The 60,948-nt window shown below is 40.8% G+C and overlaps 2 protein-coding genes across 5 annotated transcripts in view; one reads left to right on the forward strand and one right to left on the reverse strand.

The window, feature by feature from the left end:
- Positions 1-3,059, forward strand: part of LOC131696518 (outer mitochondrial transmembrane helix translocase-like) — an 8,731-nt gene extending 5,672 nt beyond the window's left edge. For all 4 annotated transcript variants that reach the window (XM_059013650.1, XM_034912453.2, XM_059013651.1 and 1 more), the window contains exons 7-10: positions 1-5; positions 327-377; positions 652-824; positions 1,806-3,059. The exon at positions 1-5 is cut by the window's left edge and continues 85 nt beyond it. In XM_059013650.1, coding sequence (XP_058869633.1) covers positions 1-5; positions 327-377; positions 652-824; positions 1,806-1,932 — 356 coding nt within the window. In that variant the 3' untranslated portion in view covers positions 1,933-3,059. The remainder of the gene's footprint in view (positions 6-326; positions 378-651; positions 825-1,805) is intronic.
- A 24,849-nt stretch (positions 3,060-27,908) lies between these two features.
- LOC117397947 (5-hydroxytryptamine receptor 7) lies at positions 27,909-57,325 on the reverse strand. The gene is made up of 2 exons (XM_033996923.3): positions 56,377-57,325; positions 27,909-31,916 (listed from the first exon to the last, which is right to left on the reverse strand). The coding sequence occupies exons 1-2, from the start codon at positions 56,862-56,864 to the stop codon at positions 31,178-31,180; spliced, it is 1,227 nt and encodes a 408-aa protein (XP_033852814.2). The 5' UTR covers positions 56,865-57,325; the 3' UTR covers positions 27,909-31,177.
- Positions 57,326-60,948: the final 3,623 nt, after the last annotated feature.

Raw genomic sequence — 60,948 nt, forward strand, 5'->3', positions numbered from 1 at the left:
TCCCTGTAAGTCAGAAATCCGGACGCAGACAAAATACGCAGGGAAGTCGAACAAAGTCAGAGTTATTCAGAGCTCAGAGCTGCAATACAGGTAGATGGACGTTCCCAGTAAAGAAAACAAGTGTGTCATTTAAATAGAGTCGCGAATGGGATCTCATTGATTACCTTCTCTGGGTGCATATTTATTTTGTTGAAGTAAGTAACTATAATAACATGGTAAGGTTATGCACCTGTGGACGTAGCTGCTGCTGGTTTACCACTAATCTCAGCCATGGTCGTGATCTATCGATCTGTAATGTTGTTGTTTTTGTTTTTTTTCTTCTACAGACCCAAAAACAAAGACAAGATGTTTTAAAGCTGATTCTGGCAGGTGAAAATGTGAGTATCTCATTGTGGTCTGTCGTTTCACTGCAGTGCAAACGCTGTAATCGCAGTAATTCATTCTTCCTACATCCTGTATATAAAGCCGACGAGGACCTACATCTAAAACGTTTTTTTTGGGGAGGGGGGAACGATTCAAACAAACTGGACTGTCAACAAGCTCTGTTGCTCCGAGGACTAAACTATAAAGATGTACTGAAGCACATTGCTAAAAGGGTCTTGATTGTGCAGGACGTTGCTTTAATCCCCCCCCCCCCCCTGTTTCTTGCAGCTGAGCAACGCCATTAACCTGAAGGAGATCGCTGAGAAGACAGAGGGGTACTCGGGCAGCGATCTGAAGGAGCTGTGTCGCGATGCGGCCATGTACCGCGTGCGGGACTACGTGCGCAAGCAGCAGATGAAGCAGATCACACAGCTGCTGCAGGACAGCGACGACGAGGACAGGTAACGCGCTTTATACCGCTGAGAATACACAGAGCCGCCCAGGACTTCATAGAGAAACACAAATTCTTTCTTCTTACAAATGCGTAACTGAACTGTAGTTGAGCAGTGATACGGTTGCACGGGTGTGCCCAGGTTCAACTCCAATTACATTGTAATTGAGATTAATTACGAATTGCACAATTACAGTTGTAATTGACCACAGGTCTGTGGGGCAGGCTTGCTGTTTCCTAGATCCCCATTTCATTTAATAGGACAGAATGCAATTGTGTGTTAAGTTCCTATTGTCTTAAATGCTACTGATTTTATCTGGCAGGTTATTCCATGCATTGAGAACTCTGTGTAAACTATACGATTATTAGCAGTGTGGAGTAGTGGTTAGGGCTCTGGACTCTTGACCGGAGGGTCGTGGGTTCAATCCCAGGTGGGGGACACTGCTGCTGTACCCTTGAGCAAGGTACTTTACCTAGATTGCTCCAGTAAGTATAATGTGGTATCTTGTAACAATTGTAAGTCGCCCCTGGATAAGGGCGTCTGCTAAGAAATAAATAATAATAATAATAATAATAATAATAATATTAATATTAGCAATAATCAATAATAATAATAATATTGCACTGTGATTCTTGAAATGTATTTTTGTTTACGACTGTAAGTCGCCCTGGATAAGGGGGTCTGCTAAGAAATAAATAAATAAATAATAATAATCAAAACCAGGGCTGTCCAAGTAATGGCTCTCAAGCCATTGTGTATATATATATATATATAAAAATATTGAGCTCTACTGAGTTTGAAAAGGACAATCGGTATAATAGAAGCAAGTCAGAATTGTGTTTTAAACATGGTTAATAAGCAGAACAATACTAAAGTGGATTTGTTGGAGGCTAGGGTTTCCTAGAAAGCCAGAACGGTTGGACAGCTGTGAGGCAGAGCCTCTCCGTATGGATTTGTCACGGCTGGCGTGCTTTTTGTTTTGCTTTGCAGGCCTGTGGATGAAGACAGACTGCGGCCGGTGACCCAGCTGGACCTGCTCTTCGGCTTGGAGAAGATGAAGGAATCCAAGGCAGCCGCCTCCTATCAGATGAGCCTGAGAGATGTCTCTCTGGACTAGCCCTTACCCAGCCACAGGGAAAACACCAGCGCACAAATGAGCCACTGAAACTTTTTTTTTAAATTGAATAATTTATAGCTTTTACGAAGGATACAGGAGTCCGTTATCTAGGAGATTAACTGTGGAGGGTATTAGTACTCTGGGATGACAATAAGACTCCCATTGCATAGCAGTTTGAACCATTCTTGGTTTTATTATAAGTTTAATAATGACACCCCTGAGCTTGTTACCTGTACACTGGGGCTAGTCCAGCACATGTTAAAACCTGGAACGAGTGAAACTGCTATGCAGTGGGAGTCTTAATTCCATCCCTGGTGGTAATCGGAACCGAAAAACTGTTTTGAAGATTTTTTTTTTTTTTTTTTTTTAATGTTTTGAATACATTTGTATTTGTTTGCTGTTCCAGTGAGTTACAATTACTATTGGCTCAGTATCGCGGTCATCTACTGGTTGGATAACGACCGTTCTGTTCAGAAACCTGTTCGGCGATGCAGGGATGGAAATGAGACTCCCATTGCACAGCAGTTTGACCCATTCCTGGTTTTACTATGAGTTAGACACACCCGAGCTTGTTACCTGTACACTGTGGGTAATCAAGCTCTTAGTAAAACCTGGAACGGGTAAAACTGCTATGCAACAGGAGTCGTAATTCCACCCCTGCAGTGTTTAAAGAGCAATCTGATGTGGGTCTAAAATATCATCAGTTATTTAATGTTTTGTCCTTTAGATTTGATGCAGTATTACATACACCCACTCGGGGCAGTGTGTTGCGGGGGGGCAGATTCATGGCTGCAAATGAACTTGCAGGTTAGACATGAGCTCTGTTGGGAGCCACAGGGGTGTTTTAAACTTTTAAAAAAGTCACCAGGATTGTAATGACTGAAACTGAAAAAAATACAATAAGTAATAAGAAGAATGCATTGGGTAAGATCACTGATATTTCACAACTGTTACATTTTTTTCTTGTATCGCACATTCATAGCCACTTAGTGTAGAACGTGTGTGTTTGATCAAGTGAAAAAGCCGTCCTCATGTTTTGACTGTTTATTTATTTTCCATCCTGTCCTGGTAACATACTGTTACCATAGCAATGCAATCCCTGAAAGAATAAATGTAAAGGAACCCCAGTGACTGGTGTGGTGTGATTACCTGCAAAGCAGCCGTCTGACCACAAGGTGTCACTGTAGCTCCATCTGCAGAGAATTTCTTCTCTGGAGGTGTAACACAACTCAAAACATTAGTCAAAACGCATCTCCAAATACTCCAAAACTGTACTTCCACTGTCTTTAAATGACTTATTTTATATGATATTAAATGTATAATATTACATTTCTCTGTATGAGCAAATCCTGAAGCATTATTGGAACCCCTTCTGGCTTTAACATTTGGTTAACATAAATAGTGATTTGACTATGTCTTCCATCGGTAACACAAACTGTTTTGTTTCTTTGTCTGCTCGTCCTGTTCTAACAGACCCTTCTGCTTGGGAAAAGACCTGGTTATTCATGAAGGACATCTTCAAACGCCATCTCAGAGTTCTAAGGGTTTCCTATAGAACTGCAGTTCAAGCCAGGCTGCCCAAGTTATAAGTGCTGTACAGTGCTGCAGAACAGGAGGTGTAGACACAACGGAAGAAGAAAAAGTAATCGATAAACTGATCGCTATTTTAATAATTAGCTACAACGTTGTGGCTTCCTCGTTGGTCAGATAGCATGGTAGAAGTAGCTAGGTGGACTGATGTTGAAGTTTGAAAGATTTACATATAAACGTTCTTAGAACACTGTGACATAGACAGTTCTGAGGTGGAGTTCCAATCCCAAAAGGATGCATTGTATATTTATATACATACATACATATATACATACATACATACATACACACAGTACCAGTCAAAAGTTTGAGTACACTCGCTGGAAACTAGGTTTTTTTCAAACACAAGGCATTCGGTTAACAAGTTTCAGCAGGAAATCACCCGACATGTCTTCCCAGCTCTTCTGCAGCAGTTCCCAGAGATGTAGGGCACTTGTGGGTAGCTTTGCTTTGACTCTTCTGTCCAGTTCATCCCATACAAGTTCTATGGGATTAAGGTCTGGAGACTGGGCAGGCCAGGTCATTAGATTGAGTTGTCCTTCACTTTCCTTCTTCGCCAGATAGTTCTTGCACAACTTTGAGGTGTGTTCAGGTCATTATCTTGCTGAAGAATGAAGGACTGCCCAACTAGCCGTAATCCTGATGGGATGGCATGCCTCTGAAGTATGCTATGATAGCCATGCTGGTTGAGCTTGCCATGGACTTGGTAAAGATCACCAACTCTGTCACCAGCAAAGCAACCCCAGACCACGACACTGCCTCCTCCATGCTTGACAGTGGGAACCACACATGCAGAACTTGCTCACCCGCTCTGCGTCTTAAATACTCAGCGGTTGGACCCAAATATTTCAAATTTTGACTCATCGGTCCATAAGACCAACTTCCACTCCTCAAACGTCCTGTTTCTGCGTTTTTTGGCCCAGGTAAGTCTCTTCCTCTTATTCTGCACTCTTAACAATGGTTTCTTTGCAGCAATTCTTCCAGTTAGGCCAGCTTCACGCAATCTCCTCTGAACAGTTGATGTTGAAACATCTGTACTTCTAGTAGCATTTAGCTGAGCTTGTATTTCAGGGGCAGTTAATCGCCGGTTTCGCAGACCTGTGACTCGAATGAACTTGTTCTCTGATTCTGAGGTCACCCTTGGCCTGCCTGACCTTGTTCGGTCCTCGTGAGTGCCAGGTTCTTCAAATCGTTTGATGGTCTTGGCAACAGCAGTTACAGACACTTGCAAAGTCCTTGCGATTTGTCTTAAAGATTGACCTTCATTTCTTAAAGCAATTACAGACTGTCTTTTTTCTTTGCTTAACTGAGCGTATTTTGCCATTTTCTGCTCCCTTACATTCAGGAATGACAAACTTGTGCCTATGCTACCTATATTTATAGTAATCATGGACCCTCACCTGTTAACAATAATTGGTGACAAAAGGTTAATTAGGTAACATGCTAGTTAACTCGGAGAACATCTAACAAAGACACTTTTATACTTAGGCCAGTGTTCTAACACCGTGTTATACACATTTCAGACTTTTAACTGACTTGGGCTTCAGACTGAAATCCCCTTGCTTTGGGTGACCATTTCATTGAAATTGACAAGATTTACATTTTCATTTAAAAATAAAATTTTTGTATGATTATCAGCTTATATAAGCACACGTATCATATAATGAAATATTAAGTGTTTATAGACAAGTTTATACAGTTAAAAGCATAGATAATCATGAAAAACCTGGTTTCAAGCTGGTGTACTAAAACTTTTGACTGGTACTGTGTATATATATATATATATATATATATATATATATATATATATATATATATATATATATATATATAATTACTCCGCACTGACATGTGAAATGTGATTTATTTAACCCTCTTACTGTTTTTGTGTCTGTTTGACCAGACAAAGGTTCTTTCTTAACGTGAATTATTTATTTATTTATTTATTTATTTATTTATTTATTTATTATTTTTTTACGCTGGGCTCGCAAACTTATAGAGAGAACAGTAGAACTGTACCGTGTTTAGTGTGTCCTTGGACCGATCGTATACACAGACCCACAGCAGGGCCTGTTCAACTCCTCTAAGCAGAGTCGCATCTCAGTAGCACCACCACCACTCAGACATTCAAAAAGGACTCGTCCGTGACCAGCTGTAAGCGAAAAGAAGTATTTTAACGTTTGTCTGAAAATCTCCCGTCTACCGAGGCTCTTGCATTGATTTTTTCCGGCTTTCTTCATTGTAAGTGTACACTGTGCGCCGAAATCAATGTGCGATTCTAAAACTCAAAACTAAGACCACAAGATGGCAAGCAATACTAAACAGTCTAATTATTCTCTGGTTCAAACATTTATTCTCTTCAACGTAGATGTACTTTGTTTAAGGGGGGGGTAAGTTTTGTATTGCATTTGTATTGATGGATTTAGAGATGTTTAGACTGAAAAGACACCATGCGATCTAGTTGGAAATTTGCACTGAAGCTCAGTAAAGCTTTTATTTTGGAAAGAAATAGGATTCTTTTTATTGGCCTAAACTTTATAAATATTCATGTAAGAGATTGGTTCGCCTGTCCCTGCTGTGTTGCAGATCTAGTGTATATATTTTTTTATTAAAAGGAATGCTCATTTTTTTGTGTCGAATGCTGCAGTTTGCAGGAGACACCCTCTGAAGCTCTCCAGCCCTAAAGCGCTGACTCTCTGTGGACGCTGTGCAGTCCCCCAGAGAGAAAGGGCCACCACCTGCAACACAATGTGGGGTGATTCAGCAACCAGATAATGACGCTGGCTTGTGAAAACAAGCATGGTTTTTATTTTGGCATTCGAGGGACACGTTCTGTGAATCGGGTACAAATAAACAAACAAGACTGCCTTTAACAAGTTGCTGGGCGACATCAATAATAACTGAGGAAGCTACTGGTTTGTATGGCCTGTTTAAATATTTGTTCAGTGCAATGTAGACGTTTATCTTAATTAACTAAACAAATACTTGTAATCCTTCCTTTAGCCATGAGCCCTGTCCCTGGGTATTTTTCACTGTATTGAAACCAGCTGGTGTTTTAAAACAACGAGGGTCAAAATAGTTTGGGGGGGGGTGGCAATATTAAAATACAGCACGTGTCTATGAACTTAATGTTCTAACTAATTTCCTGCTTACATTTCAGAACCCTCTTAGTAGTTTTATTAACATTACCGCTGCCTTCCGTTTGATGGATCATTTTCTTCTTCATTGATTTTATTTCTTTTTCAATAATACAGGATAGTCAGATCCAACACCATAGAGAGATCCAGTCGAGGACAAAAGTACTGGCACCCTACGCTTCAGTATAAGATCATTCAAGAAAACATGTCGAGTACAAGCATTTAGGGAGCACTAGCAACTCATTGATACGATGAAGAACAAAATACACAATATCTGGTGGTTTAACATGCAGTCTTTATAAATCAATTTTTAAAAAAGCACGTCAGTAATTTCGAATATTTCTTCATGACTAAAGTATTGACACCTTCACATTAGAAGTCTGTAAAAACTAATCAGAAAATATATTCATTGATTGAAACCCATTACACAGTAACCAAGCTGCATTATAAAGTCAATAGACAGCAAATGAGGTCATTATTTGAAGAAAAACGTTTTGCTGCCAATAACTTTGCTGTGAGCTGCATGGTCAGCAGTGTGGAGTAGTGGTTAGGGCTCTGGTCTAATTGCAGCTCTAAATTTGGAGTGACTTTGAGCTCCTGCACCAGGTACCAGGAAGCAACAGGTACAAGGAAGTATGAAACATCTTCAGACTACAGGGAAAAGGTGTTGTGATAATGTTAATGGTGCTGAAAGAGTTATGTTATTGTTTTGTTATTATGGATTCAAATGAAATAAAAAAAAAGCAAAGTAAATTTAGCAAGCTGATCCTATAATGTTTATTTTTGTTCATATCTTTGCCACACACTGTGTATTTATGGTTAGACAGTGCTGAGAACAGAGCTGACCAGATTGTGATCCGTGTCATAGCCAAAGCCAATGGCCTGTATTTTTAAAGGACATTTTTTCCTTAAACAATCGTAACAGAATATAAACAGCACGCGAGAGAACTGAATTGATCTGAGCACTGTAGTTTGTTACCGTTGAGACTTAGCTTCTTGATCACTCACCTGGTAAAGGCTCTACCGCGCGGTGTGCTGGGTGAGTCGAGCAGTCAGGTTTGCATCCTGGCTGTGCCAAAGTTGCCATTCTTCACTGGGGATTCCATGAGGATTATCTCTGGCGCTCCGCGATTTAGGGAGTCAAAATCATCAGAAACTATAAGCACTAACTAAGTGCTCTGTTACCTCCTGACCAGTTCAAAGTGGACACCTGCAGGACTGGCCTCTGTCCTCCAGGGGGCGGTGGCTCGCTGATTTACGTTATAAACCTCCTAGATGTGAAGAGAAGATCGACTGAGCTGTTCTGGGGAGTTGCTGTGGTGACGGAACACAATAAGAAGATAATGTGGGTCAGATAATGTGACTCTAAAAATTAAAAACAGTCCTTAAAACTCATTCTTGTAACTGTCTGTCTGTGTGATTAAAACTGCAGTTTATAATGTAACTCAATTTCGTGCATCAAATATTTCATCATCTAATAAGCTGGGTTAGGTAATTGCGCGGGCATGAATTTAGCAGAGCAATCTGTCAAATCAAATGCTAATTACTGTTCACACGAATGAACAAGAAAGCTAGGTTGGATTTAATGAACTGCAATTTTGTTTTGGATTAATGCCTTGAATATAAAAAAGGTGGTCATGATTTTGATCACCTACTGAGCTGGTCTATAATTTAATCCCTCTACTTATTTATTTACAATTACACAGTTAGGTTTTTATTGGAGCAATCTAGGTAAAGTACCTTGCTCAAGGGTATAGCAACAGCCTCCCCCACCTGGGATTGAACCCACGACCCTCTGGTCAAGAGTCCAGAGCCCTAACCACTACTCCACACTGCTGCCCTGTAGGGTATGAGGAAGGGAGCAGGTCAGTCTATTTTTCTGGCTGCCTGTCAACAGGTTTAGCTAATATGCACAGAGAGCAAAGGCCAGCAACATCCTATATTTAAAAAGCAGCTCCTCGAATTCAGGTGGATAAGGGAGAAGATCTGGGCAAAGACCTGACAAGTAGAATTTGTTTATGAAAAAAAATGTAATGTAAAAGACATTGCAAAAAATTATAAAGTAGCTCTGGTTTATTTATTTATTTAATAAGGCACAAAGGCAAATATAAATGAAATAAATCTGCAAAACAAACACGAATCAGCATCTGTTAACACTAGACCAGCTGTCGCCAGCATTGTTCTGAATCAGACACCCACACTCTCTCTGCAGTGGCTATTTTACTTGTAAACCCTTGCATTCCAAAACCGTGCACTCATTCTCAAATCAAAGTGCAATGCAATGCTATTCCAATGCAACCTTGATGCCTTATCACGAGTATTGTACAGCATTATTATATTTAAAAAAATCACATAACATCAAAAACTAAAATCTTCTCGTTAAACATGGAGGATTGTGGCTGAGTCATTTCTCGATGATCTTGGCAGATGTCTAACAGTCAGAAAAGCCTCACCTGTGATGCTTTGGAGGTGTCAGGCTGATGGGGAGCTAACGATCATTTCGGCCCCAATGTCTCACAAGTGCACTTGAGTAACGGAGCGAGAGGTTAGGTGAAACAGTTTCATAAGGTGCTGTACGATTCAAATACTACATCCCCACAACATCATTGTCGGCTATACAGCTATGGCCAAAAGTCTTGCATCACCTACAATTTTAGGATTGCGATATCATTTTAAAACAAAAAACGATATGAACATAATTTAGATCTTTTATTTAACGTCATATAATCAAAGAAACTGCAAAATGATATCTCAAAAGTCTACCTGCTGCCATAATAGTAGCACAGCGTTTCATGTTATGGGGCAGTCTGTGTGTCGAGTAATATGCGCGGTTCTGAACAAACGGCCTCCAGGGTTATGATTGTATGTCTGGAGCAGAGGATTCCTGAGACTGCGTTTGATCAGAAGCAATAAGCTAATTCTAGAACGTTTTCTTCGTTCGATTGCTGCTGCCCCAGTTTAAAGACCAGCGGGATTTGTTACCTGCTGAGTAGATTTGATCAGTTCTGTAGATGGCTTGTCTGTGTGGTGTGCTGATATTCGTCTTTCTTACCAGCTGCTTTGAGATTGATATGTACTGCACTGTAAAAACACCATGGTGACTAACAAGTAGCTAAGATAGCTGTTTAAAGCCCCTCCAATTAGCTCTCAAATATGTCTTCTCTCTAAGTTCAGCTGGTACACCAGAGTGTAACCATTTACCTGTCCCCCCTGCAACAGTCTGCCCCCAGCTGATGTAAGAAATCAGTAGAACACACATAGAACAAATGGGGCAGTGCTGAAGGGGGGACAGGTTAATGGTTACACTCTGGTGTACCAGCTGGACATGTTTGCGAGCTGCACTGCGGCTTTTAACTTGAAACAATAAAGTCACAAAGATCTGATGACTGAAACAGAAAGGGATTCAAAATAAGAAGAAGAATGCATTGCTTAGGATACTCTGATATTTCTGTACTAAGCTCTTTAAGGGTTAACTTTTCCCCCAGCAGTCTCTGAAATCCAGATCAATTTTGTCACATTGAGCGCTGTGTGCGTAATGCATGTATCCAGTGAATGAGATTTCAGCTGTCTGGGGTGTAAAGCTGCTATTAAGTTTTCTATTAAATGCTTTTCTGGGCTGTTCTATTGAGGAGGCGAACACAAAGAGAGGCTTCAGAAATCAGGAGAGCCTTCATCCCCCATCCCCCACCAGGAGCCTGCTCCCCCTAGAAAAAAAACCAAAAACATATAGAAATCTATAGATGTATTTATAGAAAATCTACAAAACAAAAATCATTAGTTACACAGATCTATGGAAAATTATAGAAATCTATAGAAATGGGTTTGATCTCCAGTATAGCTATAGGAACATTGAAAAAATCATAGGGCATTCCTATTGCAATCTGTAGGATTGTTTTGGAAGGGTGTTGAGATGATTGGCCCTAGACAAAAAGCTTTATCTCCGAGGGCCTGTTTTCAAGGGATTAATATTGTTTCACACTCGTTAGTACTGCATCCATGATCAGAATTCGCGATTAACCAGCTGTTTCTGTTCAGCAAAAGACCAACAGAGATGATAAACTAGACACTGATTAATACGCTGTTTATTTTAATGTTGTTTTCAATAGATTCTGTGTGCCCAGTTATTTTCTCCCTAATACAGAACATCCAACTTTCAGTGGGTCTCCGATCGCCTCTTTATATCCAGGAGCTCAACAGCGGAGGTGGGCAAGCTACCAGCCCCTGGAGGATGAAGGCCAGTCCTGCAGGTGTCCGCTTTGAGATTACCACGCACCTGGCCAGTAGGGGGCGTTCCCTAACCCGCGGGAATGCCAGAGCCAATGCAATACTCCCAGCAAAGACCGATGGCTTCTGCACAGCCCCAGGATGCAAGCCCTCACTGTCAGCATGACTCCCCTTGTACACCATGTGCGGACACCCTTAGGAACAAATCTTTTGAATGTTGCACAGAGCTATCGCTCTCTCTCTGTCTCAGACCCCAATTATATATATATCCTGACTCCTGATAGATAGGATCCGTCCTCTCTGTCTTTTACAGGGAGAGGAAATTGTCTAGGAGGGAATGGAGGATTACTTTGAACTTGTAAGTAATTTCTTTCTATACAGCATTGCTGCAAAGAGAGAAAGAATTAGCAGGGCCCATAGTGCAGCAGTGGAAAATACCAAATGCATTTCATTCTCCACTGTACAAAATACTGAGACATATAAGACAAAGCAAAACGTAGACAAAAAATGTTCAATGCGTCTTCATTAGTTAATGGTCTCCTTTCTTAGGAATTCGAGTGCACAGAAGGCTGGACTCTGGATGAAAACTAGTAAACAGACATCAATGAATTATATCAGTGTCTGTAATTACTGTGTATTTACATGGTGGTTACATAGTAAATGCAGGTGCACTTACACATAGTTACAATGTTATTATGCATAGTCACAATATACCTAACGTGTATCTTATCTTCTTGCATGATATATGTAAGTACACAATTGTATCAGAAAAGGCTTAGGTTTAGAATTAGGGTTAAGGTTATGGTTATGTCATGCAAAACACTGTATACATTAAGTACATTGTAACTATGCATAATAACATTGTAATTATGTGTAAGTAGATATGCATTTACTAATTAACTACTATGTAAATACACAGTAATTAGAGACACTTCCTGTAAAGGGTTACCATTGTTTCATGGAATATAAATCGCTAAGGATTTGTAAAACATCCCAGACGTGTTATCATGTGTACAGATATCCTGCTGTATATAGACCATACGACACACAGTTAAAGCTTTGTCATTAGCAATTCACATGTCGTGTGTGGGTGTCTCTAATTAGCAGAGAAATTATTTTGCAGTTTGAGCACTTTGCAGTCCTCTGCTCTGGATGACATCTCTTATTACAACAGGAGATGCCCTCAACATAATAACTTAATAACGAGATTGTCAGATACTGAACATAAACATTCACAGAAAAAATCTAGTCTGTCACGACCAATACCTTGCACATGCATAGCTTCCTGAGCAATCTGAGATAAGGGTCTTGCTTAAAGTGTAAAAAGGAAACCGAGATCAAAGCTATTTTAGTTCAGTTTGTGAGGTTCATCCCTGAAGATCAAATACTGCCTGCTACAGCAGGTCTGGGGGAACTGCGATAAGATTTATTTGAGATTAGGATGGATTTAAATTATATTCCTCCTTCTTAATCAGGGCAAGATGCCAAAACACAACCCACACCCAATTACCATCACTATAACAAATAGCCAAATAACTTGCGCACTGATCAGCATTCATTTTTCTGTGTTAGTTCCAGTGTTGGTAGTTAAGTGTAGGGTTAACCCATTAAGTGCCACTGTCCTCATTTGAGGACAGGCTACTTTGTAATTTTTTGAAGCGTTTTGAACTGTATTTTCTCTATAACTATATTGTTATGATATCGTACTCTAATTTTGTTAACTGCAAAAGTTACGTCTAAATGTAACTGCTAATTCTGCAAATATAGCCCTTCAGATGCTTTTATGACAGCTCATTATGAAAAAAAAGAAACTGAAGCCAACAAATGATACATTTCTTGGTGTTTGCTGTCCCACTGTGATGATAAAGCTCCATTTTCTAATTGTTGAGCTTCACAAATGGCGCGAAATTTCACTGGTCTGATTACAGGTGCATCAAACTTGACTGTCCTCAAAATAGGACCCAGCAGTTTGCAGCCAAAACGAAGGACCTACATTATTATCTGTGAAGAAATATTGATTTAGAATGTATCAAATTACATAAATACAAATTACATGTTGTGATTCAAAGAAAATATATTTGGTACTTCATGGGTGAATACATCTTCTTTAGTTTTGCATTTAGTTTACCAGGCTTTGTTTGCCCAATTTATTTAAATTATCAAATTATTTTTTTGCCACTCTGAGAGTCAAATAAGAACGGTCCAGCCACTCTGTACTTGCAGCAGTAGGAGGTTATGCACATGCCAGCTCCTCTGAGAGTAGAACGTGGGAATGGCAGCGTTGAAAGGTCATATTAACACATGATTTGAATGGAATGTTGTTCTGGAATTTAGGATTCTCCAGGCAAGCGCAAAGCAAAAGTGATAAATGCATTAGTTCATTATATTACACAAAAATCATTGCGACAATCCATTGATACATGTTGTATATGACCGTACATAATACAGCTGCCTTCTTCCAGTAGTGCCAATCCATAATCTCATTGATTCAATCTCTTGGCCGTTCCCTTATTCCTATTCATATTAGCAAATAAAATAGTTTTGTGTCACTGGAAATAATCAAAAACCTCCCTCTGTTGCAGAATGGTGGACTCGTCTGATAGAAGTGATACGACTAGAAAAAAACAGGATATGGTAACAAACCTAATCTTTTTAAAATGGTGGTCAAAACCAATGAAGTACATACATACCAGCGATTACCAGTTAGATGAATGATTTAGCCATACAAGCAGAGATTTCAAGTAGCCTTTACCTTTACCATGCTTGTCTGTTATTTGCTTTCTGATCTCCTCTGACAACTCTCTCCTTTGCTTTCTCTGGTACATGTTAAGTGTGGTGCACACAATGATACCAAACAGCACAGTGACTACTTTTCTCCATTTAAATAGGCTGAATGACTGATTACAAGATTGGAGACATGTGTGATACTAATTAAAGAAACTAATTAGTTTGAAATATCACTATAATCCAATTATTTATTATCTTTTCTAAGGGGTACCAACAAATGTGTCCAGGCCATTTTAGAATATCTTTGTAGAATAAGCAATAATTCATCTCTTTTCACAGCTTCTTTGCTTTATTCTATGACATACCAAAGGCATGCAAGTATACATGATAAAATAGCTTTTAATTTCATCACTTTTCAGGAGGAATGAAGCATTATTTCAATGAGCTATAAGGGTACCAACAAATTTATATAAACAGGATAACTCTGTTTTGAAGCACTATAACCGTGATAAAGTAAAATTAGATTGATTTGAAGCCATGTCTTGACCTCAGTGGGGGAGTAGTTTACAAGCACGGAGAAACTGTAACCCAGTCAAAGGTAATGAAATGACATTTCAGGCAACTTAAGAAATAACACACTGGTTTTAATACAAAACCCTGTGGTCTGCTACACCTTTAAGTCTGAATCTCCTCATGCATGCTTCAACTAACAAGATGACAAAATGAGCCCATTTGAGGAATATTAAGACATCTCCAGGATTTCTCTATTCGTTTGAAATAATTGCCATAGTCTCTGGCCGTGTACGCTACAGATAATGAGATGTCACTCTCTGAGTCCCACTGCAGTTCAACGGTTCATTTCAAAAGAGTTTTCCAGATGGAGACTCCCCAGTAATCAGAATATGTATGAAGATGAGTTTAGCATGCCCTTAACATAAGATTAACAAAATGAGGATTTTTTTTTTAATCAGAGCTTGAAGGGGTTTCACATGCCCTGTCATAAATTGCACTGATGATATGAACTTCTTGATTTATAAATTGGATTCTTAAAATCAGCCACCGACATTTCAGGAACAGACAGCCACACTGCATTTACCTTTTAATTCCTTAACTGTGATTAGGGGTTCTTTAAGAGATTATTAAGTGGGTTAAACCTCTTACAGTCATGCTTTACATGTGTTTAATTAAGGCTTCTCTTTACACCATTTTCATCTTAATTCCAAAAAAGCGCAATACTTTCAATTAAGGATAGCCGGTCCTCATGATTTTTAAGGTATCTTTGAATTAATTCAATGGAAAAATACATTTTAAGTGATTTTTCATCTCATGTTAAAAGCATAGCTGACATCAGGCACAGCAAAAAAAATATAGAAGCATACAATTCAGCCGCATTAAAAGGATTCACTAATGGCCTAAGATGAAATAATTAGCAGAGGTTGTTGATTCTTAACCATTAATTAATGATTGCAGGCTTCTAAATAAGCAGAAACGTTGTTTGAAAAAACATCACAAAGCACTGAAGTGTTCCGCAGAGACCAATTAACCTTATGCGAAATTTCTAAATGCATTGATACCTCTACTCTTTCCCTCACTCTCGTCCGCAAACAGGAACTCCTCGGTAATTAGAAAGCAGAATTACAACCCAGGAAATGCAAGACAAGTTTCTAATGTGCCGGTCTTAAATAGGAAAGGTGAATCAGCAAGATTTCTATTTTCACTTTGACTCTGTTCAACTCCCCCGTGCAGAAGATGTGTTTCAGAAATACTGAAAAAGAAACTTATTAAATTCAACGCCATCGAATCGTTTGTCATTGAAATTTACAGAGATTCTTTGAGTACTTTTAAATTCAGCAATACCAAGTGCTAAATAGCAGATACCACTTAATCGAATCACTGGCTAATAGAATCGACATCATAGTGTAATCAAAATGCTCCTGCTATTCCTCCGATCCAAAACCCACCACTTTACAGAATCACATTGCGTGATCAAAATGAGGACATACAAACACATAGGCAGCTTATACGGGGGCCGCAATACCTGCCGCACAGGAAGTGAATCAATTGCGTGGTGGCAGCATAGTTGGGCTTCACCCAAACTGATTAAGAAGCCTCTTACTGTAGGTACATGAATCACTGTCTACAGCTAGGAAATAACATGCCATCTGCCTGTGATTCACTTCATTTGAATCCTGCTTCATCAGCCACACTGCTCAGATTTCATTTCCTTCATTGCAGTCTTTACTAAATGATTTGAAATGGCGATGCAGACACAGAGAGACAGTGGCACGACAATGGCAGTGCAGACAGACAGTGGCACTACAATGGCAATGAGGACAGACAGGGGCACTACAATGGCAATGCAGACACAGACAGACAGTGGGACTGCGCTGTTACAATGGGAGGGTGCCATTGGTAGAATGACACCATAATGTTTTAACTTTTGACATACCAATGATCTGAACACACAATCCACACTGCTGGAGTGTATTTTAAAACTTTGCTTTTATTCAAATTGTTAGTAAAGCAAACATCTTACCAGTGCTGCCAGGGTAAAATGTACACAGATATTTGATGCACACATGCATTGTGTGGCTCTGTGCGTGTGTGTGTGTGTGTGTGTCTGTGTCTTTGAGAGCCAGTGAACTGCATTGCACTGTATGTATGTGCATTGCACTGTATGTATGTGCATTGCCATGTATGTATGTGCATTGCACTGTATGTATGTGCATTGCACTGTATGTATGTGCATTGCTCTGTATGTATGTGCATTGCCATGTATGTATGTGCATTGCTCTGTATGTATGTGCATTGCCCTGTATTCTGTATGTATGTGTATTGCACTGTATGTATGGGCATTGCCTGCCCTGCCCTTTAGGTCACAAGGTTTTCAATGGTCTTCTATAGGACCTGTTTCATCTCTGATATAAAAGCCTAGCTGACTCACTGCAAGCGCACTGCACAACCTATCTTTCAAATTCTACGAGTGGCACCATCACCTTCCTTGTGTGTTTGCACCGTGTCCATCACCCGTCATTTACGAAAGGGTAAGCATGCCTCTCAGGCACGGGAGCCAGATTCAGTACCTGCGATTCCTCCTTCAGTAATAGACAGAGATCTTTAACACACATTCATTTAAACAGATTCCCTTTGAGTTCAGATTGACAGAAATCAATAGCTCATGGACTGAATGCCTTCAAGTTGGGAGACGTTCTTAACTAGAGTCTTGTTTTTCACAAAAGGAAAAACTCACCCAATGAAGTTCCCATACCAGAAACAAACATCTAATGCAGGTGTGGGTTTGTACATTTTTGTGTAGGACAGCTGGTTTCAGCCTATTAGGCAGAATTTTATCTAGGTGATATCAGCACACAATGCATGGAGCAGGGGCCATAATGTGAGAACCAATTAAAGACTTCTCATAGTGAACTAGCTGGTGTTTTATGATGTGGTTCCTGTGATTTTTAGTTAGATCCAATTTTAACTAATAAGTTATCAAGCAACATGAACTGTATGAACTGTCTGTGCAAGCTTTCCTTTTTAAATGCTTTCCCAGTACTTAATGTGTACATTTATTTGGTAGATATAAACCTAATCCTAACCCTAACCCCACTAATCCTAACCCTTTTCTGACACAATTGTGTACTTGCATATATCATGCAAAAAGATTTACACATTAAGTATATTGCAACTGTGCATAATAGCATTGCAATTATGTGTAAGTGTGCATGTATTTACTAAGTAACTACACAGTAATTAGACACACTTCAAGTGCTTCCAACAAAGCAAATGACTGAACAGCAGTCACAACACCATGATAAATGAATCAGACTGCAGCTCTTGTGCTTCTGAGGAGTCTGTCTGATGTGAGCTGGAGCTTCTTCCATGTGATGCAGGGATCAAAGGTTTCCAGTCGCTGTTTGCGCATTTCGATGTTCAGGGAGATTATCATGTCTTTTTTTTTTTTTTAATGGGCTGTTTTTGGAAACCCTGGCAAAACCCAGCGTGAGACCGCGCTACGAACGAGTGAGCACCGATCACACAAACCCCTGAAGCAGAGCTGATCTATAAGATACAGCACCCTGCCGATTCACAGCATGCCTGTCACTCTAGCAAATGCTGTGGGGGGGTGGTCTGGGCTGCTCAATGGAAGCTCAATAGGATTGTGCAGCTCACTCCCATCATGTTCACCAGTCGATTGAATGGAATTGTAATCTGATGCTGTCTTGGTGCCATGAAGCAGTGTTAATGAATTCCCGCAGTCTTTGAGGTCAATTTGAGGCCACTATCAAACTCGTTTCATTCGGGACCTGAGCCGGGTTTGAAGCCATGTCTCCAGCAGCAGGGGAATATAACTATTATATAGGCTTATGAATGGGCATACTACAACACCTACAGCAGCAATGACAAATGGTAGCGATTCAAAATGTTAGTACAGCCAGGAAACTCACGCAATAGATGATGTATTAAACAGACTGGACAACACGACTACATTATATATATTTTACACCACATTCTCTGGCCTTTGCCCTCGCCTTTCGAGGTACCCCTGCCCACAAATTAGCTCGCAGATAAGTGGAGAGGCTGGCCGTAGGGAAGCCATGCCGATCACTGGACATATCGTTTATTGAAGGACAAATAAGATACTAGCTATTCGATTGATGATTTGATCTGGTATTGGAAGCACCTAAAATATGTTTACATGATATGATCTAAGGTTAAAGTCATTTTCCTGCTTTGCTTAATGTGATTTTATATTGTGACTCTTTGTAAGAGAAAAGGGCAAAGCAAATGTTTTATATATTTTACTCTCAGGAGCTTCTTGTCTCCCCTCTTCTCCCCCTTCAGTCAGGACAAATCTTTTAAGAACAGCATTTTCTTAGAGAATACCTGCTTGTATCACAGCATGGTCACTTACTTGATTCTGATTCATAGTCTTGTTTGGGGAGGAGGAGATTATCTCAAACACACACAGCACAGAGAGGTAGCTGTGCATGTACCTGACTTGAATATTATTGGTAACTACCTCCGGTTAACGGTTGTCATGAATGACCTCCTTGCCCGATGTCTGCTTGACGTTTGCTGATGATGGCAAAGTTTCTCTTGTCACTTCAGTGATCATTTTTTTGCAGCAAACTTTGCATAGCTTTACATTCACAAGCAAACACCAAAAATACTCTGCAATAACGACACTGCCTTGCATTTTACAAGAGACCCAGCAAATGGATTCTGCAAGCTCCTTTTCCAGTAGGAAGACTGCTTGTCATAAAGAAAAAAGTGAGATCGATGCAGTGAATGGTATAACATTTTACTGGCTTCATTAGCTCCCAAACTCAAAGCGCCAGTTTCTGTTTGTCGCTGCACATGAACCCTAATTAGCTGCACTTACAGCAGTCAGAACTCTGTTGCAATGTTATTGAAAGGTTCACAAAGGTAGATGGCTGATGAATCATCAATAGAAAAATAGCCACGGTATTAATTTTCTACATGTGAGGGAGCTGCCACAGGCCTTAGCAATAATGTGTGCTCCCCATTGCTTTTCATTGTGAAGCTCTCACTCCTTTTAAAACCAATTACTGTTTTTTTTCTGCAGATGAGAAGGTAATGTGAGCAAATCTCTAAATCAATATTACATGTATTTTTTATTTTTGCCCTATGGGCAAGGTCTTGTCAAGAGTTTCCCGGAATCAAACAGAACAGAAAATATCATTTATATGTATGTTTATTAAATGCATTTGTGGCACTGCTGGAAGCTGGGAAAGAACAAAAAGGAAAGCATGAAAGTTATCTCGGTTTAGGGTGTGAGGGAGCAGTTCAGTCTCCGTGCCTCAAGCCTGCCCTGGACTGGAGGGAGCCCCATTTCTCTTGGGGGGTGAGGGAGGGAGCAGTTCAGTCTCCATGCCTCAAGCCTGCCCTGCCCTGGACTGGAGAGAGCACCCTTTCTCTTGGGGGGTGAGGGAGGTAGCAGTTCAGTCTCCATGCCTCAAGCCTGCCCTGGACTGGAGAGAGCACCCTTTCTCTTGGGGGGTGAGGGATTTAGCAGTTCAGTCTCCATGCCTCAAGCCTGCCCTGGACTGGAGAGAGCACCCTTTCTCTTGGGGGGTGAGGGAGGTAGCAGTTCAGTCTCCGTGCCTCAAGCCTGCCCTGGACTGGAGAGAGCACCCTTTCTCTTGGGGGGTGAGGGAGGGAGCAGTTCAGTCTCCATGCCTCAAGCCTGCCCTGGACTGGAGGGAGCACCCCTTTTATTGGTGGCTTATAAAGATCAATAGTAAATTAGCAGTTCCTTCCATATCCAAGACTTTGCAAATTCCGAGTCTATGGCACTTTGTGGAGAATAGCCTTTAAATTCTGTGTGTGGTTCTTTCTATTTCAAATAATTAATCGCTGCACAAATCCTCCCCTGTTAGCGGAGCTTTTGCAAGCATTGTTAATTTAGCTTGAGGTGGCATTTCAAATGTATTAGCGCTGAATCTCCCACGCTGTCACACTCACTTAAGCATTTGATCACCTGGGGCCACACCTGCTAGGGGAACTACCGGACCACCATTCAACTCATGTATATTTTAAACGGTTCTGTAACAGCACACGCTAACCCACTTCAACTACACATCTTGTGCCAATCTAACTGCGAAATAGTTTTTGAATGAGACACTAAACCCAGGAATGAATTCCTGGCAAGTGCACGGAGCCGGAACCTGAATCCCAAAACCTACCGAATTTGAATTTTTAGAGGGTTACAACAAGCAGATTACATAAAAGCGCGTGACACAGGCGACAGATGTTTCTATCCACGCTGAGATAATGCTAGACTGTTCGATGTGGCTTCAGAGACATAATGGCACCCTGTCAGTCGGCAGTTTGAAGTCGGTGTTGCAGCTGTAGTGCTCTACAGCACCAGGTAATTGGATGTACGTTGTAAGCAGCATGTTTGACACAGTCAGGCTGTAATGTTAAGATCTGGGGCTGGCAAAGCACAACGGAAGCAGCTCAAGCAGTAAATGGGGTTAGCACAGCCAGGGAAGATCTACAGATCAGGGGTTCAGCCGACCGGCTCATTGGTATGATTCAGTCTCCATGCCTGACAGTTTATTAAGCTGCTTGATGGCAGGCCTTAAAGAAAGGTTTAACAATCCCATTGCTGTGCCAGCGTATTGCATATGTTGGAGCAGCTACATTTTCTTAATATTTCGTGTGTTTTCTTACAGCTATGGCCACAAGTTTTGCATCCCCTAGAATTTTAGGCATTATTTAAAAAAAAAAAAATAACTGCATGAACATAATTTAGATCTTTTATTTAACATGTAATCAAAGAAACTACAAAATCATATCACAAAAGTCTACCGGAAGCCATAATAGTAGTATATGGAAAACTACAAAGCGGTGCGTGATTCAATATGTTACATTATTCAGCAGGTTTTATATTCGGCTTTATGAAGCAAAACGTGTGAATTCAAAACTTTTGGCCATAGCTGTAGATCCTGAGACAGTTTGTCTTGTGTTCTCGACAAAAAGGTTTCTACTGCCTTTTTTATGTATGTTTAATCCTCTTATATACAAGTTGATTAACGACTGCTGTGTTACAGAGGCTCATAGGACACTAGATAAAGCAATTCGAAATGTCGAGTTCTTGTGATCTTGACATATCGTTTTTGTTTTTTATTTATTCGATTTATTTTAATACTCTTAAACACAAGTTGATAGTTGTGTGACATTGTCTTACTGTTATTTTTATATTAAACTTCAAAACGAACCGACTACTTGACAGTTCAGAGATTCTGGCGAAGGGGTGAGAAGTGAGAGAGACAGAATATTTTTTCTCGAGCTGTGTCATTCTTAGAAGGCAGAAGGGCTATGAATAATACAGACGTCAGCACAACACCGCACCCTGAAATAGATATGTCGTAACAGAGCAATGCAGTGAAGCGTGTGGACTGGAGAGGGCCTGTGAGATAGTTAGGGACTGTCTCTGGGCTACAACCGCAGATGTGTGCCCCCCCAAGGGAAGGAGGGGGTCCGGATTCTGAGATTTAAAGGAGCTTTCTGTATAATATTGTGCGAAGTGGCTGAGAGTCATAGGTTACAGTTAAAGGGGAATAGCTACTGCCTTATCGTTGATGATGTTTTCAATCTTCTGGGTCGGCTCTGGGTTTTGTTTCTTTAAAATCTCATCGATTCCTTCATGGAAGTGTTTTTTCAGCTACGCTCACTGCCTGTGGCCCTTGATTCCCTCATTCGAGAATGCAGTATGCAGTATCAGGTCAAGTAGAACAAACGGCTATTTTAAATGTGCTTAGTGCTTTTGAGAAACATTCTTTTTTTTTTAAGCTATACAAATATAAACTTCTCTGCAGATTCATTAACGCATGCGCGGGCAACAGTGTGGAGTAGTGGTTAGGGCTCTGGATTCTTGACTAGAGGGTTGTGGGTTCAATCCCAGGTGGGGGGGACACTGCTGCTGTACCCTTGAGCAAGGTACTTTACCTAGATTGCTCCAGCAAAAACCCAACTGCATAAATGGGTAATTGTATGTAAAAACAATGTGATATTTTGTAACAATTGTAAGTTGCCCTGGATAAGGGCATCTGCTAAGAAATAAATACTAATGATGGTTTACATTAAGTAAGCTCTAAAGAGGGATGATTAATTGACCTCATAAACCCTGATTGAATTACATGCTTTGATCATAGAACAAGTTGTGGTGATAGTATCCAGACATGTTGTAATGAGATGACCTTTCAATAGAACAAAATCACCCCAGCGTATTTGCAAGCACCGAGGACCCAGTTTTTAAATGAAGGATGAAAAAAACAATCTTCTCATAAAAATCTCAGAGAGCCCTGACCTAAATCCTGACATCAATCTTTGTAGTAGAAGGGAATGAAGGACAGCAGAGAAAGAAAAGAAAATAATACAACAACTAAAAAGCTGGCTGTAGCAGCTATACTCGAACAGCTTACAAACATTATGTTCATGGATGCGTTCTTAATTCAAGTTGAAAATTATATCATTTTAAATTCACCAATGTAGTTTTCTCTTTCTTTGAATGATTTGAATGTAATTTTAATAATTTACATCAGATTAAAGCAAAATGTTCTTGAGAAAGGGGGATTAAAGCCCATTCAAACCCTTACATGGGACACTACCATAGAGCCCTATTCTGTGGCCCAAGAGCCCTCCTGTGAGTAGCCCTGCTAATCAGTGTGAATAAATGTATGCAGCCTGGAAGTTCCCTTCCATGTTTCTGTAGCCCTGCTTGTAGCGGACATTCTCTCGAAGGTATTGCAGTTTTATGACTCCATCCCTCTGACTTTTCTTTCTCATCAGCACAGTCGTCGATAAAATCGAAAGATTGAATTCGATCCCCCAGCGGGAAATGAATCAACACGAGGGCTGTATCCAGACATGGTGCTGATGAGTGCTGCGGTGGGCATTAAGAATGGAGGCTCAACAGATAAAAGTTTAATCCGCAATATGGTAGCATCCATATTTAGTACCCCCATCATCTCACCGTGCATCTCATAGCTGGTTTTGTGACAGTAATACAGTATTGATTCAGTGTTCTGTATGCTGGTATAGTAATTGTGTTTGGATTAGAGGCACTTCATCTAATGAAATGATTCCATAAACCTTACCTGGTGTGCACTTCCAGGACATCTGGCATAATAGGTTTTACACCCTACTTTCAGGTAGTCTGTCAAACTTGAGCCTCCTCCCCTTTAACGCCTTCTTTCCTGTCGTCGACCAATCAGCTGCTTCCCCTAATGACTCCCCATGGTTGGCAGCCAGACTGTGTATCAGAGAGAGGTTGGCACTTCCCTTGTTTCAGCAGGTGGTGTTTTTCTCTGGTTTTGACCGTGATGCATGCTGACAAGTCAGAAATCCTGACTGGCAAACGGCCTGATATCAACAGACAGGATGAAAGCCGAAATGCCAATGCACGAATCGGAGTGGATAACACTGCATAATTATCAACCGCCTCCCATCAACCATTCTGCTACTGAGCCAGTCAATCGCAATCAAATTACACCAGGGATTTGGAGAAAGCACAGAATCAGTGCCAAGAAAATGCTGTTATCGGCCATGCAAAATATGAGCATTAAAAGACATAGCTGTGTTTTTCATTTTGAATTAGTTTCATGTAAGATGAGTTTGCAAACCCGAACAACTCATTTCTGCCAGAAATGAATCTTGTGTGCGCAAACCTTAACAAATGACAATTCTTAATTCTAATAATTCTTAATTCTGGTGCAGCAGTGTGGAGTAGTGGTTAGGGCTCTGGACTCTTGACCGGAGGGTTGTTGGTTCAATACCAGATTGGGGCCACTGCTGCTGTACTCTTGAATAAGGTACTTTACCTAGATTGCTCCAGTAAAAACCCAACTGTATAAATGGGTAATTATATGTAAGAAAAATAATGTAATTGTATGTAAAATAATGCGGTATATATTTTCATACCTAAATTCCCAGATTTTTATTTATTTATTTTTGTTATGTGTTTATAAAATCCATCTGTAACTTATATTCAATTGCAAATTCAATCCATGCGGCTGATTGGTTATTGACAGGAAAGAAGCGAGTGAAGGGGCGGGGACAATTTGACCCTCCAGAAGTGCAAGACAGGCTAAAAGCAGGGCTTGCAAACAGAGATGACTTTAACCCTGGGTAGTACCAGGAGTTATATTATGAATGGATGTTCATAGTAGAGAGAAGTTCTGGAGCTGTTTTGATAGCTACAGTTACTTTGCGAGATAACAATACAGTCAAGGCATGGAATTTATTTTGTGCGAGCACAGCTCGGATTTGAACCCAGGCCGGGGATAAATCATAAAAACAGCAGCATTTAAAAATAACAACTTCTAATAATAGGACCTGCTTGAGAGGGGAATATAAACATTCCCAGATTACACACAGAATGACATGCTGGCTTCCTGGAAAAACAGGAAACACCTGCTGTACGTTATAAATAACACTTAATTAAACAGCACAGCTAATTTTCATTTAACATTTTTATTGGAAAAAGGCCATATGAGCTATAATTAGCTTGTTTACAACGATGTCCAACAGCAGCAAATTACAATCACATAAAACACACAGAATACATGTTTAAAACTCTACACAATGTCATATACACACACAGGGCTTCTTCAGATAATGAAACAACATATTTTCTAAATTGCCAATGGGAAGTCTCTGATCCAAATCCCATCGGCAATGCATTCCATTCTGAAACTGCAGCAAAAGCAAAAGATTTCCTTCCAGTAGCACTTTTTACCAACGGTATTTTAAAATATTAGGTACCACAAACATTTCGTAAGCTGTAATCGCAGGTAAACTCCTGGATTTGTTTACTCAAGTAAAACAGGCAGTTTTTTAAGCGCCCCTGAAAGGTCCTTCTATCAGGTGACAACACGTTTAATCTGGAATATAAGGTACTGTGATGTTCTAAAGGAGTACTCTGAAGAACAAATCTACAAATCCTGTTAAACACTGTATCAGTCTTCTTCAGCGGCTCCTTACTAGCAGTCCTAGAAATCACATCATTGTAATCCAGAATAGAAAACAAAAGCTGCTTAGCTAATTTAAACCTTGATCTGAAATTTTAGCAATGACGCTGGCCATACAACAATCCAATTTTACTACATTTCTTTTATGTGTTTTTTAAAGAGTTGTATCGATATTGACACCTAAGTATTTAAAAGCATCAACTCTCTCCAAAGGTGTATCACAAGTAACAATATAATCCGAATTAGTGTTTTGTATCATTTTCTCTGAACCAGATAACATATTTGTCTTTTTTTTTGTTTAAAATCAAACCATTTTTAACAAACCAACCTTGAAGTTCAAAAAAATCATTCTGTAGTGTCTCAGTTAAATCCTGGACATTGTCAGAGCTGTAATAAACCACAGTGTCGCCCACATACATGTGTGCAGAACTTATTCAGCAGACAGTAGGTACTTCATTAATAAAAATAGAAAAGATATCCAATTGATCCCTGAGGGACACCTAAGGATACAGGCATAAAATCAGATTTATTTCTGTCAAAGACAACCGCTTGGGGCTGTGTGGTCCAGTGGTTAAAGACAAGGGCTTGTAACCAGGAGGTTCCTGGTTCAAATTCCACCTCAGCCACTGACTCATTGTGTGCCCCTGAGTAAATCATTTAACCTCCTTGTGAGACATAGTTGTACGTGACTCTGCAGCTGATGCATAGTTCACACACCCTAGTCTTTGTAAGTTGCCTTGGATAAAGGCATCTGCTAAATAAACAAATAATAATAAATACAATTTAAACCACAACAGTGTAGTATCTGTAACTCCAAGATTTATTAACTTATGAAAAAGTATTTTATGATTAACTACATCAAAGGCCTTAGAGAAGTCAATAAAGATAACACCATTTATTTTCTTTTTCTCTGTAGCCCAGCGTATATCATTTGTTAATTTCAGCAATGCTGTCGTTGTCGAATGAGCTTCTCTAAAACCAGATTGATAATTAGTTAATTTGATAGAACTGGTAAGACAGATACTGGCCTGTAATTGCCAGGGACAGCAACAGTCCCACTTTTTAAGATGGGAGATATTATAGCTTGTTTCAACTGATGAGGCATTTCGCCAGACATCAGTGACATATTAATTAACACAGTAAGTGGACTTTTCAGAGTGTAAGCAGCAAACTTAAGGAGTTTTGGTTCTATCGCATCTGCACCTGCTTTTTTAGTAACATCAATTTGCGTTAAGTGGTTATATACTTCACCCTCGCTTACCAGTTCAAATTTAAAACATAACTCATTGTCATGGTCAATAGAAGTTACATCAGAAGTTTTTAATTTACCTGTACATTCACTGAAATTAGTAAAATAATGGTTGAAAGATTTTAATGCGACATCATTTCTGATACAGACATTTCCGATGTCTGTATCACATCAGTTTCAGGGTCTACTATATATTAGCAGCAGTGTGGAGTAATAGGGCAGCAGTGTGGAGTAGTGGTTAGTGCTCTGGACTCTTGACCGGAGGGTCCTGGGTTCAATCCAAGGTGGTGGACACTGCTGCTGTACCCTTGAATAAGGTGCTTTACCTAGATTGCTCCAGTAAAAACCCAACTGTATAAATGGGTAACTATATGTAAAAATAACGTGATATCTTGTAACAATTGTAGGTTGCCCTGGATAAGGGCGTCTGCTAAGAAATAAATAATAATAATAATATCTTTTTGTAAGCCCAATAATCCTGTTCCCACTACTGCGCGATCATTTTTTTCCCTTTGCATCTATTTTTGCCAAGATGAATCGGAGCCGAGCCCCAAGCCTAAATATGGAAAAGTGTTTTGCCTTACAGTTAATCACTCAAAATAAACAAAGCATGCTAATAAACTTAGTCACTGTACTGTCACTGTACAGATTGGAAAGCTGCACAGCTGACGCTGAGATTTAATAGAGCTTGGCATTTCTTTAAGAAGTAGATTTTAATGTGTAACATTTCATACTCTCTCGTTCTCATGCTCTTCCACAAAACAAAGCCATGAAAGCTAATTATCAACCCTTATACAACAACTGGACGCTGCTCTCCCATTGTTTTCTATGGAGGCCAACATTCTTTTACTACTCAATAATGGAATGGCAAATAAAACTCAGTGGATTACAAGGATTATTACAGACAGACAGAGGCAAATAAATCGCTTTTAAAGACTGTCGTATAACAGTGATAATGGCATTGCTGTGGCTTGTGCTTCAGTAATAATGGAACTCAAGTAACGAGGGAGTCCAAAGTCAAATAACGCGCTCCACCTGAAAAGCCAGAGGTAAAATAAAATAAAATGGCAATGAATTCCACTGAAAAAAAAAAAACAATTAAAGAGGAAACAATTAAACTGTGAATAACTTGCACTGGCTAAATATCAAAAAGTGACATGTTAAAACTGAGCAGCATTTTCAAATGAATTGCATTTAATTAAGTCTTAACTAAACAGCTTAAATAAACTTAAATAAACAGCCCCTCCATCCTGCCATGAGCGCAAGTCAAATCTGAGAACACACGCCGAAATTATGGAGATTTGTTTCCTTCGGCTGGTCTGGAGAACAGGGACTCTTTTGATGCGTTTCTACACTGAATAAAAAAAGCCGATCTGTGTCAAATAAAATTCAGCAGGGTCACCAAAAGCGTGCGTTAGATGGAAATAACCATTCCTGACTTGGATTTGAATTACAGAACATGAACCCAAACACACTTTATAGACTCACAATTCAGTGAACAAACCACATAACAAAAAGCCAATGAATAAAAAAACAAAACACAGCTGGTTAATAAATATCTTTTATGACAAATATATGTACAACGTATGATACAGAAAGCGATCACTGCAGATGGAGATATGCAGCGTTGTCCCTTTGCTTCTTGTGTGTGTTACAGATTTACGATCATGAGAACGAAGTTGAACCAGCGTGCAACCTGGGTAAACATGAATAAAAAAAACAAATCTTCTGTTTGATCGTTGCTTGGTTCTGCTCAAGATTCAATATTTGATTCAAAACTGCAAAGACAAATCAGAAGGGATCCCATGCTATTTAAATGAATGTAATAACACAAAACCCTTTTCATTACAGCATAAATACAGTATGCACTGCCTGGCCACTTTATTAGGACCTGCACTTCATATCAGGTTGGGCCACAGTTAGCCCTGATTCACAGCATTCTTCTGAAACCATTAATGCACAATTCTGGTGCACAGCAATTCTGGTACATAGTAGCCATCGCCATCAGCGGACAAATGCAGCATTACTGGGTGGAATTAATCAGTAACGATGCTTAAGTAAACTATGGCATTCGACCAGCCTTCCAGCGTAATCAAGGGACCCAGGGTATACCAAGAGAACATGCCCCACACCTGGGTGATGCCAAATCCAATCACAGTCACAGTCATTTTGCTTGGTTGTAGATTCAAATTTCATTATTTATATATATATATATATATATATACCTGTACCTTTTTTGCAATGTTTGCAATCATTCCTAGCAGTTTTCGGTCATAGATATAACACAGGCTAGATCAGCCAGAGTGGTGTTACTCAGGGCCATCTAGTGAAAAGCAATTGTGGGGACGGCGCTCAATTGGCCGAGCGTCGCCCGGGGGGAGGGAGGGTTAGGTCGGCTCACCGCGCACCAGCGACCCCTGTAGTCTGGCCGGGCGCCTGCGGGCTTGCCTATAAGCTGCCCAGAACTGCGTTGTCCTCCGACGCTGTAGCTCTTGGGTGGCTGCATGGTGAGTCCGCAGTGTGAAAAAAAGCGGTCGGCTGACGGCACACGCTTCAGAGGACAGCGTGTGTTTGTCTTCACCGCTCCTGAGTCAGCGCAGGGGCGGGAGCGGTGAGCTGAGCCTAAAAATAATTGGTCATTTCAAATTGGGGAGAAAATAATAATAAATAATTGGCTTCAATGTGACAATACAAAGAGAAGTTATTCTTGCACGTTCGGTTGTATGTTGGCCACAGGCTCAAATATGAGGCAACCAAAATGCGAAATGTTGAAAAAGGACATTAGCTAGTGAGCCTGGTAAATAATGATCTGAGCAGAACTATACAAAGAACAAAAAGGAATCGAAGTACTCTGGAAATATTGATGGGTATTATAGAAAATCCCTTTCATGTTTTTCATCCTTGAACTGTAGCTGAATTCAAGACTCTAGGAGCCTTACTACACGTGGCTTACCTTTCCTCAGATTTACTTATATACATGATGCTTAATGCCTTATATACACAGGATAATAGTTTCCTGTAATTACAATTATTATACAATTTACATTTTTAAATACTTCTATTGTATTGCCACTAAGCCCTTGCTGTACCGTGCAACGATCTCCTCCTAGCATCTGATGGGTTAATAATACTGACATCAGCATAATCTACAGTATGCTGGGTCATATTTTCAAAGCATTTCCCCTTTAATTAACACCTATTTTCTGAAATAGGTCAAAACTAAAACAAAAAAAACCAAAGTTATATATTTCAATTCCTTTTAAGCGCCCTCAGTGTTTTTGGCATCTCAATTTGGAAAACAAAACAGTTAATTCAAGAATGGAGGAAACGCTTTGAAAATAAAGCCCCTACTTCCCTCTTGACCAGAGGGCTTGCTCTGTAGTTGAACGGTAAGACATTTGTCTCTGAACTCTGAGGTAAGCAGAACAGCCCTTGCCTCCCTATTCAATTCGATGGGCTGAGATGCCAAGCTATTACAGCCTGATCAATAATAATTCTTTCAACACTGCAGATCCGTACAGAGGCCACGGAAAGAAAACTCCACTCAAAACAGTAGACCCGGAAATGAATCATGTGTATACCAATTCAAGCACAGATGAAAAAAAAAAAATGACCTTATTAATTACTTTGGTAATTATTACCCGGTCAATAATATGCAGTATTATTAATCTTAATCATAGCACATTAGAAACAGGATTTGGCAAATACAATCTGTAAACAACTGGGATTTATGTACACTTTTGCGGACGGCCCGTCACATACTGTATCTGAGGAATTTGTTATTATTTATGAAACATCTGTAACAACAGTTTCAGACAGAAATCATGACAGATATAGAGGGCTGACAGTGGGCGCTCACTTGGCAGGTGCTTCCCGAATTCACTGTCCAAGTGAATTAAATTAAATTTGATCTGTGATAAAATCTAAGTCTCCTGAATGCTGAAGGATCTCTCCGGAACAACTTAAGCACCTGCACACCTGCACACCTGTATACAGATCAGTTCAGTACTTATACAGGGTCTTCTTATGTTTCCTGATTGGTAAAGTCATATAAATAATTTCACAGCTGTAATTCAATTAGAGCAAACTGAGTATCTGAAAGAACCCCCTGGTCCTTACAAGTTTCCCAAAAAGGTTTTTGCTGGGTTTTGCTGATCATTGGAGTGGAATGGATCTTGCAGGGGGGGGGTCAGAGTTTTTCAAGCGTAAAAAGGAAACTGTGCCTCCACTTAATGACACACATGAAGGAGTCTCCTTTCTCTGAGCACAGAGAAGCCGGACGGCTTGCCCCGGGTATCTTACGCTCATGAGATTTCTTACCCGTTAGTGAACATCAAATCAACTGTCTGACGTGGTCATTAATCCGATAAACCCCACGGTAGAAGAATCTTATGAAAACACATTTGCTCGTCTCCCGTACAAATAGAATAGTGCAATATGTTACAGTGTAGCTGCAGGTACTGATTTAAAGCTGTAGTGTTTGGCTCAGTTTCACACTCCCCACTTTCAAATACAATGCTAACCCAATAGCGAGCAGGAGGACAGAAGATCATCGGGTCACCCCTATCCCCGCTGTCTAGCCCATATGGACCAGAAGGGGCCACTGATGAACCCTAAATTCAATCACCAAACGAAATCCACATTTTGTTTCTTCTGTTTGATTTCCCAGGATCTTTCAGAAAAAAGATCTTCCATACGTGCCCGAAATCCCAGAAAAACTTCCTTGCAATACAAAAAAAAATATCTAATGATTACAACTCTCCCAAAAGAAATAGCAGGGTGGCCAGGATGTTCCCCCAACTCTCGATTTAAAGTCGTCAAACTTTCAGCGCCTCGTGCACCCCGACGGCCGACAGCCTGCGGTTGATGTTTCGATAGCGGCAGCGTAGGAGGTCCTTGTAGGTGGATCTCAAGCCCCGGTTGAAGAAGGCGTAGATGAACGGGTTCATCAGAGAGTTGGTGTAACCAAACCACAGTAGCATGCGTTCCAGCCAGATAGGGATACAGCTGCACAGCACCCCGCAGATGAAGGGCCTAGCGGTGGTGAGGATGAAGAAGGGCAGCCAACAGATTGAGAAGACCCCAACTATGACCCCCAGGGTGGTGGCTGCCTTCTGCTCCCTCTTGAAGATGGAGATGTTCTTCCGTTCCCGGCCCAGGAAGCGGGACAGGACTCCGCACTCCTCGGCCACCCCTGGGGGTTTCAGCCCCTGCATCTTGAGACCCTCTTGGGTCACCGTCTCCAGATCGTTCCTCCGAGGGAAGCCGGCAAAGCGGTGTTTGGCGACGCTCTTGCGGGCCGCGCGGAAGATCTTGTAGTACATGATGAGCATGACGGCCATGGGGATGTAGAAAGCCACGGCCGTGGAGTAGATGGTGTAGCCGAAGTCCTGGCTGATCAGGCACACCCCGCCCTTGTTGATGTTTTGAGCCCAGCCGAAGAACGGAGGGAAGGAGATGGAAGCCGACACCAGCCATACCCCCGCAATCATCTTCGCCATCAGCTGCCCGTTCTGCCTGGCCGGGTAGGTGAGGGGTCGGGTGATGCCCAGGTACCTAGGAGAGACAAATGCAGATTTGTGAACGGAAGGGAAATTAGGCTCGCCAGTTCAAGCTGATTCACAGAACAACCACACAAATTCAAATTCCTCTGGCCTTGGATTTAAATGTTTTCAAGTAATAGTAGAATTTCAGGAGGATTGCAATGATTTTTATTTGAAAAGGAGGCATTTATAAGGGAGTTCAACTCCAGGTCAGCAGACACCCAGAAAACAGAAACAAGCATTACTTATACATTTCCTGAAGCTGTGTGGCTCTGACAGAAATGTGAAACCCTTCAACATGCATTAGGACTCGGAATGAAAACATGATGAAATATTAAGGTGATGAACAGCTGCCCATCTTTTGCAATATGAACACAGCAAGTTTACACAGCTACATTACACTCAATATTGCATGGGGACCAAATGAATCAGCTAAATAAACATTTGCTAAGAGGAAAGTGACAGCGAGGAAAACACAGGGAACTCCAATAGGTGCGGACCAACATGGAATAGAAGGCTGCTCTATATTATTGTACCTATTAATAGAATAAAAAAGTTCAACTACACAATCATAAGGGAAGTCTTGAAAATTATACTAAAGCTAAAAAAGAGGGAATTTATTTAAAATCAAGGAAAACTTCGGTCTTCACATCGAAGTTTTAAAAACTGGTGGCCTCAATATAGCTTTCAGAATCATTGATAACCTTTAAGTACATCTGGTACACCAGAGTGTAACCATTAACCTGTCCCCCCTGCAACACTCTGCCCTTACTCGATGAACTAAATACCCCATGCATTGTATTTGGTGTTATTACTGCTGTAAATTGCTTTTGCCGTGTTGTGTTCGGTTTGAAATAAAAGTAAATACTAGGCTCAAATTTGCAGTACAGCTTTAGTAAATAGACCCAGTGTTATTTCTAAATATTTACCGGGGTTAAAGAGAGTTTAGCCAGCCACTTACAGAGCAGAACTAACACTGAACCTCTCCAGACCCTACGCATTTTCTAATGTGTTACTATACACTTAAGTAATGTGTTTATTTAACTCAGACTACCAGCTGAACAGCCAGGTACTACTTTGCTTTGAAAGATATACACCATTACATTCTCTGTTGTGCAGCTTTAGCAAAAATGTTTGCATCACCTACAATTTTAGGATTGAGACATCATTTAAAATATATATATATATATATATATATAGTGTAACACAGCAGGGAGGGGGTTAAAGCCTCCCTGAGTGGAAAACATGTGCAGAATGCACATTTGTTTAGTTTAATTGTTTTGGTTGATTGTTTCATTGATTTGTTAATTGTTTTATTATTAATTATCCCCTGCACCTGGTAGCTATTGTTAAATTAAAACCAGGTGCAGGGTATTTAAGAGAGGCAGCTAGTCTGCTCAAGGCTGCTGAGGAGAAGGAGACAGAAAGGTGTGCTCTGCTTCCTGGCAGTCATGAGCTAAAAAGTAAGTGCTGTATAAAGCCAGTGTGTTTTGTAAGGACGGGGAAACAGTGTAGCTGTCCCGTGTTAGCCAGGGTGTTCCTGTGTGTTAGTTAGTGCTCGTACCGAGCTAGGTGTTTATTTTGTGTGTTTTGTTTGATTTTTTGTGTTGATTAAAAATAGCGCACCAGCGCTTAAAATCCATTTCTGTGTGCCGGGTCTATTTTTAAAGGGGCAACGAACTCGAGCGAGGGTGAACCTTTTACTATATATATATATATATATATATATATATATGAACAGAAGTTATATCTTTTTATTTAACATCATGTAACCAAAGAAACTACAAAAAGATGTCGCAAAAGTCTACTGGAAGATATAATACTAGTAGTACACTATTTCATGTTAGATTTCGAAATGTCACATATGTTTACATTGTTTTCAGTTTTTCGTGAAGAATACAGAAAACTACAAAGCGGTGGTATGTAATTCAATATGTTAACGAAACATTATTCGAATGAAGCCTGCTGAATAATGTTACGCTCCAAACACTAAAATAGGTCACACTTGGGTTATCATGAATTGGGACCGTTTTAGCTATTCCTGCGGCTGTGTTTTTCCAGTGTCAGTTTTCGATACAGCTCTGTGTTTGTCTGTCTTTACATTTTCTGGCCTTATAATCCAACTGTGAATCTACAGCTATGGCGAAAACGTTTGATTCACCCTGTAGAATGAACATATTGAATTACACACCGCTTTGTAGTTTTCCTTATACTTGTTGACGTTTCAAAATCTGACATGAACTACTGTACTGCTATTATGGCTTCCGGTAGACCTTTGCAATATAATGTCATAGTTTCTTTGATTTTGTGATGTTAAATAAAAGATCAAAATTATGTTCATATAGTTTTATTTTTTACTTTTATTATGTCGCAACCCTAAAATTCTAGGTGATGCAAAACTTTTGGCCACACCTATCAGTAATACAAATTCAAAACGTTTCCCGTTTCTGTGTAAATGGGCTGCCCCTTATTGGATAATCAAACCGAATCTGTGACACTATATATAAAAAAGGGGCATCTCCCTCATAACCGTATAGAACATTTTGGGACTTTCACCCAAACTGAAGGAACGTTGCCATCTGCCAATGGGACTGACTTGAAAGCAGCTTGCAATCAGACTGGTCCGTTTCCATCAGCAGCAGATCTGAGATGAAACCCATTTCAATGGGGACCCATGAGCGTCCAATGAGGAGGATGCATGAGGCGGGTTCTAAATATCAAACCGAGGGCTGTCAAAATATTACAACATCAGGGAAATGTTGGAGCTTGATGAATTAGTTTAATAGGCGCAATTATACACAAAATGCATACAGGTGATCGTGGACTTTTGTGTAATGTCCGGTTGCAGATTCGTAAAGATTTAATGAAAAGATTATAAGTACAAAGCTATGATTAAGGTTGCAGCTGTATGTGGGCAGTGTTTGCTGCTAGAATGCTTTATTGCCTGAGACAGGGGCAATAAAATGAGCAGAACTGACCTCACCTGACCTGGTGCAAGTAACGGTTGCTTGGTTAAGGCATTACTGACACACAGAGATAAGCCAGCAACTAAGCTTTGCATGCAAGGGGTGTAAAAACGGTATAAAACAGCAGCACTCGGAGGTGCATTGGAGAAGCATCAGGATCCTCCATGAACACACACCAGCACTGTGTCCGATGCTTCTTCCACAAATTAGTATCTGATATCACTGTTTCATTCCTGTTAATAACTAGTGGCCTCATTATTGTGTCTAGTGAATAATGGTTAAGCTGTAAAAGTGTGACTTTTTGATTATTGCTATCAATAAAGGAAACCTGTTAAATTCGGCATAAATCCTTGTTGTGTGCGCTCCTTCATACATCAGTAATTTACAGATTGTTGACTGCAGCTATGGGACACGTGGAAGCCCTAGCTTGATATTGGAACGAGATTAGATTAGGTTTTACAGTTTCATGATACTGATGGAAATGTGGCTTTAGAGAAGGAAGGGTATCCCTCCAGAATCATACTGAAACCTTGTCAGTGCCTGCCCCCTATTGACACTGCTATGGCAGGTCTTTCTAATTCTGTACTTACAGCACAGTATCGGCACACTGTTTGTAGTCATCTGCCTATGAATGTGTATCGAAATACAGGTCAGTGTATTTATGGAAACGACAGTTAGGCCAGACCTGTTTAAACACGGTTTTCGTGATAGTGTGACTGCGGAATCTGTGTACAGTCAGTTGCAACAGCAGACTCTGTAAAGAAACCCAAGGTCTCATACAATGGGGCTGTGGTGATGGTATGTATTCTGCACACAGCTGGTACAAGCGTATGACTCAAGCAGCTCTTATCTTTGTATTGCTGTGCCTGTGCAATACTGGCCACAGGTGTTGCAACAGAATGTGTTTTATAGTATTTCCTTCCAAAAGGATCCAACAGCCAAGGTAACATAAATATAACAGATCCAATAGTGCTAGAGGTTTGGTACCTATTCCAGTTCCATTCACGCTTTAAGTTTGTTTTAAGGAATGTTTTGTTAATTACTGTTTTCTTTTTAAAAGCTCACTTTTACAAGTGAAACTTTTTTTTTTAGAGAGGGTTTTTAGAGTGTATTCTCATTTTTGAAAGGACGGTTTAACCTTTGATAAAAACAGTCCTTGGAAACATTCCTTAAAATAGTCCTTAACATTTTGTGAACAGGGCTCTACAAGCCAAAGACTTTACCTTGTCTAATCCATACAGTACTATAGTGTTTTCTCTGCGTTCTCATGCTTTTAATACACTTGGCAATATTGTATAAGCGTATTACCTGGAGAGAGCAAGATAAAAAAAAATCTTTTCTTTTTTATTAAAGCTGTAACCTGATTTTATCTTATCAAACACGTGCACAGATATTATTTGACTGACGGAAAACAATCTAAAAAAATAAATCTATACAAGCCTGCAGTGAAGTTAACTTGGTCATACAGTACAGATTCCTGCTTCATTTGGAAGCATTGATGGGATTTCAGCAGTTCGTTTATTACTTTATTTATTTGAGTTTTTGCCACATCGTAGCAGTTCAAGTCCTGCACATGCTGTGTGCCCTCTATATTATAGAGTTAAAAACATATACACAACAGTCCAAACCCTGATCCCATTGGCCACACAGCAATAGTTCAATTAAAAACCCAAGCAGTTGAAACGAAATCGCATTTCAAGATTTTTATTTGACCCTTTCAGTCCTGGCGGGACCACAAGATCCCAACTTGTCTTGACAGTTTCAAAGAACACCACGGCCTGTTAGAAGGAAAGAAGTTTCTGTATCGTAGTGATATAATGGCAAGTAAGAAAAATATGAGAGCAGCTGTACTGTTATACAAATGAGCGCAAACATGTTTTGACATGGGAGGCCAAAGATTCCTTCACTGTAATCTCACAAGTTAATTTTTAAATATGTGAGGTTCAGAGTTCATAAAGTACTGACAGGACTCCAAAGTCCCATTTAAAAAAAATATATATGTAAAATATATTTTCTAGTCCTGTGTTCGTGTATAAAGGAGTTCCTTTTTGAATTCTATAACTTTGTTTTTTAATTCTATAACTTTCTTCAGCTCGACAAAAATAAGTCAAGACTGAAAGCAATGCGACAAGAGGACTGCTAGTTGGTTTATCTTTTAGAAAAGCAAAAATTAATGTGTTTATAACAGCTCCCATTGAACACAATTACATTTAATACAGTACATTTAACATGCGTTTCCAAAAAAAAAAAGATGAACAACAGCCCAGACTATACAAGTTACAAAATAAACAATTGCAAAATGGTCCCAAACACTGTGCCAGCTTTGAGTTAACAGCCTGGTTACTAAGAGGCAGACCTTATTCGATCATGTCAAACTATTCCAAATGACACTTACTTTAAAGGTCATTCCCATCTAGGGAAAGCAACCGGCTTGCCGCTCCACAGACTGTAGCTTCCTTAAAGAAATACTGACCTGCATTTCCAGAGAATGTCCTAACTAGTGAAAGCATAGCCAAGTGAAGTAAACCATACTAAAATCATAGGAAAGTGCACACTTACAGAAAAAAGGTGTTTAAAAACAAAATCCCATTATAATCGCATCACAGTCCCAGTGGTATGACCCTGAAGAAAACCCAGCTAGCAGAACCATTAGCTGAGCACAGCATTACCAGCAATGGTATCAGAACACAACAGTGCACAGTACAGTGGTTTGGTGCTGACACTGCAGTGGATCACTAGCAATGTGTATTGTGTGTTCAGACCATTGTGACACCACTGGACCTGTTCTATCAATGGCAGACTCTTGAGACTGTAGCTGCCTTTGTGCTGGCGTTGCTCCTTAATACACCCCCTTAATACACCACCCTATCGCTCCAACCTGCTGACCCGCTATGTCCCTGCACGCAAGCTGAGGTCCTCTGACTCTGGCCTGCTTGTTATACCCAAGCAAAAGCACACCCCACTCGGAGAGCGCTCTCTTAGCTTCATGGCCCCGACTCTCTGTGCCACTCCCACAGTCGCTTGCTTCAAAAACTCAACTCTCGAGATCCACTTGTTCTCTCTTGCTTTCCATGCTCTTCAAGCCTGATATCTGTTATCAGCTGCTGTCTAAATTGCTATTTCAGGTTTTTTCACTCCATCTTATTCATATGATCCTGTATGACACACGCACCCATAATGTTTAGAATTCACATCCTAGCCTTGTATTCAATGTATTATGCTTGTATTTAATGTATTTGCATTGTTTTTTACTGTTTGTATTTAATGTTCTATGCCCTGTATTTCACTGTATTTAATGTATTTGCATTGTTTTTTACTGTTTGTATTTAATGTTCTATGCCCTGTATTTCACTGTATTTAATGTATTATGCATTGTTTTTTACTGTTTGTATTTAATGTACTATGCCCTGTATTTCACTGTATTTAATGTATTATGCATTGTTCCTCACTATCTTGTAAAGCGCTTTGTGATGGTGGTCCACTATGAAAGGCGCTATATAAAATAAATATTGATTGATTGATTGATTGATTGATTGATTGACCATTGCATTGGCTCAGAATACCAATTGCTAAGGGCTGCGGTCACTCAATTCTTTTTAATGACTATGGTCAGTTATCTCATGATAAAGTGCTGGTCTTATCGCTGTAGTGCTGCTAACTACATTCCTCTCTTTACCAACAGGCAATGCAATGTGATAAACCATTCTAGATGCTGTTCGTGCTATTCTGCAATGTGCGCGCTCTCTGCCTCTGGTACTGTAATTCGTTGCTGTTATCTCAGGCATCCTGTCATATGCATCCCTTGTATTATATTGCAATTTTCCTGCAGTTGCCTGGTAATGTTGTGCAGCCATGTACGTTATATGGGATAACAGAGCCTTTTATCAGGTTGTCAGGTCATTGGCGTAATACTGTTTAAACATAAGCTTGGTAATGTTCATTGGCTCTTAGGTCACGCATTTGTTGGATTAGACATTATTTAAAAGGTACTTTAACTGTTGACAATTGCTAATGTTAACAAAACATATTTATTTTTTGATAATGGTTAGTTAATGTATAACTACCTATTCAGAGACTATTAAAATGAAAGCCAACGTCAGACACCAACTTTATCAAATCATTGAAATGCAGGTTTTATTTAAAGGTATTATTGTAGTAATGTGCAGTCATTCAGAATGGCTTTTGAGAAGCGGTTGTCATTGAATTTACATTGAAGACATTGAGAAAGACTGTGTCATTGAATTTATTACAGTTCTTTAAGTATTGCTATTGAAATGTTTGTCTTTCAGTATTTCTAACGAGGTAGTGGTCATGCAAATGAGAATTTATTTTACCTTTTCAGCTTTATTATTTGATGTTTTATTACAAATAGGTTAATATAGATTTAAAAAGTAAAATGAACATTTTTGTATGTGTTATTAGAGAGGTTGTTAAATATTGAAAAAGTGGTACTTAAATAAATAAATGTGTGAAAAAAATATCCTAAAAAAAACACTGAAATAAAAGCATGTGTTGTGTGTTAAAGCACAAAAAGCATTATCAGAGTTAAAAAAAACTAGAGTTAAGCAATAGCAACGTGCCACAAACACACGAGAGCATAAAAAGCAAGGAGCATTCGCTCTGTGCAGTTTGCTAAATGGCCAACACTCCCTAACGAACATCTTCCCCTTCCTGGGTCAAAGGTTGCTGGAGACATTCCCTTACAGCAATAAAGAAACATTGCCACTGTGGCATCCAGCTGCAAATACTGTAAAACACCAGGAAGGGTTGGTGTGTGTGTGTAATCTGTACATCCTATAGTACAGTCTAGAGTTCAATCAGAAACTCTGTACATTTAAGAAAACGGTGCCAGTTTTAGCTACTCCTGCAACTGGGTTTTTCCTATGTCAGTTTTAGATACAGCTGTGTGTTTGCCTGTCTTTACATTGTTTGGTCTTATAATCCAACTGTGAAGCTACACTGTGCCCCAAATCTTCCTGTCACACAGTTCACAAGCAGAAATTAGACTTGATTCTCAGGCAGACTGATTATTTATAAGACACCGATGACTAATACCTTCAGCCTTTTGCACAGAATTGCGAAATTACAGAATGCAGTACTATAAGAGGCCTGGTGGTCCAGTGGTTGAAGAGCCAGGTGGTTCCCAGTTCAATCCCCGCTCAGACACTGACTCGCTGTGTGTGACCCTGAGCAAGTCACTTAACCTCCCTGTGCGCCCTCCTTCGGATTAGACGTCAAACAAACGAGGTGCTATTGGAAGTGACTCTGCAGCAGCAGCTGTGATGCAAACTTCTCCCCAAGCCTCTGTAAGTCGCTTTGGATAAAAACGCCTGCTAAATGACTAAATAATAATTATAATAATAGAATGCGCAGGTACAGTACATACTGGATTGTGCATATCATTGACCAATAAAGTGTAATTAAATGTTGCTGTTATTTATTTATTTATTTTTTCTTCTTAGCGTTTGTAATCATTCCGAGTGGTTCTCATTCCAATTACTTAAATACTGTTTTTTTTTTTATTATATTATATTATCTTTTTATAATTTTGTGTTCGGATGCTTTCACTGTGAGCTCAGGATCTGCTTTTCAGTTCCAGCTGGCTGCAGAGTATACCCGATGTAGGTCGGAGGTTAGACATGATTCTGAGAGCTCTATTGCTTTATAAAGCCACCAGGAACTGATGACAAAATGAAAACGATACAACGTGATCAACCAGAAGAATACATTAGTAAAGACAACTGCGACGTTTCATGCCGGTTTTTGCACTTTAAAAGTTTAAGAGCTAACTGTAATACAAGCGCACATTCGGTGACAGTCCCAACCCCCCCCCCCCCCCCCAACATTTGCTGTTATTTTTCTTATTCATCATATTGCCGACGACCAATCGCTCCATCTGACACACATTGGATGTATTATGGGATGCCATCAACAGTTTTGCCAAGGGGGGGAAAAATTATATATATATATATATATATATATATATATATAGATATATATATATATATATAAATTATACGTCGAATGATCGTCAAGGAAAGGATTTATATTTGACCTCAGTCCATCGCGTCCCCACTGTGCGTCAGAGTTTCGCCTCCTCCTCCCCAGCCTCCACCTGTTTCCATGGTATTCTAATTGTGTTTAAGGGGTGTCACACAAGCAGAGCCACTAGCAAGCCAAATTAACACCCACCCACATTGGAATGCGATAGCCAGCCAATCAAATGATCACTCAGCATAGCGGTGACCAATTAGAATGCACGTAGAGTGAGTCATATAAGCGCATTAAATCTAACACTCACTTTTTTTTACTTTGCTTGGAGAATTCTTGTTGCTTGGCCGTTGGCTCTGCTTTCTAATCCAGGAGGCTGTGTGGTCCAGTGGTTAAAGAAAAGGGCTTGTAACCACGAGGTCCCCGGTTCAAATCCCACCTCAACCACTGACTCATTGTGTGACCCAGAGCAAGTCACTTAACCTCCTTGTGCTCCGTCTTTCGGGTGAGACGTAATTGTAAGTGACTCTGCAGCTCATGCATAGTTCACACACCCTAGTCTCTATAAGTCGCCTTGGATAAAGGCGTCTGCTAAATAAACAAATAATAAATAATATATATAAATTTACAGACAAAATAAAATACCATTTAGGGATCCCTGAGTTGCTCACATGGTAAAAGCACAGCCTCGTGGTGTACAGGGTGAGTCATACAGCGCTGGTTCGCAGAAGTAATCTTTTTTTTTTCCAGTTCAATTAAGCAATGAAAAAAAAAATAGTTCAGGTGTACCTGTTAGGTGGAGTCCTTGAGTGGATGGATTAGCTTCTTCCTGCGCATTAGGTATTGTTTAATCTTGAACAAACAGCACTGTGCAAAACGGGGCTCGTATTTCATATACAGTTGTAATGCTGTCAGTATTGTTTATCAGCCTGTTTGCTCGGGGATCAGGTGCTATGTGCATGTTATGACATGCCTGGACAATCCCAGCTTTTTTTATAGCTTGTAAAAAAAAAACGTATCGCTACAAAGATATAAAAAGAGATTGTTTGAGTTCAAAGAACAAAGGAAGCATCTGCTTATCAAAGACAATCCGAGGCTCAACTTCCAACACGGAGGCCATTCGACTTCTCTACTGAAGTTTTTTTTTTTTTTTTAGGGAAACACATTTTTGAGGGTAAAGTGAAGAACAAATATCTGGTGAGTCCCATACAGAATGAAGGCCCTCTAGTCACTTTATTGGGACTTGCACCTAATATCGGTTTGGGTCACTGTTTGCCCTCAACACAGCCTTGACATAGAAAAGACTCCTCAAGGAGCTGGAAGGTGTCTCAAGAGATGTTAATCTACACAATCATTAATGCATCGCTCTAGTTCATCCCAAACATGCTCAACTGCATTGAGATGAACATGTTGCCTTCACAGTGGCCATCTGGGCACAAGTGCAGCAATGCTCACCCAAACTACCGTTCGGAACTCCCAGACTAGTCAAGGGACCCTGGGTACGCCAGGAGAACATGCCCCACACCAGGGCCATGCCAAACCCAATCGGGTAGACAGGTCCTAATAAAGTGGCCAGGTGGCTCCTTGACTGGGGTGAAAATCTGCTTCTGCAAACGACCAATATTAAAAATACATAGTTAAATAATTGTAATGAAACAGCACAGCTGCTATCCCTGATTTTAGATGTGTCACTGCTGTATACAATATATATATATATATAAAAGGGAGCTGCATTAGTCACAGTGTGTATGCATGGAGTGATTGGATTTAGCTCCGGAGGTTGTCCGGTAATTGCAACCTGCTGTCAGCTTGCGACACAGGACACCACATCACTGCCTGGCTGCTCCAATGAGACGGAAATGCACTCAAAGACCTCGTCCAGCATCTCTCATTTGGCTGTGCTTTAAAAGCACAGGGTTTCACAGGTCTGTGAGTTTCTCTGAAGGCAATATGGGATGACAGAGCACTCAAATGAACAAGCACGCTGTTTCAAGGTAACTAGAGTTGATTCTGTTTTCTTGCCATTCATATATTCTCCATTATATTTCAGACCCTTCAGTGAATGCATCATCGATAAGGATCTAATCGCTCCTTTAACAGGATTTTAAAAACCTGCTGGCATTTTCCCTTAGGCGTGATTTATCAGTCTCCTTCTCCTAACCCTGAATTTAATTTTAAGGCAAGCGCTGATAAAGCCTGACAACAGAAGATGAGTTCCCTGTAACTAACGGTGTCACCATGAAATGGCTCAGAAATGCTCTGCAGTTTTATTGGAATCTACTGAAACTCATTTTAATAATCAACAGATTAAAAAACACAATCAAGCATAAGTTGATGAGGGGCTTTACGATGGACAATACAATTATCAACAAATCCCAAGCGGGCTGAACGATATTAAAAAGTTAGATTTCCCAGCAGAGTCCGTCGAGTAGTGTACTTGGACTATGAATACACTGCAGGATGACGTTTCCGCTGTGCTCTAGAAGACAAGGGAAATGAGACGCCTGAATGAGTTGAAAGGTCACGCTGTCAAGTGATCTGAAAGGAGCGAGGAAGGTTTGTTTAGTCCTGGCACCTTAGATTCTCCAGAGAAGCAGGTTGAAAGCCAGGTAAAGGCAGTGTGGAGTAGTGGTTAGGGCTCTGGACTCTTGACCGGAGGGTTGTGGGTTCAATCCCAGGTGGGGGACACTGCTGCTGTACCCTTGAGCAAGGTACTTTACCTAGACTGCTCCAGTAAAAACCCAACTGGGTAATTGTATGTTAAAATAATGTGACATCTTGCAACAATTGTAAGTCGCCCTGGATAAGGGCGTCTGCTAAGAAATTAAATGCAAAGAAGCAATTAAAACAACATCAGAAGCCGCCTGCTCTTGACCCTTTCTTAGGGTTCGTAAAGCTAACATTAGGAAATTTAATTCTGCTGCGCTAAAACAGCCCTCTCCATTTAGTTAGTGATACAGAACGTACAGGTACGTCAGTGAGAAGACATGAAAGTCCTCAAAATACCGGGAAGTGAATCTCACAAAAAATTCTACACATTTATATAGTACACACTAGAACCCAGTCGGTAACACTTTACATTAAGTGTCTCTAACTAGTGTGTATTTACAACGTTATTATGCATAGTTACAATGTACTTAATGTGTAAACCTTTTTTCATGATTTATATAAGTACACAATTGTATCAGAAAAGGGTTAGGGTTAGGGTTAGGGTTAGGTTTATATCGTGCAAAACACATGAAGTACATTGTAATTCTGCATAATAGCTTTGTAATTATGTGTAAGTACTCATGGATTTACTAATTAGAGTCACTGTCAAGTGTTACCACCCAGTTTGTTATTAGAATAATGTTTTACAGGACTGGCGTTAGGCACTGCAAAAGTATTGTGAACCCAAGTAGTTTATAAATACAATATTATGTCAAGCAACTGAACTACAGGGAGAGTAAGCTGCCTGCTTAACTGGTTTCACTGACACTCTGAAAGGGCACAATGCAAACGCTCCCATCATGAGACTTTGCAGGCCAATCAACGGCTAACACATGATATCAAGAAAGACATGTTGTGTTGGGGACGGGTAGCAGGAAATCTTGATAACAGACTCCGGGATGCTCGACTCCACGATGCAGATGGGACCGTTCTGTCTTTCCTTTTTTCCTTTTATTTTGATTGAGAGAAACCAGCAAGGAACGAATAACAGCAAATCTCAGCTACTGCAAGACAGCAGCGATTTAGAGCCTCAGTCAGTCCTTCAATCAGTGAAATGCGGCTGAACTGCTGAGTGAGGAGCTGAGATTAATTCCAGCACAATACGGCACCCGCGATGACTGCATTGCTTCTCTAGCCCCATGTAGCTTATAAAGATCAGTGGAGTGCACTTCACAGCCCTGATAAAAAGCTATCAGAGAAACACTGGGGGGCTGCGATCTAACGCTTACCCCTAACCCTAACTAACCCTAAACCTAACCCTAACTCTAACCCATAGTGTAACTATGTGCAAGTACACATGCATTTACTCAGCAACTACTACGTAAATACACAGTCATCAGAGACACTTAATGTAAAGTGTTGCCTTTGTTTGAAGGGCTCTATGAGCTCTCCCTGGCAATCGGTATGGTTCACTTAACCAAGAGCTCGGACACCTCTGTTGTAATCTACTGGAAGCCAGTATCTCTGCTTTATCAGTACTTCTCAAACAAGCCTGACAGTGACGTTCAACCTGCGCCATAGCTGTACATTCAAATTCAGAGACATCCTGTAACGTCAAAAGAGTAGGGCGACATGAACGGTCTGCACATGAAACTATAACCAGATCCTCTCGATAGCTGGTGCTGAAGCGCATCTGTAACGGGCAGCGCTGTGTGCTGCACTGCTGTTCCGGATTGTGTTCCCTGTCAGTGAGATGAGGCTGAAAGCTCTATAACCACCAATGCAGACGAGCCCGGCTCTTTTGTACAGCGGTTAAGACGCTTGCTTGCGGTGCGCGGGGTCGCTGGTTCTCACCCAGCCCTGTTACACATCCAGATTAAAATGCACCACAATTGAATTAGCACTTCTCTAGATACATGTAAAAGCATGTAAAGGTGTATGGAAGGACAAACAGAAAGATACCTTTAATAAGCAGTATTCGTGGATTATGAAGGTTACCTGACTGTAGAAAACACCAGGAGTTAATTAAAGACTGTAGTAAGGTGTGGCAATGTGCCCCGCCCCTGTGTGCATCTGTGTGTATGTGGCTTGTTATGTGTTGTGTGTTACGTATGTTAATGTTGGTGTATAGATTGGTACACGGGATATAAACGGGTCTGTGTTTCACGTGTATTTAAAGTGTAGATTTGTATTTAGGCACGAGGAGGGCACAAATCACTTCACGTGCTGGTTAAATGTAATATGTGAGCACGGGGTTGCACAGAATTAATTCACGTGCTGGGATTCAAGTGAATAATTAATTAGTAATTGAATCCCAGCACAACAGTATAAATAGGCACATTTTTAGTCACTCGTGGTTGGGTGTTCGGAAGAGGAGAACGGGTGAGAGAGAGAGGAGTAACTAAAAGCAAAGTAAAAACGTGCAAGATAAGTGTTTGTTCTCACCGTGTTTGTTTGTCTGTCCGTGCACCGTTTGTTTAGTGTCAGTCGTTTTGTTTGTCTTTTTATTTTGGCGTATAGTGCCGTGTCCTGTTTTTGTGTTCTGTTTAAACCTTTTATTTTGTTAATAAACGCTGAGTGCAGCCATTGCACTCAGCTCATCATCACCACCGTCTCTGTCTGTATTCCTTCCTGCTTCTGGTCGGACGCCACCCACTCTGGCCGTCTTTGTGACACGTGGTGTCATCGTGGGATAGCCGCGCCTCCAAGCGTCAGACCAGGAGGGGTCTGGATTAAAAAAAAAAAAAAAAAAAAAAATAATTATATTATGGCAGAAGACGCCATCAAACTGCGGTGCTGGTTCCTGGAGAATGCTGGGCTGGAGGCCCAGTCTCTGCCCATAATCGTCCGGGTCCTGTGGATGATGGACAGTGAGAGATGGGAGGCATATCAGGAGGAACACACCCCAAACACCTTGGAGGAAGGTGTGGAGTTTCTCCTCAGCTACCTGGAGGCAACGATTAAAGGAACAGCAGCCCAGGTAGCAGGCCCACCAGCAGAGGGTGAATGCCTGCTGTCCCCATCTCCACCAGCAGAGGGTGAGTACCTGCTGTCCCCATCTCCACCAGCAGAGGGTGAATGCCTGCTGGTTTTGCCTCCACAGCCTGAGTGGGAGGAACCTGAACGTCCTACGCCTGAGTGGGAGGAGCCCGAACGTCCTACGCCTGAGTGGGAGGAGCCCGAACGTCCTACGCCTGAGTGGGGGGAGCCCGAACGTCCACAGCCCAAGAGGGGGGAGTCGGTGCGTCCACAGCCCAAAAGGGAGGAGTCGGTGCGTCCACAGCCCAAAAGGGAGGAGTCGGTGCGTCCACAGCCCAAAAGGGAGGAGTCGGTGCGTCCACAGCCCAAAAGGGAGGAGTCGGTGCGTCCACAGCCCAAAGGGAGGCAAGTCGGGGTTTCCACAGCCCTGGGACCCAAGCCACCAGCAGAGGGAAAATGCCTGCTGGTTCAGCCCCAAGAGCCGGAAGGGGAGGAGTTACAGGCCCAACCCCCTGAAAATTTTTGGGGGGGAGAGGGGCAGGAGGCTGGTGTCCCCCAGCAGCCTCTATTCATGCTGCTGAAGGCAGCACGGGGCGCACCAGCCCAGCCGCCACAGCGGAGGGAGCCAGCGCCGCCAGGAGCAGAGGAGCTGCCTCTGTCTCCGCCACCTCCACCGGAAGGAGCAGAGGAGCAGGAGCTGCCTCTGCCTCCGCCACCTCCACCGCTTCCTCCGCCAGGAGCAGAGGAGCTGGAGCTGCCTCTGCCTCCACCCCCACCAGGAGCAGAGGAGCTGGAGCTGCCTCTGCCTCCACCCCCACCAGGAGCAGAGGAGCTGGAGCTGCCTCTGCCTCCACCACCGCCAGGAGCAGAGGAGCAGGAGCTGCCTCTGCCTCCACCACCGCCAGGAGCAGAGGAGCTGGAGCTGCCTCTGCTTCCGCCACCGCCCGGAGCAGAGGAGCAGGAGCTGCCTCTGCTGCCCGTACCTCCACAGGGAGTACGGTGGCCGGAGCCCCAGAAAGGGGAGCTGCCGGCCACGAAGAAGGGGGACGAGGTCTGGAGACCACTTTCCCCAGCAGCAGTTTCGCTGCAGGAGTTCTTGTGGCCGGAGCCCCACAGGAGGGAGCTGCCGGCTACGAAGAAGGGGGAGGTCGGGGGACCACCTGCCCCCGCAGCTTTTTCGCTGCAGGACGGGACCAGCAGGCTGTCAGCCGTGCCACTACCGGCAGGGGTGCTGACAGCATTGCCAGCCATGGGCCCACTGAAGCCTCCCTTCCCAGCCCGAGACTTTGGCCTGGACTGCTGGGTATTTAAGGGGGGAGGTGGCCGTTGAGGCCATGTGTGCTGCGCACAAGGGGGGGTATATGTGGCAATGTGCCCCGCCCCTGTGTGCATCTGTGTGTATGTGGCTTGTTATGTGTTGTGTGTTACGTATGTTAATGTTGGTGTATAGATTGGTACACGGGATATAAACGGGTCTGTGTTTCACGTGTATTTAAAGTGTAGATTTGTATTTAGGCACGAGGAGGGCACAAATCACTTCACGTGCTGGTTAAATGTAATATGTGAGCACGGGGTTGCACAGAATTAATTCACGTGCTGGGATTCAAGTGAATAATTAATTAGTAATTGAATCCCAGCACAACAGTATAAATAGGCACATTTTTAGTCACTCGTGGTTGGGTGTTCGGAAGAGGAGAACGGGTGAGAGAGAGAGGAGTAACTAAAAGCAAAGTAAAAACGTGCAAGATAAGTGTTTGTTCTCACCGTGTTTGTTTGTCTGTCCGTGCACCGTTTGTTTAGTGTCAGTCGTTTTGTTTGTCTTTTTATTTTGGCGTATAGTGCCGTGTCCTGTTTTTGTGTTCTGTTTAAACCTTTTATTTTGTTAATAAACGCTGAGTGCAGCCATTGCACTCAGCTCATCATCACCACCGTCTCTGTCTGTATTCCTTCCTGCTTCTGGTCGGACGCCACCCACTCTGGCCGTCTTTGTGACATAAGGCCATAGGGTTACCTTACAATTGAAATCCATATTTATGTAATCTCAATAGTCAACCAAGCTCTGATGTGTCAAGGTTACTGACTCTCTCCCTGGGCACTAGTTCAACAAACCGAGATATTTTTGCAGAATGCTTAAAGTCTGTGTGCACCCTCCTGTCTCTCTCGGTTGCTCGTTTAATGTGTCTGCCCTTCTGTCACTGAAGGGTAAGAAAACATGTCAATCATTGTGACAGGCAGCCGTCAATCACGCTTGGTGTACAGTATCAGCCATGAAATCGACAGCATGAAGATTTGAAGTGAAAAGTGCGAGCAAGCAGGCAATTCAAATCCAGTTGCAGGGTCATGCAAATTCAATACTGTTATTTATTAGTGAATTAATCGAACAAGATCTCCATACTTGGACAGGTCTATAAAAATAACTCGAGTCAAGGAAAAATAAATCCACTCAACGCAGCAGACCAGTTAACTGGTCTTGCGTATACCACTATATTGTTTTTGTATAACTTTTCTTTTCCATAGAAGACACTGAAAATAAAAGTATAGAAAAGTTTTCATTTTGCAAAGTTATTGAAAGACTCCTGTTGCACAGCAGTTTCACTCATTCCAGGTTTTACTATGAGATTGATTAGCCACAGTGCGTATAGGTAACAAGCTCAGGTGTGTACTGTTATGTTCCTAGCAAAACCAGGATTGGATCAAACTGCTATGCAATGGGGGCCTTATTTCCATCCCAGCAGATGGCTATCGCTGATGTGTGTAGGTGTCAAATATGGATATAAACAAACAGGAGTGCAAATAAGGCCTGTCTTTCAGATAACACGAAGCGCTATGAAAAAGTCAATGGAAGATTGCAATAAACAGACCCCATGTTTTGAGCTCTGCTGGGATAATCGGGAGTTTAAGAGGTGGAACGATGTCCTTTTTTCTTCTGGGATTATTATTATTATTATTATTTGTTTATTTAGCAGATGCCTTTATCCAAGGCAATTTACAGAGACTAGAGTGTGTGAACTATGCATCAGCTGCAGAGTCACTTACAATTACGTCTCACCCGAAAGACGGAACACAAGGAGGTTAAGTGACTTGCTCAGGGTCACACAATGAGTCAGTGGTTGAGGTGGGATTTGAACCGGGGACCTCCTGGTTACAAGCCCTTTTCTTTAACCACTGGACCACACAGCCTCCCGGATTAGAAAGCAGAGCCAACGGCCAAGCAACAAGAATTCTCCAAGCAAAGTAAAAAAAAGAGAGTGTTAGATTTAATGCGCTTATATGACTCACTCTACGTGCATTCTAATTGGTCACCGCTATGCTGAGTGATCATTTGATTGGCTGGCTATCGCATTCCAATGTGGGTGGGTGTTAATTTGGCTTGCCAGTGGCTCTGCTTGTGTAACACCCCTTAAACACAATTAGAATACCATGGAAACAGGTGGAGGCTGGGGAGGAGGAGGCGAAACTCTGACGCACAGTGGGGACGCGATGGACTGAGGTCAAATATAAATCCTTTCCTTGACGATCATTCGACGTATTATTTACCGAAGGACGAATAAGATCCTAGCTATTGGGCTGACAATTTGATCTGGTATTGGGAAGCACCTAAAATAGGCTTGATGTTTATGTAATTTGATCTGAGGTTAAAGCGAGTTCCCTGCCAGAACCACTGCTTTACTTAATGGAGTATTCATTTCTCTCCATTGTTGTCAATGCAAAGTAGCACAGTGCCAAGTTCAACTCCAGGTTAAATTTGTGGTTTCCTACCTAGATAATAGGAACCAAATCTACACCACACAACAGGTGACTTTATTACCCTTAATCCATATTTATTCACACCAGCTATGAATACCATCTTTACAATCAAAGCACAACATTTCTGCATCAGCTGGTAAATACTTGGCTTTGTATAAGCATGTTTTGTATACTTGTGTGCAAGTAATAGATACCATTATTATTTTTCCAACTGCATATTACAACACGCCATTTCAGAGTTTGCGATGCCTTGACCCACCCAAGCTGCATGAGGTCGCAACACAATAAAATACACCCACGTACTCAATTACAACAAAGCAAAGACTAAAACTCATAACTGCTCCAGAAATGCTATTAAAAGAGCTGAAATTAGAGGTAGATTTGGTTCGCAACAAATATTATTGTGAATGCCTTTTTTAGGTTGATTCTGAAGGATCGTGCACATGGTGTTAAGAAGCTATTGTGTCATGAATGCTACATACACTGATAACAGTTTACCATTGCATAAGCAGCACAGCAAAGTGTAATAAAGCAGTGAAAGAATGGTCAAGCATACACTGTAGAGACTAGCGAGGTATGGTAAAGCATAAAGCAAGCATAAGGGCAGCAGTGTGGAGTAGTGGTTAGGGCTATAGACTCTTGACCGGAGGGTCGTGGGTTCAATCCCAGGTGGGGGTCACTGCTGCTGTACCCTTGAGCAAGGTACTTTACCTAGATTGCTCCAGTTAAAAAAACACAAAAAAAACCAACTGTATAAATGGGTAATTGTATGTAAAAAATAATGTGTAAAAAAATAATGTAATTGTATGTAAAAATAATGTGATATCTTGTAACAATTGTAAGTCGCCCTGGATAAGGGCGTCTGCTAAGAAATAAATAAAGCATAGGGTAAACTATGGTAAATGCATAGTATAACCATGGGCAAAGCAAGCTAAAAGTGTTAAAATGGCGTGCACAAATACCACGGGAAACTTTTAGAAGGGTCGTGGCCAATTCTGGTTTTTCAATATAATACTGTCACAATGCCTTCCTTGAAACCAGCATGTATTAACATATAATACTAGCTGCCAGTTCAGCGTCCCTTAAAGAAGAAGGGGTTTTTTGTCTGAAGACTCTGCTGCATGGAAACTGATGTCATCTCTCGTGTGTTGCTTTGAAGAGAAAGTAAAGGGACAAAGTGGCCGCACGCGTGTCAGAGATTTCCATGTCGGTTGCAGTTTGCTTATCATAGTAATCACATATTGGGATCACTAGAATGGGTACAAACTGCTTCAGAATAAACCCTCATTGGACTAAGCGAGATGACAAACTCTTTGAAATGCCAGAGCATTTCAATACTGTACTTGGGTGGTAAAACCTCATTTGGGGAATGTAAACAAAAGGGACTGTCAAAATGGCCCGTAGATCATTTCCTGCTGCCACTGGTAGTCATAAGGAAATCGGAGATCATGCAGGGTTTCCCCCTTTACGCTTCCCAGTTTTGTTTACAACAGGAACCGTCCGATTATTATATGGTTATTGCTCTAAATTGTAAAACAATTCATTCAGACAAAGAGCATTCTGTACCTTAAAATAATATAGAGAATTTTTATGACATCTAAAATTAGAAGGGAAGGTTTTCTTTTTGGTATGAAATGGGTTTTAATGGATTTCCTTGTCGTTTAATGATTCAGTTTCCAGTTCCTGTGCTTTTTTTTTTTATCTAGCCCAGTGAAAGCAATGAAAACGGGTTCCTTGTTTGCTGTGGTAATCCGGTATGTACTAACTAACTACTATGTAAATACACAGAAAGAGCCAAACCTATTACGCAATGTTCTTATAGAGCCAAATTTAGTGAATTAAAAGCTGGCTAAATAAAAGCAACTTCTGCACAGGGGATTGGAATTTGACTCTTGTAAGGCTCTTGAAACTCTTGCTTATGTATTGCACTAGCCTTGTAGGGAGATACTAGCTTTTCAGAATTAAGTGAGTGCAGCTGTGACCTTGGACTGATAATAACACACTTGTTTTTGCATTAGAAAGCTGATTTGAGCCTATGTACAAACCATAATCAAACCAATTAAAACTGTAACTGTAAAATCTTTCTGACAAAGGGGTCAGAAGAGTTTTGAGCAAAATACGGGAGAAAATCTGTCCCGGGCAAGGCCGGATTAACCTATAGGCAAACTACGCCGTTTGTTTGGGACATTTTATAAAAACCGCATGCTGGCGGATGGTGGGCCCACACACGCAGGAAGAGAGGCGCGTGTACAGAAGCTTGTTTTCGGTTCATTTTTGTTATTTTATGACGGCTAGGCATTTCTTTCTCAATTACACCTGGTCTCCGAGTCTCCCACACAAGCAGCTTTCTGTACAATACCAAATACCCACGACCTCTACCTCAGGCTCCGTTTATGTGTTAATTTATTTCAGTTTTAGGGCCAATTTAAAAGCTTGTTCTGTCTCAAATGTGCGCAGTATGCCTCTTTAAATTTTAGAAGCTTTCCTTTTTCCTTTGGGGGTTGGAATTTTAGAAAAATAAAGGTGGGTAAAGGTAAACATGTAGGCCTCCAATGCGGAGGGCTGAAGGCAATTCAAAGGTGGATGTCTGCAGCCAGCGAGAACGGTTTAAGTGTCTGTTTCTCTCGCAACAAAAAAAAAGGACAGGAAAGTAATTCCTTTTTTGTTAAACTAGAAGGAATCTACGAACAGGTTTGAGGAAAAAACAAACAAACAAATAAAGAACAATTGTTTTGGTTTATATAATGTATATATATATATATATATATATATATATATATATATATATATATATATATATATATATATATATATATATATAATTCTGCTGCTATTGTATATATTAGCTGCTGGGCTTTCTGGTAAACTAGCAAACCGTCTGACGCATTAACCGCAGTGGATGTTACATCAGGCGCTGGCTAATGCTTCTGCACGTTACTGCCAGGGACTGAAGCTTTTTTTTATGACTGTGATCCATATTGCATCATTTTGTGTTCTATCTTCCCACGGATGTTATATGTCAATTAAAATAATGTCATTATTATCACTCGCATGTGATTTCTGTTGTATTGCTAGAACCAAAGTCATTGTATTTTTTATCTTGCTCCTAATTGTATTATTACTTGTACTGTGATTCTTGAAATGTATTTTTGTTTACGACTGTAAGTCGCCCTGGATAAGGGCGTCTGCTAAAAAATAAATAACAATAATAATAATGATACAAGGCAATAAAGGCAAGTGTTTAACAATCCTCATGCCCAGCTATGATCAGCAAAGGAAAAAAACCTACATAAAGTGTTCAGATAAGTTATCTAATTCAATTCGAAGACGCTTCCTCGTTATTACTGATTGGTACTGAAAAAATGGGTACATTAAAAATAAAGGAAATATCATCTTGCAATTAACAGGTTTTTAAAAGGTTCCCATGATGTTGTGTACAGTGTACTCACCTATTTCAAACTTTGCATGTGATTCGTATCAAATTAGCTTCACACGGGGCTTGTTTGTATCCGAATATCTGATAGGGAGCCTCAAAGCAACCCATGAACACACACGAGTGAGTGAGTCTCAGTGGGGCTGACAGACCACCCTGCAGTGATGCACTGTCCTTAAGAGTGCAGAAAATATAGTAACCAGTGTTCACAGCGCTATATATATATATATATATATATATATATATATATATATATATATATATATATATATATAATCTCCCTCCATAATGAATTAAAACAAAATGTTTTTTAAAAAAAAAATGCAATTCTGAAGTCTGCAAAACATTAAAGTGCCACATTTTGGTTTGAAACTGGAAAATGAATGTTTACCAGGCATGCTGGAAAATACTGTAAAGTGACTGCATCTGTATTTGTCACCTTTTTTTTTTTTTTTTTTTAAACGTGTAAACTCCATGGCCGAACATGTATTTCGAAAAATAAAACCGTGCTCAGTTCTTTCCGGGAAATGTCCGCTCCCCGCAGTCTCTGTCCCCAGCGCAAACCCGGATTAACCAATATGCCAATAACACCATTCGCCATGCATATGACCCCCCAAAATACGGGTTCGCGTAGGGTCTCCACATCCTTTAATCCAGCCCTGGTCACGGGAGTTGTCCAGGAGACGTGTTAAAAAAAACGGTAGAGTCCCGGCAAATTAGCGAGAGTTTACAGGTGTAAAAGTATAAATGAAACACCGACACGCCTCATCAACCATTATAACGGAATGGAAAATGAACGACCTTTTAAGAGCGCTTGGATTTGTCCCTGGTGTTTTACCAGCTCGCTAATGGTGGGAAAATATTTCATTCGTGGACAACAAACGTTTGTTTAGTGTACTTTACTAAGGATAATAGGCTGTCACAATTATACACTCGATGTTTAGTTAGTTCAACATTCTTAATAAAACATATTGTATTAATGTAAATGCCAATTGGAATTAATATTATTATTTATTTCTTAGCAGACGCCCTTATCCAGGTCGACTTACAATTGTTACAAGATATCACATTATTTTTACTTACAATTACCCATTTATACAGTTGGGTTTTTACTGGAGCAATCTAGGTAAAGTACCTTGTTCAAGGGTACAGCAGCAGTGTCCCCCCACCTGGGATTGAACCCACGACCCTCCGGTCAAGAGTCCAGAGCCCTAACCACTACTCCACACTGCTGTATACTGCGATTGTTTGTTGTATAATGAAATTTGTATATACCAAAGTCGTATTGATCAGAAAAATTGTGGTATTGATGTGTGATAACCTACGACAAAATTATATCATTTAATTATAGGAAACTAATAATAATAATAATAGTGTGGGCTGCCACACCAATACCTCTAGTAATTACAAATCCACAGAAACCTTTAAATCGTGGGACTCAAACATAGAACCTTTTCATGTGACTTTTCTGGGTTTATGCAATACAACTGGGGCAGCAGTGTGGAGTAGTGGTTAGGGCTCTGGACTCTTGACCAGAGGGTCATGGGTTCAATCCCAGGTGGGGGACACTGCTGCTGTACCCTTGAGCAAGGTACTTTACCTAGATTGCTCCAGTAAAAACCCAACTGTATAAATGGGTAATTGTATGTAAAAATAATGTGATATCTTGTAACAATTGTAAGTCGCCCTGGATATAATAAGCACTAGGCTCTAGAGAGTATCAATAGGCTAGCCAATATATTAGGCTACACTAAAAATCACAAGTGATAATACTAGGTGATAGCTTCGTGGTTATATTGAAGATTGTTGACTCATTTCATGCCATTCAAATATAGATGAAAGATTTACAATATGTCCTTCAGTAACCAAAATCAATGCTGTGCTGCACACGTTTGTGTTTATTTTGGTTATTGAATAGCAACGATTGCGATCGTTTAAACTGCGGGAAAACACATATTGATGTTAACAATAATGCATTATTATTATTAAGCGCAAAAGTATAAAATCCGCTGTGAATGGCACAAATAACTATTTATCTGAAATCAGTTGCCAGTTTAGGCTATTGAAATTCAGTTCCACTTTAATAAACCGTCAAATTATATGCAATCCGGTGTACCGTCACAATATGCCTCCCCATCAGAATTTGCTACCGGTAGCAAAATTTGACAGCTATAGATGTCACAATTTGCCACCCCATCAGAATTTGCTACCCCTGTTTTTTGGTTTTGTTTTATTACAATTGGGGGAAAAAGATTGTATGCATTCTTATGGGTCGTATTGTGGTGTCAGAAACCGCTAGTACCCTTGTTAATACAATGACAAAAGATCGTTCATACTACATATTTTCATTTAAGTTAAATACTAATAATAAGGTACCGTTACCCATGTTGGAAAAACAGTCAACAGTAACAACTGAATCCACTTCATACCAATACATTCAAACCATTTACGTAGGGAGCCTTTTCTGACTTGCTGACCAAGTTTGTTGAGACTTGCATTACTCCCCCCGCTCCAACAAACACTAAAATAATTAAGCCAGCCGTGTAAAAGATTGGGAACACTATTGTGTTATACTGTCGTTGTCATATGGTAACATTTCCCTTAAACGCACGTTTTTACACAGTCGAACTTCAATCGACGGGTAAATGCGTATGGATGATCATGTGCCGTGTAAAATAAAGCATTGCTCTAAACCCATTGCGCCTTACCTGTCGACGCTTATGACACACAGGGTCATGATTGAAGCAGTGCAACACATTACATCCATGGCGATGAAGATGTTACAGAAAACCTCCCCGAAGAGCCAGTGTCCTCCTGTGAGGTCGGTAACTATCATAAAGGGCATGACAGCGACGGCCACCGACAGATCCGCCACAGCTAGGGACACGAGCAGGTAGTTGGACGGCTGTCGGAGTTTCTTCACCACGCAGACGGCTATCACAACCAGAGTGTTCCCCATTACCGTCACCACGGTGATAACTGTCAGCAGCACCCCGATAATCACCTTCTCCGCCGTGCCAAATTCGAGGGGCTGCTCCCCGCACATATCGGCGGTACCGTTGAGGACCCGGGCCGGTGTCGGACTGGAGCTGTTGCTCGAGAAATAGTACGACGCCTCAGTCGTGAAGCTGGTGGCTGGTGGCGAGCCATAGTCTAGGTATGCCAAAGCGAACTCCCCGCCAGAGCTGGCAAACATCACGGACTCAGGCTGGAGAGACCTCTCCAAAAATGCGCTCTTGGAACAAACACGAACATGCCGGTGCTGTGATTACCCTTTCGGGTTGGGGTCTGAATCTGTGGCCGCCGTTTTTTTTAACATCCAAAGATAGCACGGTAAAACACACACACACACAACACGCAGGTGGAGAGTATCCATTTCCTAGGCTGCTCAGTATTATTTGCATCAAGACGCGTTGCTCATGCCGAAGCGCAAATATAGGGAAAAAAATGCAATAGATTCAACTGATTTGGAATCTCCTCAAGGCGACGTTCAATTCTTCCGGTGGACTCCAGCAAGGTAGTTTATTCCTTCACAGCTCCAAGAAACGCATCTAAAACCAAAACGATGCATTGTACACTGCGCGCGTCCTTTCGGCAAGCAGTGTGTGCTGTGCGTGTTCTACTGAACTGTAGACCAGAGACAGCGCTTCCCCCAGCCCGACTCCTGCAACGATGGGTTGTTCTGAGTAATCATACAACACTTCCCCAGATGTCACTCCTCTTTGAGAACAGTGTGAAGCACAGGGTGTGCGTTTATACCGACCTCGTATACAAGCAGCGCAGACGAATAACTTTTCTTTTTATTCTATTTAAAAACTCGTATCTTACAAGTTGATCGTCTTTTCTGACGAGTAAAAGGAATATGCAGCCACATTCCAAACAGTCCTTATTTAAAATACATTGCAGAGTTTAGAATATAATATAGTTTTAGTCACTTTTAAAGGCGCACAACAAACGGTTTGGGTGTCTCCTTTATATTCTAAAATACAGCAGACCCTGCTATTGATGTCATACAGCTATATAGCTAACTGAGATTGCTTTGTCCCAGGTGGAAACTTAAAACTAGTTATACTGTTGGATAATTGTTATTTAACTATATATATTTAAAACAATTCTATTGTGTATAATGCTGTAAAATAGGATCTGACTGCCGCCATTCTAATCTCTCGTGGACTGGATAGCAGCTTGTCAGTTGTCCATTTTCTATGCGCAATAAGACCCTCCAGGATGGGCGGTATTTGGGAAATACCGGACCTTTCAGGGTATATATATATATATATATATATATATATATATATATATATATGTTACTTGTTATAAATACATACATAGAGAGAGAGAGAGAGAGAGAGAGAGAGAGAGAGAGAGAGAGAGAGAGAGAGAGAGAGAGAGAGAGAGAGAGAGAGACCTCTCAAGCAGCTAAAATCAGCAAATGCCACACTCCATTGGTTTACTCCGAGTTTGTGAGCCTTGTGTTTTATTAATGGGAGGTTTAGAGATAGAGATGCTTGGTATACATAAATGTATAGACATGGATGCATGTGTGCTTCCTTTTCTTGAGCTTATTTTTTCAGCTGCAGCAACTAGTAATAGAAGCAAATAAACTGCATACACATTCATAGACACAGCCTGCTTACAGGAGGTTGGACCGTGTGCGTACTGCACATGCAGAAAGAAAGCCGTAAACAAACACCCACTCCCTTCTCTTTAGGGTCTAATTGGACGAACATGCTTCAGAGACACGCAACTTCATTTAAGCGTGTACTGGCTGGGTGGCAAAACAGTTTTTGCACCAGTCGAGGTATTGCATGTTATTTGATTCTATGTACTATACACTTGCAGAAATACTTAAAAAAGGTTCCTATTATAATTACCAACCACGTGTTTGAATACGTAGATTGATTTATTTAAATGCATGCTTTTTTTTGTTTACACTGCGCTCATACAAGATGGCCTTGCTACGAAAGACGCAATATAAACAATTTGATTGTTTGCCTGATTAAGTAAAAATATAGAAATACATTATAACTCGTTTATAATTCAAATAAGGTTGTTTTTTGGTATTTTTTTACACCAATATGTTAACAGCACACGCGAGGAACAACAGCAGCAGAAATACATGCAAGACGAGAAATATTATCAATCAGTCACATACACCTCCACACTGTATTTGCATTATTTTGCACAATTAATGGTCTCGGAAAGGCACACAGTGCACTCATGCTAATTGGTTTCCAAGCCGTTTATATAGTGCATTCTAAATTCAAGTGAGCAAATTGTATTTATATATTTTAATAACAGACCTGTAGGTCAGAATATCTAATTTTCTCCCCTCTCATGGGAAAAACATATTGAGTGCTGTATTATTTATCGGTCTTTCTGTGTGCATTATTTTCTAGCGCATGTATCCGGCCCCCACACTATGACAGAAGTGCCTTCCTATGTACAAATAACACATTAAAAAAAAGAATCTATTTAACCAGAAGATTTACCCATCGAGACCCAGGCCTCGTTTACAAGGGGGTCCTGGAAAACAATACAAGGACAATAGCAAAGTACAAACAACACAATGGAAACATGTTCGGATCAAACTTCAGCAGCAGCACACAGAGGTCAAAGGGCAGAACAAATAAGACACATATCTATATGTTAATGTCAAGGCAGCGGTGTGGAGTAGTGGTTAGGGCTCTGGACTCTGGAGGGTCGTGGGTTCAATCCCAGGTGGGGGACACTGCTGCTGTACCCTTGAGCAAGGTACTTTACCTAGATGGCTCCAGTAAAAACCCAACTGTATAAATGGGTAATTGTATGTAAAAAATAATGTGATATCTTGTATCTTGCTCTGGATAAGGGTGTCTGCTAAGAAACACATAATAATAATAATAATAATAATGTGGACTGAAGGAAAAGCACTGGCAGAAGGGAAATTAAAGACAAACGAATCCAATAAATAAAACGCAGCCTAAGCCGGGGATAAGCACACCGCATGCATACTGCAACCATAAACTTCACGCTAACCTCTTCCCATCTGTGTGATTGCACCTGCAGAACAGAGCGTGTGTTTGTCAGGCTGTTCAAAATGGCATTCTCCAGATCCAGTTAAGACGTCCTAATTAAACTAGACTTTAGGGTTCTATTGGGGAGAAGAACAAGCGGAAAGGCAACTCGATCTCGCTGCGATTGGAATATTAAGGAAAAAAAATGAAATCGTGGGATTATTTTTTTTTGTATAATGCAAGACTACCATGTGTAGTTAAAGAGAAAGCAGCGGGTTTCCAAAAACTACAGCGTGACACGCCCCCCCACTTGTTGCTTCAACTTACCTGTAATTTCTCTTTTCATTGTTAACATCTTGACAGCTTTTCACTCTTTAAAGTCTGTTTCAAAGCTCGTTTCTAAAGGTCCGCTCTAGTGCACTGGGGTTTGAGATCTGTCCTCTAAATAACTGCTGGAAGAGTGATAAAAAAATAAAACAAAATAGCATAAAAACGCGTGCTCTGTCTTTTCTGCTCTGTACCACATCATGGATCCTTATTGCTGTGCTTGACAATGTGAGCAATAATCCTGACACTATCAGTGCACTAGAGCAGACACTTTGAAAAGAGCTTTGAAACAGACTTTAAAGTTATAAGCGTAAAACTGTGTCGGGATGTTAACAATGAAAAGAAAAATGACAGGTATGTTATTTAAACAGTTGTAGCAACACGTGGGGACGCATAACGCTATATTTTTGGAACCCGGCTATCTTTAAGATGGTGGCAGAATTTCATCGCGGTTTTACCCATTCCAAGGTTTACTACGAGCTTGATTAGACACAGTGCATAGGTGCGCCTTATTAAATAGTAAAACCAGGAATGGATCACACTGCTATGCAACGGGAGTCTTATTTCCATCCCTGATTGTAACACAGAAACACTGAACAATTAGAGAATGAGAAAATCCTCTGATCCCCAATGTATGTGAATGAATACAATTGTGTGCTATGCCAAGTGATTCACTACTAGACCCTGTATATGCTGTGTGAGAGTTGTGTGCAACTATTCAGCAACAAGCATGGGAATCTCAGGCTCTCAGTGACTTCACAAGGGGTATGATTGTGGAGGCCCGTGCAAGCAGCTTCTCTGTCAGTGTCTATAAGGAAAGTCTGCAGGGTTTTTTTTTATTTATTTTCCTGGAATCGTGCACAGAAAACCACCACCAGAAAAAAAAGGTAGGCACAGCTCCAGTGAAGCGGGGTCCTGATGACAGCTCGAGGCTGTAAATGCGTGTAACACATTGTG

This window comes from Acipenser ruthenus, chromosome 46 (genome assembly GCF_902713425.1).
Source record: "Acipenser ruthenus chromosome 46, fAciRut3.2 maternal haplotype, whole genome shotgun sequence".
Classification (NCBI taxonomy): Eukaryota; Metazoa; Chordata; class Actinopteri; order Acipenseriformes; family Acipenseridae; genus Acipenser; species Acipenser ruthenus.

What these genes read in the sequence shown, in the direction of transcription:
- LOC117397947 (XM_033996923.3), bottom strand. Translation starts at nt 56,864, where the DNA reads ATGTTTGCCAGCTCTGGCGGGGAGTTCGCTTTGGCATACCTAGACTAT. An exon ending in TGTGTCATAAGCGTCGACAG is followed by an intron (nt 31,917 to 56,376) that starts GTAAGGCGCAAT and finishes TGTCTCTCCTAG; the next exon opens with GTACCTGGGCATCACCCGAC.